This window comes from Triticum urartu, chromosome 2A (genome assembly GCF_056163025.1).
Source record: "Triticum urartu cultivar PI428250 chromosome 2A, HENAU_Tu73, whole genome shotgun sequence".
NCBI classification, from domain to species: Eukaryota; Viridiplantae; Streptophyta; class Magnoliopsida; order Poales; family Poaceae; genus Triticum; species Triticum urartu.
The window spans coordinates 614,304,946-614,374,579 of record NC_141874.1 but is presented as its reverse complement, the minus strand read 5'-3'; the positions used below and the strand labels follow the sequence as shown (position 1 = coordinate 614,374,579).

Here is a 69,634-nt window from a genome sequence, read left to right as displayed (position 1 = left end):
AGTGCCTTTGGAGGATTACCGCAATATTGGTATTATGGCTCATATAGATGCTGGGAAAACAACAACTACAGAGCGCATTCTGTATTACACTGGAAGGAACTACAAAATTGGTGAGGTTCATGAGGGAACAGCCACAATGGATTGGATGGAGCAAGAACAGGAGAGAGGAATAACCATTACATCTGCAGCAACAACTGCCGTCTGGGACAAGCATAGAATTAACATTATTGACACTCCTGGGCACGTCGATTTCACTCTTGAGGTTGAACGTGCTCTCAGGGTGTTGGATGGTGCCATATGTCTCTTTGACAGTGTCGCTGGGGTAGAGCCACAATCTGAAACTGTGTGGCGCCAAGCAGATAAGTACGGAGTTCCAAGAATATGTTTTGTAAACAAAATGGATCGCCTTGGAGCTAACTTCTTTAGAACTAGGGACATGATAGTGGCAAATTTGGGTGCAAAACCTTTGGTGATACAGTTGCCGATTGGTTCAGAGGACAATTTCCAAGGAGTTGTTGATCTAATAAGAATGAAGGCTATTGTATGGACAGGGGAGGAACTCGGTGCACAATTTTCATACCAAGACATACCTGCTGATCTCGAAGAGTTGGCTCAAGACTATAGACTTCAGATGATCGAAACTATTGTTGAATTGGATGATGAAGCTATGGAGGGCTATCTAGAAGGAAAGGAACCGGATGAGGCGACTGTGAAGAGATTAATCAGAAAAGGAACAATAGGTGCCAGCTTTGTCCCCATTTTATGTGGTTCAGCCTTCAAAAACAAGGGTGTCCAGCCATTGCTTGATGCTGTTGTTGATTACTTGCCATCACCACTTGACCTGCCACCAATGAAGGGTACTGACCCAGATGACCCGGAATTGATTCTTGAAAGACGTCCAAGTGATGATGAACCATTTTCTGGGTTAGCTTTCAAGATCATGACTGATCCATATGTGGGGTCACTAACGTTTGTCCGCATATACTCAGGGAAGCTGATCGCTGGTTCATACGTTCTCAATTCAAACAAAGATAAGAAGGAAAGAATTGGAAGGCTTCTAGAGATGCATGCAAACAGTAAGGAGGATATAACAGTTGCGGTGACAGGTGACATAGTAGCTCTTGCTGGTCTGAAAGATACTATTACTGGTGAAACACTCTGTGACCCAGATAATCTTGTAGTGCTTGAGCGTATGGAATTTCCTGATCCTGTCATTAAGGTTGCTATTGAACCAAAGACCAAAGCTGATGCTGATAAAATGGCAAATGGACTGATAAAGCTTGCTCAGGAAGATCCATCCTTCCACTTCTCTAGAGACGAGGAAACCAACCAGACAGTTATTGAAGGAATGGGAGAATTACACCTTGACATCATTGTAGACAGATTAAAGAGAGAGTTCAAGGTTAGTATTCTGACTAGTTGTATTTATGCAGCACATACCCCACAATTTCTTCATGTTTATATTCAACTTGTATTAATTAGGTCATCAATCAATGCATCTATGTGCCGCGCTAGACCTATGATTCACGTTATTTCCTTTCTATGCTTACACTGTCCCATTTCACCAGCTTTGTGAAGCTACACAATAAGATTGTAAAATGTTCACTTGGCTAATTTGTGTGCCATGTAGTTTGGTAGCTATATTATGTCATCATTCCCACTCAAAATCTTACTGAAAACTTCAGAATTTCGTATCAAAAGTTTTTCGGTCACAACCGCCTTAACCTGAAAACAGTTGTGCATTCTCTCTCATGTTAACTTACACTCACACAAATTGTCTGAACAGGTTGAGGCAAATGTTGGAGCTCCTCAAGTCAACTACCGTGAAAGTATTTCCAAAATTGCAGAGATTCAGTATGTCCACAAAAAGCAGTCTGGTGGTTCAGGGCAGTTTGCAGATATTATTGTGCGGTTTGAACCTATGGAGGCTGGAAGTGGGTATGAATTCAAGAGTGAAATAAAGGGAGGGGCAGTGCCAAAAGAATACGTACCAGGCGTGATGAAGGGGATTGAAGAAAGCTTGCCCAACGGTGTCCTTGCTGGTTACCCAGTTGTGGATCTACGAGCAGTGCTGGTTGATGGTTCCTACCACGATGTTGATTCAAGTGTCCTTGCCTTCCAAATTGCAGCCAGGGGTGCCTTCCGTGAAGGATTGAGGAAAGCTGGCCCACGACTCCTGGAACCTATAATGAGGGTTGAAGTGATTACCCCTGAGGAGCATTTGGGTGATGTTATTGGTGACTTGAACTCTAGAAGAGGACAAGTTAACAGCTTCGGAGATAAGCCAGGTGGACTTAAGGTATTAAGCAGTACTCCTTTATGGCCTTCTATTACTACTAATACTACCTTGACTAACAATATAATAACATGAGTAAAATTGAACAAATTGCAGTATGATTATGCATTATATTTGACCTATCTGATGTACTAATTCTGAGTCTAGTGCACCAAATCTTCCTGCTGCACTTAACATCCATTGTCAGCTATAGCCGAGCATCTAACATTCAATAACCCTTTATTCTTTTTCTTTTTTGGTCGAGAGATAGCCATTTTATTCTCGGAGTTATTTCTCCAATTAGACTTGTAGTTTGCCAGGATCTGCTGTCTGAAATATTTCTGGAGAATTGAACTTGCTTTGCTGTTGACTGCAGGTGGTTGATGCTTTCGTGCCGCTGGCCGAGATGTTCCAGTATGTCAGCACTCTGAGGGGAATGTCCAAGGGGCGCGCGTCATACACAATGCAGCTTGCCAAGTTCGATGTTGTCCCACAGCATATCCAGAACCAGCTTTCTGCGGCAAAAGAGGAAGCTGCTGCTTAAATCTTCAGTATTCGTAGATAATATATATGAGGACGGCAGAGCAGGTGAGTATAGGACATCAAGGTGTATGTAGCTTTGTAGTGTCGAACCCAGCGGGTGATATTATTTGCCATTGTTTTTGGACCTGATAATGTCCATAATTTTGCAAGCTGTTATAATTTCATAATGACCTTGTCAAGTTCTCACAAACGGGAAAACAGTTCGTTATAAATTTTGCTTACATGCTTCAGTCCAGTATTTGCTGTTTTCACATCCGCTGCATAGAATTTGCTTGCACTTGCATATTGTCTCTCTGTGTGTCTTCACAACTCATTGTCATTGCTGATATGAAATGCAGTACAACACCAATCGTGTAAACATTAGTCTGGGACACGATGCCCTCTGGTCCGCCGAGGGCGTTGGGCTGATTTATGGCCCTAGTAGATAGCAAAAGTCAGAACAACAGAGAGATCAGTCAACACGTGCTGTTCTTATGAAGAAGTCTCCTAGCTCTGTCCACGTTTTGGTGTAGCTGTTATTGCACATCGCAAGGCATCGGTGGTGTTCGTACGGATCGATAATTCTTGATTCAATGGTTTATCGTTTGATGCCTGTATCTTGCCAGGCCTCTAACTTCATCCCTTTGTGCTTTTTGACTTCTTTTTAGGCCCTGAACCATAGAACAATAGTTTGTTCTACGGTATTTTCATTAATAGAAACTAGTAATAAGTTACAAGTGGAGGAACAAAAGGAAGAAAACTAAATCTAGCTAAACTAGTAAAAAGAAAGACAATCCAGCCTTGGAAGCAAGCATCATGCTTCTTCTGGATTCTGTGATTGAGCAAGTTTAGGTCCTCTTTAAAAGAGTGCTTCCAAGCTTGAAAGGTTGGATCGGCATTTCTGAATATCCTTCCGTTCCTTTGCATCCGTTGTCCATTGCTATAGGGGCTGGTAAATTTTCCAACGCAACAAAGTCCTCATAAAAAGACATTGCTCTTCTTCTACCTGGGATTAAGAAGTTCCAACAGTTGTAGGCAAAATCAGTCCTAGAGCAAATGTCGCAGAGTTTCTTCGGTGCCTTGAGCACAAAGAATGCAACTATAATTGTTCAAGAAGAAACCCTTCCTTTTGAGCAGGCCTTATGATGTAAAGAAAAAGATTTCGTGTCTGAGTCTGGTGGCACAGCTCCACATGAGCTGAAAAACTCTTTGGGCATGGTATGGAGGAGAATGTTCTGGCATTTCCACTACAGATCCATGTATCTTTCCTAGGAGTGTGGTTGTTAGGAGGCAAAAGGTGTTGAAGTTCAAACAACTGACCTCTTGGAAACTCGAAAAGAACAAGCATCATATGCTATGTCAGACGCAAGGGCCGGCGCAAAAGAAAGAGGGAATCTGAGTTCAGTGCAGGTAGTTCACAAAGTCTTGGGAGCTTTGCCCGCGCCCCATGCGAGAGCCCGAGACCCAGGACGAAACCTGCAGTGATCGAAGAGGCGGCACAGCAGACTGAAACTGCAAAACCGGCTGCCGCAACCAGGGCAAAGAGGTCTAAGGTGGTGGAGTTATTTCAGTGCGAGATCGACTTCTGCGACATGGCATTTGAGAGTAGGGCGGAGCTAAACCTGCATCAATCAAGATGCAGATGGCCCTTAATTCTTTTATCGAAAAAGACTTTCGCCCTGCTTTATAAATAAAGCAAACCGCTAGAGAACACACATACATAGACTAGTTCAAACACACACATCCAAGTTTCATAAGAGGAAGTACAAAAGGTTCTGCTAAGGACACAGCTCAACAACCCCAAACAAAAAGAAAAAAAAAGCGCCGGAGCACACAACAGCGCCTAGTCTGGCTCCGGAAGAGGCGGAAGGGGCGGCGGCGACAGTCGGCGATGATTGCCATCCACCCAAATCCTAGTGATAGCCCACAGGATATCACTAGGATTGCAAAACCACAGAAATTTAGATTTGACAGCACAGGAAAACAATTTGATTTGTAAAGGGATTTGGGTGGATGGCAATCCCCTTTTTAAAATAAAGTGCAAAACCTAGGAATTCATGGATCCAGATCCTCTAAAAATACTGTAAATTTCTTCGAACTGAGCCCTATGAAGAAGTGAACAAGAATCATATTCAACTGAAAACAAACTAAAAAAAATCATACAAAATTGCTATGGGTCGAGCCTCAGAATAAGACAGGAAAAGAAAAAAATAAAGCCCGAGATAATCACTGCACTAATTTAATCAACTCAAAATCCGTTTCTCAAAAAAAAAATCAACTCAAAATCCTCAATACACAGTTCCTCGAGTTTAATCCAAGACCTGAACTAATTAGCGACAACGATATCTAGAAACATACAGTAGAAACTATACATAGCCCATCTAGACGAAGACGACGATGTCGATGATCTACTGCGACTCGACAGGCGGCGGCGAGCTGTTGCTGCTGCTGGAGCCGTGGTCCTTGGCGGCGCCTCCGCCGAAGAAGGGGATGGGCTCGGCGAACATGGAGCTGACCGTGTTCTTGATGCACTCCCAGTGCTCGCTCGCCTGCGCCTCCGTGAACTTCCTGTACTGGTCCTTGGCCCGCTCCATGAGCGTCGCGCCCTCCCCCACCGTCCACTTGAAGCACGTCGACGACGACGCCGGCGCTTGCGCTTGCGCCTCCTTCTCCGGCACCGCTGCCGCCCCCTTGTTCTCCATCAGGCCCGAAAAACTGACGCCAAGCGAAGAAGACGATGTCGCCGGTTGTGGTTGCGTTGCTTTGGTGCTGGTGGGCATGGGGCTGCGGGGGCGTGGCTACTTATATCCAGGGGAGGTCGGGCTGTCTAGAGGAGGAAGCCGGGTCCGTGGCGGGCTTGGATTAGTAGGGAGAAGAAAGAAACAAAGAGAGATAGTACGTACGGAATAATAATCTATACTACTATTAAAAGAGTCTATATCTATACTTCTATATCTACTAGTAAACTTGCACGTACAACGCACGTAAAACTTTAATCAAATAAGAATCACACCAGCATAAAATAATGAGAAAGTCTATTTTTAGTCCTTCAATTAATTGAGAAGTGTAGGTTTCATACCTCAACTTAAAAACAGGACAACTTGCAACTTGAACTTTTCAAACCAAAGAAGTTTTGTCCCTCGACTCAGCTGAAGCTGACTCGGCATGGTTTCGACCGGGTCATGTCCATGTAGCAATGTTTTCCTTTTCATTTGAATCCATCTTTAGTGTGGACATTTTGTCGGACATTTGAAATGCAATGTGTACACGAAGCACTTGACGTCGTTGTCCCAGAAGCCACACGCCACCGCCGTCAGTAGCCCTATCAGCTACCACACCAAAACTTTGTGACTCATAATCAAAATACAAACATAATTCTCATCCAGAATGAACTTTGTTCAAAAGATAATTTAAAATAAATATGTATTGTGACCGGGGAATCCAATTTGGATGGAGAACAAAATGGTTGCACAGAAATGGCTTCAAATAGAGCTAGAAATGTACAGCCCATGGAGTGGTTTTGTGTATAGATACAGACTAAGCAGCCAAATGAGAAATGTGCTTGGTCACTTAAAAACCTTCACAACATACCAGATTCGGATACATAATGCATGTGCTCACATCTTCAAATGTTGTAAATAATCATTAATAGTCAAGTGGCAAACAAGATTTACACTCATTTGCAGAATAAAGAACGTTCAGACAATCAGCAGCCTTTCACACCATACAAAAAGGATTTAGCCACGATGATCTCTGCTACTTCAGCCGACAAATCAGAGCAAGAAGCCTCACAACCATTGTAAATTTTGGCAAACTTTCAGTCAAAAAAGAACTAACTCTAAAATATTATACTCATTTGGTCTTATAAACGGGGAACGTCCCCTGATCCTAACGGAGATGCAGCTGCATGATGATTCTCTAACTCTGACATGTTAAAACCATGGGAAAGTAATAAAATCTACATAATCTACATAATATGTTACAATTGATGTTATACTGAGCATACATGGAAGTCGGCATAGGATGAGTAAATAGTTGCTTCCGATTTGGATTCAAAGCACATCTTAGTTAAGCAGAACACGTATACAAAAATTGTAGTACATTACACCCAGTATTAGGTCAAGATATAAGAAGGCAAGACGCTTCATTGAAGAGCAAGAAAAGGCACCATAATAAACATGTGATCAGCAAAGGGACAACTAATACAGAGAGAAATAATTAAATGTCATCCCATCAGATGACTATAAAATGCTTAATTCTGTTCCTGCAAGAGTACAAGTCACATGCTAGTGCACAGAAGTTATAGACCATCAACAGTTCTATTGTTATTATACATTGAACATTTGTAGTGTCATATTCCTGCAGGTAAGTCGATATGGATTTTCATAAGTTTAGCCTCTTCTTTTGGTCATACACCAGGTTGCTGAGTTTGGCCCTCCGAGACAACATCGACAAGGAGCTTATAATTGTTGAGGTTACTGATTCTTAGCAATCTGATGCAATGTAACTTTTTTCGAGAATAACACAACTATGCCTATCAACCAATCAAAATTATATATCGTAGCATATCAATCACAATGCATGATGAAAAATTGTATGTCCTGATACACCGATTCTTTTAAATGCACTTCCAAAATATACGTACTCCCTCCGGTCCAAATTAATCGACGCAACTCTTGTACAACTTTAGTACAAAGTTGAACTAAAGCTGCGTCAATTAATTTGGATCGGAGGGAGTAGTAAAATTCGTGTTGCATATAGCACATTCCGCTATATATGGCTCATTTCTGCATGCCCCCCTATTGTTTTTACTAAAAGAAGGCAAAGGGACAGTCGAATAGAAATACATATCTCGAAACTATCTTCTCATAGATGGCAATATGTTCATGAAGAATAACACAATTAAATTTTTGTTTATAGCGACAGATTAGTTGTTTTATGCGTAACAGTTTTGAACTTTAGCTAAGACTCATTTCTTTTCATATATGGATAAAAAATGCAACAAATTTTGACTTCTCATGTTACTTCATATTGAAATGATAGCGGACACTCAAAATAGCCATTTCAGTAGAACTTCAAGGAAGCCTAGAAATGGAGACAGAACAGAAACCTGAAATACATGGTCACTTGAAAATCCTTGGAAAAGATTTGGCCTTCTTACAAAAGAGAATTTTCCTAACAGAATTCCAAAAGCCATATGTTCCTTTGATACTTGAATTGTTGCCTGTGTTACCTGCACACAGGAGCAGTTTAGATACTGATACAACACAAATATATAGCATGAGATGGAAACAATTCTCTTATTTGCTGCTGACCAACATTGATAAGTATTTCTGTATCTACTTGTCCAGTAACACCTGGCACCTTACCAAAGCACAGTTAAATATCAAATATGCTCGGGGAACACATTTCAATATTATTGGCTAAAACAATAGCATCAGAGTTTGAAAAAAAAACACAAAATGACATTGGTGTAGAAGTTTAGTTTGAGAAGAAATATTGCAAGTGCAGCACAGGTAGAAGCTGATTGTCTAGTTCAAAAATATAGGAGCTTGGAAGTACAGAAGATAGGAAGTACAGAACATAGTGGGAGATTAATGATCGCTCACAGGAGAGAAATTCAGTGTCCTCGTTGAGCCACTTGCCGTTGATAGAAATTTAGTTCAGATTATCCTATTTCACATCCATAGAATATGTGTAGGGAAAATAATAATAATCAGACATGTACTCTACAGAATACTGTAGTACTCAATATGAATCCTAATCCATGCCAAAAGGAAAAAAAATTAGAAAAGGCTCTGCAATATTGAAATAAATTCAGAAAAGGACATATTGCCTTAGAGTAAAGTAAGCAGAGACGACAGAACAAGATGCATGATAATGTCCAACCTAAATAAAAAACCTAAAGTTCTCATTTAACGATCCACAGTAAAAAATAAAATAAGAAACTGAAAATTCTACTCTTCCATATGTAACTGTCAATTACCATAATGAAAAGAATATCCTCTCGCCTTCACCATAAGCCATAAATCAAATTGTTTATTTAGATACAGTAAAAATCATAACTAAAACAGAGCCAACTTTGAGAAATAAGGACCCCATAGCATGTCCGATTTGGTCCAACTGAACATGAATCATGGCTGCAAGCATTAATCGACTGTATCTCGTAACTATGACAAACATTTAGTGGGATTGGTGAAGAATTGCCTATGTATTTACTCAGTGAAGGGAGACGTAGTCTCATATGGGTAGCACAAAAGTCACAATAGTGCTGACGTTCTCCACCATGGCTTCGTTCTGTTCCTCACACGTACATCGCTAGCAGCATGGACAGTGTTCGCCGCAGCACTATTATGGCTGGCATTAGAGAATACTTACAGAACAAACAGTAAAACAAATAAATGAGCCACGAGTGTACATGCATCTTCTCTTGAATGCAGATTAGCGTCCGCCCACGCGCAGAAGCTGGTGTTGCTGCTGCAGATTGGCATCCGCCTGCAGATTAGCGAGACCGGCGACAAGCGCGCCGGCGAGGGCACAATGGCGACGGCGACCCGTGGTGGGGGGGTGGGGGCGACGGCGCCGAGGAGTGTGCCAGGTCCAGCGAGAGGACGAGGAGCCCCGCTGAGAACATGTTGGCGAGGGCGTCGGGAAGGCGGCGAGGAGGCCGGGAGAGAGGGCGCCCGTGAGAAGTGGTGGGCAGTTCGGAGAGGGAAGTGCGAAGGGCGTGACGGCTCCGGCGGCGAAGGGCGAGGCGGCCCATGGCGACCTGCGGCGAAGGGCGTGACGGGCGGCGAACAGCGGCAGCGAACGGCTGCTGGAGGAACAGCGGGGCGTCGAACGGCGCACGGGAGGAACCGCCCGTGTTGTGCCGTTCGTTGGGAGAAGGGGGCAGTAGGTCGTGCCTCGTGCGTTGTTGTCAGAGTTTTTTTTTGAACGACGGGGCAGGGTTAGCGATCGATGGTTTAGTGGCTTGATGCGTGGTTTGTATCGTTAAACACCAAAGGGTTAAACATTGGAGGATTAAGAGCCATTAGATCTTGTTAATGAATGGGTCTGATTGTTTGGTTCTCCGCCTTCTCTTTCTTTTATAGTGGTAGTAGATAGTAGATACTACTATTAAAAGAGCAAATGTAAATTCCCTTAAAACCACACAACAAACTGTACACGGAATAACCACGACCCTCCGATTAGAACAATTTACACATATCCTACTACTCATATTGCGTCAACGGTTTATCACTTAAATCAACATCTTAGATTAAATGTTCTGCTAATCAGACGCCATCGTCTGCCAATCCTCGTAGCGCTCCGCGTCCTCGATCCCGCGGCCTCGCCCGTGATTTCCGGAAAGATTCCACCCGAATCACGCCTTATCAGGAAGAATGGGTCAGTTCAAAAAGAAAAAAAAAACGGATCGTAGCAAGCGCCGCCGCTCCTCCCGATCGCCCCGAGCCGACCCCGCCTCCGGTCGCCGCCCACGCACCTGCAAGCCGCCGCCGACGTCCTCTGCCGGTCAGCCGCACCCAGCATCCTCCTCCTCCCTTCTCTCTTCCTCTCCTCACTAATCTCTCTCTCTCCGTTCCCGCACTGCAGGGCTCCGCCGGACCGTCCCACGCGACTGCCGGCCTCCTCCCGGCCAGACCGACGATGGCGACGACCGGATCTGACCGGTCGCCTCCGTTTCCGCCTCGCCTAGCCGCACCACTCATCCGCCCCACCTCTCCCAGCCAGCCCCGCCGCCCCCTCCCTGCCGAGCCCCCTGGTGGTGGACGGTGACATCTCACCTGGACTGGATTGGAGAGTTGCATCCAATCAGGCCTCCCTCCTCTCCACTAAGTGCATCTGATTCTGAACACAGAGTTCTTCACGGTATGTGTTCTACCATTTTTCTCTTTAGGCGGAAGTGTATGCTGCTATGTTGGTTCAACCTTTGGTAGCGTTCTGATGAAAGTGATGTTTATTTCATTCAGATGCTGATTAGTTTGCTTGTGGATGTGCTATTTTTACGCAGGTAATTTTCAAGTCTCTGACGCAAGCCATTTGTGTGAGCGCTAATTAACTTATATGGTAAAACTCTATGGGATGCTCCGACAATAAAACTATTTTAGAAGACACGGCAATATTTTACTATATGAAGTGAAAATGTACAAGTTGTAGATGGACAACTATGGCAGCTCTTCTATACAGTTATTTACTGTCCAGCGAGGCCCTCAGAGGATATCTAAAGAAGTGAGAATGTACACCTTGTTTTTCTAGGCGAACATGACTTGGATGAGTCAATAGCATAGTAGCCATAGTTATCTAAAAAGGGCAGTGTCCCAGGCAACAAGGTAAATTGTTCTGCTGTCCAATGCATTGAAGCTATAATGCATATATGCTTAGTAAATTGTTTAGATTTGTCTGAGACTAAAATAATGACCAACTTAGTGAATTGTTAAACCTGAAAGTTTGTGTTTTCCATTTAACACAGTGAATTGTTTGCACAATTCAGTTCCGTGTTGATTGAATGGACGTGACGTGATGTTTTCTCCAGGGAACGGACTGAAGTGGATTGACATGGTTTCTGTCCATCATGCAGTTATGTGCTATTCTTCCTTGCTGCAGTGTTGCGCATCTTTGCTGCTGTGGCTGACTCCATGAATATGAAAGCTATATTTACTCCTAAGCTATGAGTGTCCTCTAACTTCCTTGCATGAGAGGTATTTGCTCTCAGTCCCGGCCATCCTTATTACGAGGGATGCAGCAAGGTTCAATGGATCATGACGTTTGGACTAGATTTGAATCTATATCTACCAAATCTGTGCGTACATTTTTATGCTATAAATTTCTTTTTCTTTCAGTATCCTATTGAAGTTCTATCAGCCGACAGGTGCATTGAAGCGAGCCTGACACCCTGAAAGAACTATACAATGATATTTGGCTATTGCTTTCAGTATTAGAGAAGCATAGAAACTGAACTGCAGGGCTTACTGTATTTTCATGTGGCATTCCTCTATGCCATCATGCCATACTGTTTATTTTGAGCAACCTTTCTATGGTATTTTGTTGGACAGTTTTTAGTGTAATCTCAGGCACCTCAATATATGGTAAACAACTGCATGCTTGGGTATATGTTCTATTCTCAATGTTGTATTCCTTTTATTTGCTCTGTTACTGTAGCAATCAAAAAGAATCGGGCACAAGCTCCAGTTAGTCCTGTACAAAAATTGGTGTAGAAGTGTGGTCTATGGATTCCTTATTTTGTCGATTCAGACTTGGGATTGTAGGGAAAAGTGTGGACTATGGATAAATACCAGAACTGGATTGACCATGTCACATCTTCACCAAGAGTCATGGCACTGGCATATTCAAGCTTTGTTGTTTCCTTCGTTTCCAAGCAACAGTACTCTTAAAGGCAATATATGCAGGTTTATCATTCATGTGAGAGATATGAAGGATGAAACAAAAGTAAAAGGTGTTTATGCTAACGGAGCATCATAATTAGGTAGGAGTGTCTGTTGGTTTTATAAACCCAGTATCATCCTACTCCTTGTAGTTTCTGTATTGCCTGCAAATAATACAATTTTCAAATGATATTTTGTTATGGTCATATATAAATATTTAAATATTTAAAAGTTCCAGAGGTTCCTTGAGACGAGATGATGGCTCTGATGTGCTATATGTTTACATAGGAGTTTTTTTTCTCACAGTCGTGCGTTGCACATGCATTCTTACTAGTTGGATAAGAACACACAAACTACTGTGTCCGGATCATCATCATAGAAGAAAACAGGTAATCATGGATTCTTAGCTTTGGACTGGATCACAAGTAAAAACGGACTCTTTTCTTCTCCGATGAGATGATGATTTCCCAAGTGCAAACGGGAACGAGAATCTCCCTGTTCCTTCCTTGTTTTAATCCCCTTCGTTAATACTCCCTGTTCCTTTCTTTTCCTTGTTTTAATCCCCTTGTTAATACTTTGTTTCTAAATATAAGTCTTTTTAGTTTCTAACAATGTGCTAGATGGCCCTTCATTCTTTTTCCCCGTCAGTTCAGTGATGTATGTTATAAGACTTTTTAGAGATATTTCATTGTTATAAGTCTCATACATTGTTATTAGTCTTTTTAGAGATTCCAATATGAACTACATACGAATGTATATAAACATATTTTAGAGTGTAGATTCACTCATTTTGTTTCGTATGTAGTCTATATTAAAATTTCTGAAAAGACTTACAACAATGTGCCAGATGGCCCTTCATTCTTTTTCTCCGTCAGTTCAATTATGTATGTAATCACCTTGATAAAGCCTATCGATGCGATGATGCGGAAATCTCCCTTAGTTGAGTGATGTATCTAATCTATTCTTCTTAGTTGAGTGATGTATCTAAACTAATCTATGCTACTTAGTTGAAGCTCAACTTGGTTCGGTTCGTTTGCTGGAAGTAGTGTTTTGGGCCACAGTAGTTACGAAGGCATCGGGCGCCATCTAGCAATATAGACAACCCCCTCCCGACCCCCTTAGCGCCGCCACACCAGGGAGGCGCTAGGGGGATCAGATCCCAGCGCTGCCAGCCCCCCACCCCACAAAGGAGGATCCTGCCGCCACTGCCGCTGGTGTTGGCCGTGGTGGCAGCGGCGCCCGATGCCAAGGCGCCGAAGCAGGAGGCGGTGGCGGTGGCAACCACTCGAGGCGGTTGGGCACCTCAGGCTAGGGGTTTCCCACTGAGGCCAGGGCGGCTCCCTGGTTGTGTGGCGACAACTGATGACCCCATGGCTGAAGGTGCTGGCGATGGGGGGCATGGAGGCGGTCGCGGATCTGGATCCCACCCAGATCCGTCGTCAATTCTTCAAGTGGATAGTCGACGACACGATGAGGGCTCTGGTGAGGGGATGGAGGATCTCCACCGGAGAATCGGCGGCGGCATATGTCTTCATAGCGAAGCTCCGCGCGGTTCCACCCAGCCACATGATCAGGACGACGTGACTTTTGGTGAAAACCGTGCCTGATTGCGGTCTTGGCAGACGATGGCGGTGTCTCTGACGTCGTTTCCTTCTTGGGGCATCGTTGTTGCAGGTTGCGTCAACTCGATTGGGATGTTCCGGGGGAACCCCGGATTTGGGTCTACCGGATTGGGCGATGACAACGCCTTGGTATCGTTCTCCCTCGTGGGTGCATCGTTTTGGAGCAAGTGTTGGCTGGAGGGGACAAGAGGAGGGGTGGTGTTACATCTACCGCAAGGCCGCCGACAGATCCCGACATCATGGCATTGCAGAGTTTCAGTGACGGACGCGTGTGGATGGATACACGCAGGATGGTGGCATTGTCTGGTGTCGTGGTGGCGTCGACGGCAGGCCTGGCAAGGTTGGTGCATCAGTACCTGCTCTGAGATGGATCGGTGGAAGACAACGGCGGCAGCTTCCGAGAGTCCGCCGAACCGGAGTGTGACCTAGTCCCGGCATTGTGGTTTGGCTGAGGCATCCGGCTTTAGATGTTAGGCTTTGGTGCGGTGTCTATTTGGTATTCGGCTTGGACAATAGGCACCCCTTCATCAAGGGGATAGGAGTAGCGACAGGTGTTGCCAACATGGTGGCTTCAGGCTTACTGATGTATTATTTTGTAAGGTCTTTGCAAATAATTAATAAAATGACTGCATGCATCGCTCAGATGGAGAGGCCAAGGGTATATTCTAAAAAAACTTGTCTGGAGGATCATGATGCAAGTTGTTAGGATTTGGTTTTGTGGCAGGTGAAGCAGCATTGTTGGGACGACCTTGCAACCCGCTATAAGTGATTATATATCGTTGAACATCCTGAGGTGATGCGCTTTCGTTGGATTCTTGTTGCTGCTTTGCGGGACGAAACTCCTGCGAGGCACCGTATTCGATTTTTTTTCAGGTCTAGAAAAACATAGCATTGGAGTGACATACGTCCTCTTTAACACCATGTGATAACACTAGGATTGTTAGAGAACCTCAGAAAAAACAATTCATTTGTAAAGATATTTGGATGGATGAGAATTCTTTTAAATAAAGTGCAAAACTTATGATCTCACAAGGATCCAGATCCTATAAAAAATCCAGTAATTTTCTCTGCATCGAGCCCTATAAGAAGGGAACACTAATCATATTCAAGAAGTAGAAAAATAACATCATACCACGAAATTCCTATGGATCGAGCATCAAAACAACAATCACATTGAGAAAGAGTCACCTGTGGCTGGCCTTATCTAGGGACTGCCCTTCGACACCTTAAGGCACCTGCCTTTATGTCATAGGCACAAAGGCAGGTGCCTTTACGGCACTAAGCCGCATCCCTTATCTGGAGTAGCCATAACAAGTGACAAAGAGTCACTTCCATTCTTGACAAAGGAACGTAGCTCGGGATATTTCTTGGATAAGATCTCCTCACACCAATTATCATGCCAAAACAGTATTAAAATCCTTCTCATAGGAGGCCACTTTCTTAAATAGGGGAGCAACTTGAGAATATCTTTCCACCAGAACGATCATTTTAATTGACCTTGAGGGGTGATATTTTTCCCAATGCAAATATTCTTTATTAAAAAAATATAGGTGCTTGATAAGTAGGGCCTTGTTATAGCCACATCCAGTATTCCAGGCCCACTTTGATTTTTAGGCCTACATACCTTGTCCGAGGCTATCAAAGCAATCCCTTGATCTTCCATCTCAGATTTCCTCCATAGGCAGTGTTTTGAGTACCTCTGAGGTAGTAATTTGATGGACCACAACAGCAGCAGGCAATGCAAGAGAGCACATGAAGTTTTTTTTTCTCCAATATGCACGAGTGTACATATTATATATTAAAGAAGAAAGGCAAAAGAATGCCTCCACCAAGGGTTACACAAGTTCGTTACACTTTACTCCTCTCTACTCGCCCACCTATGTAAACTATGAAAGAAGGGGTCTACATTCCCTTTAAACTTCCCAGCTACCGATCAAGTCATGCCTTCGGTCCACACTCTACCTAGAAGCACCTCCATCGAAGGGGATGCTCCGTCGAACACAATAGAATTTCGATGTTTCCACAGCTCCCAAAATGTAAGAATAAAGATGGTATGCAGATCCTTGCTTCGTAGGTTGTTGGGCCCTTGCTTATCCCAAAGCCATGAGTGAAGGGAGTCTTGTGCCGTCGGCGTCCACTCCGGCTTTCCTAGAGCGTCACATACCACTGCCCATGTTGATCTAGCAAACACGCACGTTAGCAGCACATGATTAATCGTTTCCTCCTCCTGGTCACATAGGGGGCATGCATCCTAATCCTAATGCAATAACCCTCTCCTCGCAAGTCTATCCGAGGTCCAGCACCGGTTCCGTAGAGTAAGCCAAGTGAAGAACTTGCAAGTGGATGGTGCCCTGGATGTCCAAGTCAGCTCCGCCAATGGCTCCACAGTATGGCCCCAAAACTATGCCGCGTATGCCGACCTTACCGAGTATTTTCCATTTGTCTCCCAGGCCCAAGAGATCTTATCCAGCACATCCACCTCAAGCTCCCACGTGCTTACTCTTAGCCATAACGAGAGGAATTCCGTCAGACTTGAGGAGCAGAAGTCTACCATCACAAGGAAGGTGAAGCACCTGATGGGTTCGAAATCTTCAATTCCAGGCTTGGAGGTTCCCATAGGCAGTGGCGATTCTACTCAACAGGCTTCAATAGGCTCTAGCCTACCCTCAAAATTTGCCACACACAAAAACACCACCAATGATCAGCACACTAGTAGTTAGGTGCAGCGCATAAAATGGCATCCAACATCAAAAAATTACTATCCTTGAAGTTGAGCCTGCCTTGGAATTACGTCCTATATTCGCCACTGCCCATAGGAACATCCAAGATATGAATCCTTGCAACATATGTGAAAGGAAAAGATCCTTGCTGACATCCCAAAACAGTGGCCAATCTGATCATTTTTTTCCACATTGCAAATAGTCTGAAGCAGGTAGCAAGTAGCAAGGGGCAAATAATTGTTTATCAGAAATTCCGTTGATAAGCTTAAGCTTGTACTCCCTCCGTACACAAAGTTGACACTTATATTGGGACGTAATGAGTATTCACTTTATCTCAAAATAAGTGTCTTAACTTTAATAAGTGTCTCAGCAAGTGGCTGTATAAGTTATTAGTTGAGACTGAGGCCACGTGGGCACAGATTCTCCGTAGTAAGTATCTGCAGTCCAAGACTTCGTCCCAGGCGACAGTAAGACCGACTGACTCGCCATTTTAAAAGGGGCTTATGAGAGTCAAAGCTGCCTTCTTTAATAGAACAAAGTTTATAGTCGGTAGTGGCAACACCACTCGCTTCTGGGAAAATACTTGGCTTGGTGAAACGCCGTTGGCGCTTAGTATCCGTCCCTGTATCGTATTGTTCAACGACGTGATGCTCTTGTTGCAACGATTATGCAGTCCATTCCCCTTAATATTCAGTTTAGGAGGGCGCTTGTTGGCGACCGGTGGGAAGCATGTCTTTATTTGGTGAGTAGATTGATGGAGGTTCAGCTATCTCATCAGCCCGATCAGTTGTGTTGGATGCTTACTAGGCATGGAGAGTTCACGGTTAAGTCGATGTATATCGATGTCATTAACTCTAGTGCTATTCCTAGTTCCAAAGATGTTTGGAAAGTCAAAGTTTCTTTGAAAATTAAAGTGTTTATGTGGTTTGTACATAAACAAGTCATTTTAACAAAGGATAATTTGGTTAAGCGCAACTGGACAGGATCTACTAGGTGTAGTTTTTGTGATCGGGACGAAACTATCAAGCACCTCTTTTTTGACTGCCCGTTGGCGAGAGTTTTGTGGCACACGGTGCATATTGCTTTTAACATTACTCCTCCGAATTCGGTCAGTACGTTACTTGAAACGTGGCTTGTTGGGATAGAGTCCGAAATAGCTAGACACATTCGCGTAGGAGTATGTGATGAAGCTATGTACCTAGGATAGGGGCATGGACCTGTCCTAAGTACCCTACCCAAAGACATCCCTAGAAGAAGTCACCTTTCAATCGACTTGGAGGTATCCCACTCGACAGATTCAAGACAGTCGACCACGAAGCAATCACTCGACCAAATTCCAACCACTCGACTGCCAGGAGATCTAAAGTCACCCTGCACGCAAACGGTCGGTCATTAAGTAGATTTTATGGTCATCATAGCACTTTATTAGGGGCGTTACCAGTAACCCCCAATCTTAATGTACTTTAAACCTTGCATTACTGAGGGCTGGAGGGGCCTGGCGAACTCTATATAAGCCACCCCCCTCCTCATTATCAAGGGTTGGCACCCCTGTTATTCATACACACATAATTCAGTCGACCACCTCCGGGCACCGAGACGTAGGGCTGTTACTTCCTCCGAGAAGGGCCTGAACTCGTAATCCTCGTGTGCTTACAACTCCTCCATAGTTAAGATCTAGCCTCTCCATACATACCCCCCTACATCACTGTCAGAGTTAGAACCACGACAGTTGGCGCCCACCGTGGGGCTAGGAGTCTTAGCGCCTAGTTTGAGAAGTTGCGATTTTTTCCGATCTCCTTGATCATGGTTTCGGGCGGAGCTTTGGTGGAGGGCCGCGAGATCCGTCTCGGCGCGCTCACGTTCATCGCTGACGACTCTGCTTGGCTTCAGGAGGCTCCACTCGACGTCGACGCGCTCCCCGTCCGCGGGGCGACGCACTTTCACGCATGCGTCCGTGGTGTCCTCCTGCGGCAGCCGTCGACCCAGTATCGGTCGGCTCCTGTGGCATCCCCCTGTTTCTCGCAAGCGCTCCGGTCGGTCGAGGCTTCAGAGGTGGGTGAGGCATGCGGTGGCCCGCCAGTCGGCCACCCCACAAGTCGCGGCAATCGAGCCCGACGAATCCCTCTACGGCCTCTTCGACCTGTCGACTGGCTCCGCAGAGACCGCATCCGAATGCGACAGCAGTGACCCAGCTGCAGAGGTTCTGGTGATTGATGGGCCACACAGTCCTCCCGGTTTCCCCCGCGCTGACGGAGGCGCGGATGGGGGCGACCCATTGCGTCCTCATGAGGAGTATCTCCCCGAGCCTCTCACGTCGTTGCAGCGGGAGGAGCTTCGCCGCCGGAACATGGATGCACTCCACACTCCTATCATTGGAGAAACCCCCGAGGCCCGAGCCTTGGAGGACGCGCGCTTGGCTAACTTGGCCGAGCGCACTCGACTAGAGAATCTCCAGCGAATACTCGACGAGCGAGCGCGTCAACAGGCTCCAGAATCCAGTCGACGTCAACTCTTTCCGCCCCCGCAGGTATATCGTACTCCGATTCAGAATTTGGCAGCTGCGGCCCGTATAGCAGAGTCGATTCAGCCCTCCCAGTCAGAGGCTGGCAGAGGCTTGTTGCAAATCAGAGCGTTGCTCCGGGCAGCAGGAGACCAGAATTCTGCTGTTTCTCAGTCGCGGAACAGGATCCACAGTCGATCCGTTGCAGCGGATACAGTCCAGTCGGCTCACAGCCCAAGATCGCCTCCGAGGCGTGAGGGACGTGGAGACCGGCGTGATCAGTACAGAAGGAATGAGCAGTATGATCACCGATTCGATCGTGATGATCGACGTCGAGTGCCAACCCCTCCCCCGAGGAGTGGATCATATGTGCCTTGACAGCAGGTTGACAGACGCCCTCATAGTGTTGGGCGGAGAATTCCAGTCGACCCCAGGGAACCAGGCTTTGATGCGAGATCCATTCTCGTTCAAGGTTTGGTCGACAGGAATAGAGCTCACCGAGAAGGCCACGACAGAGATGCGCCTACCAATAGCAGAGTACATGTTTTAGGGCCGGAGTGTTTCAGTCGAGCCATCAGAGCCGCTGTAATTCCTCCCAACTTCAGGTTGGCGACTGGAGTTAGTAAGTTCACCGGTGAGTCCAAGCCCGATACTTGGCTCGAAGATTACCGAGTGGCTGTCCAGATTGGCGGTGGGAACGATGAGGTAGCCATGAAGCACCTGCCTCTCATGTTAGAAGGCTCGGCCAGAGCGTGGCTGAATCAGTTAGCACCCAGCAGCATTTACACTTGGGAGGATCTCTCCCGAGTGTTTGTCACCACATTTGAAGGAACATGCAAGCGACCTGCAGGCCTTACAGAATTGCGGTCTTGCGTGCAGAAACCGAATGAAACTCTGAGGGATTACATCCAGAGGTGGATCACATTGCATCACACAGTTGAAAATGTACCAGATCATCAAGCAGTTTGTGCCTTTAAAGAAGGCGTTAAGTACAGAGAATTGAATCTGAAGTTCGGTCGAACCGGAGAGATGTCTCTGAATTGGATGATGGAGATTGCCACCAAATACGCTAATGGTGAAGATGAGGATCGACTCTGGAGTGGCAAGCATAAAGCAGTCGCCCAGGAAACCGGAGGAAATTCCAGTCGGAAACAGAAGCGGAAAGCCGAGCCAGCCGCTCCTGGGGAGGCCCTGGCCGTAACCCAGGGAAAATTTAAGAGAAAACCCAAAGGACCTTGGAACCCCAAGAAAGTTAAAGACCAAGATGGAAATGATGTTTTGGATCTACCGTGACACATCCACACTAAGAAAGATGAAGAGGGTAAACTCATTTACCCAAAGCATACCACTCGACAGTGTCGGCTTCTGATCCAGCAGTTTCAGGGCAAGCAGTCCAAAGATAAGGAAAAGGAGTCGGACAAAGTTGAGGACAAGGAAGATAGTGACGATGGGTACCCCCAGGTCAATTCCACCCTGATGATTTTTGCTGATGTTGAGAGCAAAAGTCGACTGAAGGTTATTAACCGTGAGGTAAATATGGTTGCTCCGGCAACACCCAATTATCTGAAGTGATCCCAGACTGCCATCACATTCGACCAGTCTGATCACCCTACGCACATTGCCACCCCTGGGAGGCAAGCTCTGGTGGTCGACCCAGTTGTCGAAGGCACTCGACTGACCAAAGTCCTGATGGATGGAGGCAGCGGTTTGAACATACTGTATGCAGAAACATTGAAAGGGATGGGCATTCCGATGTCCAGACTCAACACCAGTAACATGAGTTTCCATGGAGTCATTCCTGGGAAGAAAGCCGAGTCACTCGGCCAAATTGCTCTTGATGTGGTTTTCGGTGATTCCAAGAATTACCGCAAGGAAAAGTTGACATTCGAAGTTGTGGATTTCCAAAGTGCTTATCACGCTATTTTGGGCAGGCCAGCTTATGCACGCTTCATGGCTCGACCATGTTATGTGTATCTCAAATTGAAGATGCCTGGTCCCAAAGGTGTGATCACTGTTACAGGCAATCGGAAGAAAGCAGAAGAGTGTTTTCAAAAAGGCTCAAAGATTGCTGACGCTCAAATGGCGGTGGTCGAGCTGCAAGAGTACCAGAAGACTGCAGATCCGAGTGAGTTGCTACGAGCTAAGAAGCCTGCTTCAGAATTAGCTTTTCAGTCGTCCGGTGAAACGAAGGCAGTTCACATTCACCCGACCGATCCAAACGCTGCTCTGACTCACATCTCAACGACGGTCGACTCCAAATAGGAAAAAGCGCTCATCCAATTCCTCCGTGAGAACTGGGACATCTTCGCATGGAAGCATGCTGACATGCCTGGAGTTCCCAGGGGGCTGGCTGAGCACCGTCTACGAGTCGACCCAAAATTTAAACCTGTGAAAGAACATCTTCGACGGTCCGCCGTCCAGAAGAGGAAGGCCATTGGCGAGGAGGTGGCTCGTCTCTTAGCAGCGGAGTTCATCCGAGAAATTTACCACTCCGAGTGGCTCGCCAATGTTGTCATGGTCCCCAAGAAGGACAAGTCACTTCGCATGTGCATTGATTTCAAGCATATCAATCGGGCCTGCCTGAAAGATCATTTTCCTCTCCCCCGCATCGACCAGATAGTCGACTCGACTGCGGGATGTGAGCGTTTGTCTTTCCTAGACGCCTATTCCGGGTACCATCAGATCCGTCTGTACGGGCCCGACGAGATCAAAACAGCTTTCATCACTCCATTCGGGTGCTTCTGTTATGTCACCATGCCGTTCGGCCTCAAGAATGCTGGAGCCACATTCATGAGGATGATTCAGAAGTGTTTGCTCACTCAAATCAGTCGGAATGTGGAGGCATACATGGATGATATTGTGGTCAAGTCACGGAAGGGTTCCGACCTGCTGACTGACCTTGCTGAAACCTTTGCCAACCTCAGGAGGTATGATATCAAGCTCAATCCGTCAAAGTGCACGTTCGGAGTTCCAGGTGGGAAGTTACTCGGTTTTCTCGTTTACGGAGCTCTGTTCTTTCTGGTTTACGGAGCGGAAGCAGTCCTGCCGAGTGATCTACTTCACAATGCACCCCGAGTCGAGCTTTATACCAAAGATGAAGCAGAACAAGCCCGGCAAGACGCAGTCGACCTCCTGGAAGAAGAAAGAGAAATGGCTATGATCCGATCGACCATTTATCAGCAAGACTTGCGTCGATTTCATGCCAGAAATGTGAAGAGTCGAGCCTTCCAAGAAGGAGATTTGGTCCTCCGAGTGGATCAACAGAAACCACACAAGCTCACTCCTACTTGGGAAGGTCCCTTCATCGTCACCAGAGTCCTCCACAATGGAGCGTATCACCTTTACAATGTCGATCGCCAGATCGATGAGCCACGAGCTTGGAATGCAGAACTGCTCCGCCCCTTTCACACTTGAATTCTCACTCGGATGAGATGTAATAAGAAAAACTTCTGTAGTCTATTTATCAAAGACAAGAGTGTTACAAATTTTCATATAATTGTTGTTGCTTTTGTTTGCGTGTGAAATCCCCTAGTGGGTGGCTTAGCTGCGAATCCGTTTCGCCTAAGTTTGTAAAAAAAATCCTACCGAGTGGTGAGCCAGACTCCCACTTGGAGGCTTAGCTGCAGCTCAGTGCTCGCCTAAGTGTTTAAAAATCCTACCGAGTGGCGAGCCAGACTCCCACTCGGAAGCTTAGCTGCAGCCCAGTGCTCGCCTAAGTGTTTAAAAATCCTACCGAGCGGTGAGCCAGACTCCCACTCGGAGGCTTAGCTGCAGCCCAGTGCTCGCCTAAGTGTTTAAAAATCCTACCGAGTGGAGAGCAAACCTCCCACTCGGAGGCTTAGCTGCAGCCCAGTGCTCGCCTAAGTGTTTAAAAATCCTACCGAGTGGAGAGCAAACCTCCCACTCGGAGGCTTAGCTGCAGCCCAGTGCTCGCCTAAGTGTTTAAAAATCCTACCGAGTGGTGAGCCAGACTCCCACTCGGAGGCTTAGCTGCAGCCCAGTGCTCGCCTAAGTGTTTAAAAATCATACCGAGTGGTGAGCCAGACTCCCACTCGGAGGCTTAGCTGCAGCCCAGTGCTCGCCTAAGTGTTTAAAAATCCTACCGAGTGGTGAGCCAGATTCCCACTCGGAGGCTTAGCTGCAGCCCAGTGCTCGCCTAAGTGTTTAAAAATCCTATCGAGTGGAGAGAAAACCTCCCACTTGGAGGCTTAGCTGCAGCCCAGTGCTCGCCTAAGTATTTAAAAATCCTACCGAGTGGTGAGCAGACCTCCCACTCGGGGGGCTTAGCTGCAGTCCAGTACTCGCCTAAGTTTGAAAAAATCCTACCGAGTGGAGAGCAGACCTCCCACTCGGGGGCTTAGCTGCAGTCCAGTACTCGCCTAAGTTTGAAAAAATCCTACCGAGTGGAGAGCAGACCTCCCACTCGGGGGCTTAGCTGCAGTCCATTGCTCGCCTAAGTATTTAAAAATCCTACCGAGTGGTGAGCAGACCTCCCACTCGGGGGGCTTAGCTGCAGTCCAGTACTTGCCTAAGTTTGAAAAAATCCTACCGAGTGGAGAGCAGACCTCCCACTCGGGGGCTTAGCTGCAGTCCAGTACTCGCCTAAGTTTTTAAAATCCTGCCGAGTGGAGAGCAGACCTTCCACTCGGAGGCTTAGCTGCAGCCCAGTGCTCGCCTAAGTACGGAACACATCCCAATCCGCAAGGACGACGAGGTGCAAATCGACTGATACCTTCTTCTTCAGAGTTGCACCACAAATACAAAGTTATTTCGAGTGAAGAACAAGTTCCACTCGACAGATAATTCATGAAGATATTCAACGATAAATCAAGTTCAGATAAGATCCAAAGGTTCTAGACCGCAGATCAAAGTACTCGAGCCTCCAGCTCGACAGAGTTTAACGGTTACAAAATCCACTCGGCATTCCGAGGCAAATTTAAAGTGAAGCATAAAAGTTTTTATTCCTCATGCGGAGGACTGGAAGGGGCGACGAACTCGTCCAAGTCGATCCCGTCTGCAATGCGAGTGGCAGCAGCAATGAAAGTCTCCATGAAGTCTTGAAAGTTGTGCTTCCTGGTATTGCCAACTTGGATGGCGGCCAACTTTTCTTCTCGCGCCTCCTTGCAGTGGACGCGGACCAGAGACAGAGCGACGTCAGCGCCACATCTAGCAGAAGATTTCTTCCATTCCGCCACTCGACCTAGGACTTCATTCAGTCGAGTCATCAGGGACTCGAGGTCATTCTGAAGCGTCGTCCTAGGCCAGAGCGACGTGTCGATCCGTGACATTGCAACCTTCAACCGAGCAAGATAGTCAACAACGCCGGCAACACGAGATTCCAGTCGGAGCACGTTCATAGCAGCCTCGTCCTTCACTGGAGAATTGATGGGGTCCAAGTCTGTCTCCACTCGACTGGTCTCCTCTTCGAAGTTTTGGCAAAATTCTGTAAACACAATTCAAGGATAAGTCAGTGGCTCTACGCAGATTTGGTAACTGCAAGTCAGTCGGGCCGGAATAATTACCCTCGAGCATGACGAACAGCTTCTTGGCGAGTCCACCGAGATAAGCCTCCAGATTGTTCCTCTTCCCTGCCAGTTCACTTGCCTTGTCAGTCAGAGGTATATTGCCATTCTTCAGACGGCTGACCTCTCGATTAGCTGCGTCGAGAGCAGTTTTCAGCCTGGAGTTTTCCTTTTCAAGAGTACCGAATGAAGCCAGTTTTTCTTCAGCAAGCTTCGTTTTGTTCAGGGCCTCCTTCTGCGCTTCGGCAAGGTCTTGATCCTTCTTCTTCAGAGCCTCCTCCATTTTGTCTGCGAAACAGCAAGTGAGATCAACATCGAGGACGGCCAGAAAGAAAGGACAGTCGACAAAAGCTCACCAGCCGTACCTTTTGCTTCGTCCCTCGCCTTCTGCAAGTTCTCCTGAGCAAGCTTCAAGTCAAGGTTTAGCTGGATCTGTTTGTTCTCCAACTCAGTGTAGCGAGCCACAAGTTCGTAGGATTTCTGCAAAAAAACAGTCGACAGACATCCAAGATAAGTTGCTTCCGAGTAACCAAGAGACAATGATGGCGTTTCTAAGACTACAGCCGGATCAAAAACATTCGACAGTAGTCTCGGGGACTACACCCAGTGGGTGCACTCAGCATGCCCCCACTGGTTCGACCAAAAAAAAATCAAGGCCTGACCAGACCGAGTGAAGAAGTTCAGCTAAAGCAACACAATATAAAGACTACAGTCGACTGCCAGCAGTCCACCGTAGTCTCGGGGACTACACCCAGTGGGTGCACTTAGCGTGCCCCCACTCGTTAAAAAGATTAATAGACACACCCAGTGGGCGTACAGATATAAAGATCTTCGGAAAAGAGATTCTTCAGATAGCATATCCTAACAGAACAAGCGGTGAATCGACTGACCTGGACGTTGCTCTGAAGAGCTGAGCTCGCGTCATAAGCTGCTTGGCTGGCTTCCCGAACCACCTTCACTTGCTCCATCATGATCCCCGCCTGGCGTATAGCCTCTTTAGCGGCACCCACTTGGTCCTCAGGGATGTGGTGTGTGGCAAAAAGCGAAGGCGGATTTGCAGTCGACGTCGAAGGCCGGACACTCGTCAGAGGTTCAGCGAAGGTCACAGAAACCCGAGTGGCATCACCACCCTCCCGGACTGCGGCCTCAGGCGCCGGAGTAGTTTGTGGGGTCTTGCCAGCCGGCGCCCTCCTGTTCCTTCGCGCCCTCAGTGGCACTTCGTCGTCATTATCAGGAAGGTCAATGACATGAGGAGGAGCTACAAGAAAAATCCAATCGACCGGAATTATAAGAAATCGTCAGTCGACTAAAAGCAGAGCATCAGTAATCGTACCGGGGTTGGAGGTAACAGCGTCTTCCATCTCTTGATCATCGTCCTTGGCGGAGATCTCCGAGGTGGCAGCACTGCAAATTTCGAAAGTCAGACAGCTTATTCAATGAGTCGACCAAGAGTCCGTCACGTTCGACAAAGGAAAACAAATTCTACTATTACCCAGAAATGGTGGGGACAGTCATCTTCATCTTGAGCAGAGCCTTGGGCGGTTTGGACGGCGTCGCGCGTGGGTGCTTGGGAGCTTTTTCTGTCGGCGCTGGAGATGAGGTCCGAGGGCGCTTCGACGACTGCCCAATAAGGACAGTCGCCTTACCACGTTCCCGCGCAGGGTCGTGTGTAAGCTTGGATCGCCGTTCCGAGTGGGGAGGTTCGACTTCTTCCTCCTCCTCTTCACCGGAGTCGTCGTCGTCATCCCCCTCTCCTTCGCCGTCAGATTCCCACTCTTCTCCCTCGTCTCCACTTTCGCCTCCGCTCGCCTCTTCTTCCTCGGCCTGCTCCTGTGCTCCATTGGGTGTCGAGTACATCTCAGTAGTGGCCTAGAGGACAACAAACGAGACAAAAGTCAATCGACTGATCCAAAAAGAACAAATAAAGAAAGCAAGATCACAGTCGGAAACGCAAGGTCAGACCTTGTCCACTTCGTATGTTTGGTCGAGTGGAGGAATCCTCCTGGCTCCTCGGGGGTTGTCCTTGTTCCCTGTGATACTCGACAGCCACCCTTCCAACATCTTGTCAGTGACCTCCTCTGGGTGAATCCGAGTGGTGTCTTCGAGACCCGAGTACAGCCACATCGGGTGGTCACGAGCCTGAAGCGGTTGGATGCGCCTACGAAGGAAGACTTCCAACAAGTCCATGCCAGTCACACCCTCGCGGACAAGTTGAACCACTCGACCGACCAGCACCTTGACTTGCGCCTTTTCCTCCGGCGTCACTTTCAGAGAGGCAGGTTTTTGTGCTCAATTCAGAGAAAAAGGGGGAAGCCCATTCAACTGTCCTGGGGTCACCTGGTCTTTACAATAAAACCAAGTCGACTGCCACCCACGGACTGACTCGGGAAAAGTGATAGACGGAAAGGAACTTTTTCCCCTCATCTGGATCGCCAGGCCCCCGCACAGCTGGATCACCTACGTCCGTTCGTCACTTGACTTGGCCTTCTTGACCGACTGAGAGCGGCAAGTGAAGATGTGCTTGAAGAGTCCCCAATGGGGGCGGTAACCCAAGAAGTTTTCACACAAGGAAACGAAAGCAGCAAGATACACAATAGAATTGGGAGTAAAGTGATGGAGCTGCGCTTCGAAGAAGTTCAAGAAGCTCCAGAAAAAAGGATGAGGAGGCAGAGAGAATCTACGATCGATATGGGTAGCGAGGAGGACGCACTCACCATCAAGAAGCTGGGGTTCGACTTCTTTCCCCGGGAGGCGCGCAGATTCGTGGGGAATGAATCCCCCCTCGACCAGATCATCGAGATCATCCTGCCGAATCACCGACGGCATCCAGTCGCCCTGGATCCAATCCTTGGGCAGAGCAGTCCTCGAGGAAGATCCGCCCCGAGCGGACTTCTTCCCCTTCCCCTGCACCGCCGCCTTCTTTGCGCGCTCCAGAGCCGACGTCTTCTCCTTCACCATCGTCGCCGGCAAAGCTCGAACAGACCTACGGCACCAAGGTGGGAGCGGAGGTGGCGGAGGATCTTGTGAAGGAAGGGGGAAAAGTGAAGGCGCACTGTTCGGGGGTCCCGAGCCGGCAGCTTATAAGAGGTCGCTTCCGAGTGGCTGACTGATAGGCCCAGGCAATCCCGTCAAATCCCGCAAAATCCGCGGGCCGCAGAACAACTCGTCAAACAGAAGATCCCTTTCACACCGTCACTCGGAACTTCACAAGTAAAGAAATTCACTCGACAAGAGGCCAAGAATGGATCAAGGCGACTGAAAGAAGTTGACGACGTCATCCGTGACAATTGATCCAAAACAAGACGTTCATATAACATTGAAGAACCAGTTGGAAAGTTCCCCAACTCCTTCCCCACTCGAACCTCGATCCATTCGGGGGCTAATGATGAAGCTATGTACCTAGGATAGGGGCATGGACCTGTCCTAAGTACCCTACCCAAGGACATCCCTAGAAGAAGTCACCTTTCAATCGACTTGGAGGTATCCCACTCGACAGATTCAAGACACTCGGTCACGAAGCAATCACTCGACCAAATTCCAACCACTCGACTGCCAGGAGATCTAAAGTCACCCTGCACGCAAACGGTCGGTCATTAAGTAGCTTTTATGGTCATCATAGCACTTTATTAGGGGCGTTACCAGTAACCCCCAATCTTAATGTACTTTAAACCTTGCATTACTGAGGGCTGGAGGGACCTGGCGAACTCTATATAAGCCACCTCCCTCCTCAGTATCAAGGGTTGGCACCCCTGTTATTCATACACATAATTCAGTCGACCGCCTCCGGGCACCGAGACGTAGGGCTGTTACTTCCTTCGAGAAGGGCCTGAACTCGTAATCCTCGTGTGCTTACAACTCCTCCATAGCTAAGATATAGCCTCTCCATACATACCCTCCTACATCACTGTCAGAGTTAGAACCACGACAGTATGTGCTTTGTTGTGGGCAATTTGAAACTGCAAAATGATTTGGCTTTTAACAGAACAAGAAATATTTATTTTTTGCATGTTTTATTCTAGGCTACTGCTCTCATTCATATGTGGTCGTTACTCACTCCGACGAAGGCCAGGGAGCGTTTGGTTACTTGATCTATCCGCTGAGAGATGATAGCGCGGGATATTTTCAACCGGTTTGAATGGCGGTCATGTAATAGGATAGACGATTAGTTTACCTATCTTTGTTATGCCAGCCGGTTGTGGTTTTTGGGCCTATTGTTTTTAGCGTTGTGGCTCTTTGTGATCTTGCCGTTATTTTGTTTCCAGACTATAAAACCTTGTTGAATCTCATTATTTATCTATAAATGTGGCCATATGCATCATTCTGATGCAGAGGCCGAGGAGTCCCCTTTTCAAAGGAAAAAAACTTTAATAATTAGTATATAAAGTTGAGATAGTGTTAGATACACGAATACATAATTTGGGACGAAGGAGGTTGTATTAAGGATGGTTTTGTTTAGTACTCCCTCTATTTCTTTTTAGTCCGCATATAAAATTTGATCAAAGTTAATTTTTATAAAATTTGACTAACTTTAAAGCAAAAAATATTAACATCCACTCCTACAATACTGTTACGAAAATTAATTTCATCATGCATCCAATAGTATTGATTTCATAGTGTGGGTGTTGATATCTTCTCCTACAAAACTAGTCAAATTTTACAAAATTTGTCTTTGGTCAAATCATCAAGACGCGAAGAGCACGTCACTAGTGTTTGGGACTAAGCTGCGAAGAGCGATTGACGACGGAAAGTAGACCAAATTCCAGACGAGGTGAAGTATCACATCACAAGCAAGCCAATTAAGAACCACCACGAAATGTACTTTTACACAAACCCAAATCCGGAGGAAAATTGACCCCGGACAAGAAAATGTCAACCAACTAACTAAACCTCCGACACTCAGCATTTAGGTCTACTTCATCTGGACTATCCCTGCGCTCACGAGCTTCTGGATCTTTTGCTTAACACCAGGGTTCTTGAGATGCTCCTGAGCAGCCCTTGGATTCTCCTGGAAATCAATCAACACCTGCAGACAACAAACACCTCAAAGTTATGGCATCGTTCGCAAACCAAGCTCTGGCTCAAGAAAGAGTAAACAGACATCTCATGATGAACTTACCTGCCGCATGACAGGGTCCGTCAGGATGTTCTGGATTTCAGGGTCCTGCATAGCCTTGCCCTGTCTCTCCTTCAGTTCCTCCGGGGTAAGTTCGCCTCTGTTCGCCTTGTTGATCTGCTGAATACATCTGAGAAGGGACAGCCACGGTTAGGAGCTGCTTGGTGGAATTCGAAGACTGATTGATGATCTCTTTCAGTGTTACTTACCTCTTTACACCATCAAGCAGCTCCTGGTTACTCGGATCATGCTTTAGGCCTTCCTGATAAGTTTCCATTGCTTTGTCGTATTCTTTCATGAAAAACTGGATTGCACCCTTCCTGGTGTATCCCTTGGAGAATGTAGGATCTAGCTCGATGCACTTCTCGGCATCCTTGAGACCTTCAGGCATGGCACCCAGCTTGGTGTAACAGGCAGCCCTGTTGCTGTAAACCTGAAATATAAAATCCACGTAGCCGCTTAGCAGTCATCAACTATACAGACTAATTCATCAGAAAGCACATATATGTGCAGTTTCCATATGTTCACCGCATAATTTGATTAATATTCTTATATGCGGGTTTCTGGTCAGATGTAAACAATATTCTTCCCATCAAATTTACCAATGAAACTGGTGAAACGTCTTCACAGAAATTTTCAGCTCAAGCAGTTGAACATAAAACATCAAGGAATTACCTTCGGATCCTTCGGGTTTCTCCTGAGCGCTTCAGTGTAATGCTTCACTGCTTCTGGGTATTTTTGCTGCTTAAAGAACTCATTACCTGCAGAGCAGTAGCAAGAACAGAAAACCTCATCATCAACACCCGCAGATCATTAGGGGCAGAAAAGCAGTGTTAAGTGTCAAACAGTAGAATTCACTCAGCTTACCTTTCTCTCGCTCCTCGTCAGCAATTTTTGGATCATAGTACTCTTGTTGCTCGAGCTCCTTCTTTGCTCGTTCAGCATCATTTAGTCTTTTCAGGGTATCTGGGTTTCGATGCTCAGTCAGAGCCTTCTGGAAAGTCTCAATGGCAACATCGTAGTCTTTGGAAGACTTGGCAAGTTTAGCAAGAGCAGTTCCTTTCCTTGTGAGTGCCCTCGAAACCATCTTGAAGTCAGCACGAAGTTCCCTTCCCCTCTCAACAGCCATGTCACAATCCTTAATGCAATCATCGTACTGGTATTTGGAGAAACAGAATATTAGCTCTCAAATCACCACAGGCATAAGTAATTCGAGAGAGTTAAGTTAGAACATGTGGCAGTGAAAAATCATAGGTAACGAACACTACTGATTTAACGAAATTTGCAGTTGATTCAAGCCCCATAAGCCTAATAAACTAATATAATAAGTATACAGAGCAAGTCCAAGCCCCAAAAGGGTAAAAGAAGCAGATATAGAGGTAAATTCACTGTTGTTATTAAATACTGAATGTGCAAGGATCGCCTCTACAGTGAAATCATTCTAACAACCAGTATTCTCTATCTAATGTACTTAGAAATTTCTAAGATTCTGCTACAGAATCACACAAACAATTTCAACAAGTGTATTTAGAAATTTCTAAGATTCTGCTACAGAATCACACAAGCAATTTAAACAAGTGTATTTAGAAATTTCTAAGATTCTGCTACAGAATCATACAAGCAATTTAAACAAGTGTATTTGGAAATTTCTAAGATTCTCCTACAGAATTTTAAACAAGTGTATTTAAAAATTTCTAAGATTCTGCTACAGATTCACACAAGCAATTTAAACAGGTTTAAAATTAGGACTCTGTAACAAACATTAGAGGAAATTACCAATGCCAAACGAGGAGGATTCTCACCTGTCCCATCTCAAGGTAAACGGCGGCGCGGTTCGTGAGGTAGGAGATGTCCTCGTCGTCAAGCTCCATGGCTTTTGTGTAGTGCTGGATCGCCGTCTCGAAATCCTTCTTTTTGTAAGCGGCGTTCCCCGCCTCCTTCTCCTTCTGGGCCGCCGCCTTCCTCTCCTTCCGCTCCTTCTCCTCGTCGGTCATCTCCACAGGTTCGGGCTCCGGCTCTCTCGGCTTGGTCTCGGGCTGCTTCTGTGGCGGCGGCGGGGACGACTTGGCCGGCGTCGGCGCCGGCGCCGGCTCGGAGGCGTCATTGTTCTGGTTCTGGACCTTGATGTTGAGCATGAGGCTGAGCACCTGCATCATGCGGGGGTCGGAGAGGTAGTTGTTGAGGTTGCCTGGGTTCCGCTGCAGATCGCGCAGCATCTGCATGAAGTCGGGCTGGTCGAGGTAGGCGCGCGTGGTGGGGTCGGCGGCGATCTTGCTCCAGAGGTCGGGCCCCTGGAAAATCTTGCCAATGGCGTCGGCGCCGGAGGCCGGGCGGCGGGGGAGGGCCGCCGACCGGGCCTGGGCGAGCCCGTCCTTGAGGGCGGCGTTGGAGGGGTCGAGGGCGAGGCCCTTCTCGTAGGCCTCGACGGCGCCCGCGGCGTCGCCCGACCCGAGACGCGCGGCGCCGAGGCGGGAGTAGCCCTTGGCCCAGTCGGGCCTGAGCGCGACTGTCCGCTCGGCGTCGGCGAGCGCCTCCTTGTAGCGGTGGAGCGAGGCGTAGGCCGCCGAGCGGTTGGAGAAGAGGACGTGGTTGTCGGGGGCGAGCGCGATGGCGTCGCCGAAGTGGCCCGCCGCCTCCTCGAAGCGGCCGGCCGAGAACGCCGCGTTGCCCTTCGCCTTGGCCTCGTCGGCGGCCATCGCGATTGGTTGGCTGGATGGCCGGCTGCGTCCGCTTGGGTTGCGATCGATCGGGATGCGGGGGGCTCGGGATCGTCGGATTGGAATCGACTGGCGGAGTTCGATGGGGGGAGGCGTCGCGGAGGAGGGGGATTATATTGGGGGGAGAAGGTTCCCGACGGCGGCCGTCCGATCTCAACGATTCTGGAAGTTGTATTTTTTTACGGGGAAAAAAGGAGCGATTCTGGAAGGTTCCTGAGGTAGGGGGGAACGGGAACTCGCGCGAGACCGCTCGTGAGCTTGGCTCGGGCCCGCTTCAAATTCAGAGTCCGGAAACTTTTCCTTCGCCGAGACGAGGAGTCCGTTCTGGGCTTTGACTCGCCGCAGGTTATGGCCCAATAGCGCGTTCTTTTTTTTCCTTGTCCGGATTCTTTGTTTTATTGTTCTTTTTTTCCTTTGTCAATTCTTTTTTTTTCTTTTCTTTTTCCTAATTTCATGGCTTTTTTTAGAGCCTTGCCATGGTGCGGCTGATATGGGACCCACAACGGTTGTGCTACCTCGCTTACAACGGCACATGCGGACACGCCACACCATGTTGAGCTACCAATCGGCTGCTTGTGTCACAACCCCACTCTGAATTATCACTTGATTGTCAATTGGATATAAGGTTCCATGGCATCATGCTGGAATTCGGGTGAATCACAAACTTAGCTCGGAGGTGGAAGGAGAGAGATGCCCAAATGGGTACAAGTTTTGAATACTCGATGATGCCTCACCCACATGCTAGGCGGGTGACTATCTACTCAACACAATGGTCCATGGGCTCCTGGATCGTCTTCTGGGTCTCCGCCTTCACCTTCGGATGGATTTCTCATATTTCACATATTGTCAGTGCGGCGCTTCATTATAAGCGCATGCGCTAGGTACAGTGTCATGACATTAACTATTTAACTCCCCTCTCCTCGAGGGCCAGCTTACCCCCAAGCTGGTGCCTATGGCAACTTGTTCACCATTGTGTAGAGATTTTCCCAAGTGCGCCAATTAATAGGCATGCCTTAACAATGAAGAAGAACTTGCGGAACTTGCTTCTGGACCCACACACTAGACACTCCCCGCAAACTGCGCTCGACTACACCTTTGGAACACCAATCAACTGTGCTCATAACAAGTAGAAGATCAGTACTTATAGTGTCCTTCGAGCCAATCGCCTTCTAGAATTGGGACACATGCACCATTAGATGGATGCGCGACGACTCTGGTAACTGTAGTACCGATGTTCCACTTTCATTAACATTTTTAATACATGGTCTTCCACCACTAGATGGATGCGCGATGATTGATCATAATTGTGTGATGGAACATTTTTTTAATACATGATCAACATTTTTATACACATTAAATATTTTTCAAATGCTTGATTAATTTTTTTTCAAATACTTGTGTAACAGTTTTTCAATTGCTTGATTAATATTTTCTAAATACATGATCAACTATTTTCAAACACATTGTATATTTTTTGTATACATGAGAAACATTTTCTTTGTACACATTTAACATTTTTCAAATGCTTGGTTAACATTTTTTTAATACATGATCAGCTTTTTTTTCTATGCACACTTTAAATAAAAAAATCAAATGCTTGGTTAACATTTTTTGAATACATGGTCAGTTTTTTTTTCTACACACATTTTAAACATTTTTCAAATGCTTGATTAATATTTTGCAAATACAAGATTATCATTTTTTAATACATGGTCAAAATCTTTTTCTACGCACATTTAACATTTTCAAATGCTTGATTAACATTTTTCAAAGACACGTTTTACATTTTTTTAATATGTAGTCAACATTTTTTCTATACACATTTGAAATTTATCAAATGCTTGATTAACATTTTTCGGATACTTGTTTAACATTTTTTCAAATGTTTAATAAACATTTTTTTAAATAGATGATAGACTTTTTTCGCACATATTGTATGTTTTTGGTACACATTAGAAACATTTTCTTTAGACACATTTAACATTTTTAAATGCTTGGGTAACAACATTTTTCAAAAACGTTTTATGTAAAGTGTTTAAAAAATATTTATTTAGAATATTTGAAAGTATAAACAAAAGTAGAGAAATGAAGGGAAAAACAAAACATAAAACATGAAAAACAGGTCTTGGCCTCCTGCGCGCATGGGCAGGCCCATTTAGGGAGGTGCCTGACGCGAGAGCACGCTAGGTCTCGCTATAAGCGAGACATAGCGCTGCTGGTGAATATCTACTCAACACAATGGTCTTCTGGGCCTTCGTCTTCGTCTTCGCCTTCACATCGACTTCTCACATTCTCTTGTTGGCGCGACGCTTCACCTTGAGCACCTACTCTACGTACAATGTTGTGACAACTTAATGGTGTCCATGATAAAGCTGCAACGTTGGGGGAGGGGGTAGCTCGATCTCATGTGCCATTGCCGCACTGGTGTCGTCTCACTGGATGGCGCACACCAACTGTTTTGTCAAATGTCAGGAGTTTGGGACAATGGGTAGCGGACAATTTGGGGACGCCCTTTGTCACCATGTTTTTTTACAAGCGGACACGACCCTACGTCTCACGGACATTTAACACAAGCATTTGATGGATAACCCTTGGAGATGCCCTGACCGCCATAGTTGGTGAGGAGCACGACATTGTGGTTGATTACATCCAAAGCATCACTGGTCACTAATATAAATGAGAATAATAATATTGATGAGATGGTATGATTAGTTTTGATATTTTTATCTACATTGTTTGTTCTTTTTTCAGTGTTTGTAGGAGAGCAATCAAATCAATTGAATCGAAAGGAGCATATTACAGGTAACATCCCAAAAGGAATGCACTGCATAAGACGAGTGCCAAAAAAATAAAAAAGGGTTGCTCGGTTATTGAGGAAACCGAGGTGAAAAACCTAAATAGCACCTAAAGCACAACAATACATAGAAAATGTTAGAAGGACAACACCCCACAACACACATCGCCGAATAATCGAGCGCTTTCACCGCTACCAGAGTGCACATCGAAAACCGTTGTGTCACTATGAGTTGTCACAAACATATCCGCGTATCTCGACGCCGCCGAAGAGGAATGGTATGTCCGATAGAGCGAACCTATCCTGCTTCGACCCCATGAGGTTGGCAACATAACTTGCCAGGCACACATTGCATGTGGAGGAGCTTCTGCCGCTCCCACGGAGATGTCGTGTGAGCCACCGCCGACCACATTAACGAGTCCCAAGTTTCTCCGATCGATTCCAACTCCAAGACGATGCCCCAAGCGAAAACGCGATGCTTATCAAAGCCAATAGCGATGCCATTGCCTGATCCAAAAGAACGGATCTAGGGTTTTCACCGTAGCATGTTAGGGACGTGGGGGAGGAATGCTACATCAATGCCTTCAACAAGGTCATGGTGCTCATAGAATCGCCATCAATGACTCCGGCCACAAAAGGAGTATGGCTTTTGCTGGCAGCCTAATCTGCCCAAAACCATGACTCGGCCAGGCCATTCGACCTTCGTCTCCATGATGCGCAAGGGGATCTCCTAATCGGCGACGTACACGCCGGCTAGCGCTCCTGGCTAATCGATCTCTGCTCACCTAAGTCAAGAGCTTCAAGCTTTTCCACTAGACTAGGCTGAATTTGTTGCCTGTGATGAGGAAAATAATCCTATTTGACCCCTCTTTTAGTACAAACATTAAAATATAGTCAACTTTGTTCACGATGATTAATATAAAAATTAAAAAAATTAAAAAGTTTACAAATTAAAAAATATTCACGAATTTTGAACAAATAGTTCACCGAATTTAAAAAAAGTTCGTCGGTTTTGAAAAGGTTCAATGAATCTAAAAAAATCATCGGATTTGAAAATATTTCATCGATTTTTTGAGAAAGGTTCTACGAATTTAAAAAAAAGTTCACAAATCTAAAAAAATCATCGATTTGAAAAAAGTTCACATATTTTCAAATAATTCATCAAACCAGGAAGAAGAGAAAAAGACAGAAAGAAATAGGTAAAAGAAAAAGGGGAAAAGAAAAAATAACAGATAGAAACATTTCAATCTTGCAAAATTATGTTGGAATTTTGCTAGTAAGCCTTTGACCCAAAGCCTAACTAAAATTTTGAAATTCTCTTGACCTATTCATGCATACATGTGAGTGGAGTGAGTGAGACTAAAGTTTAGTCCCACCACAGAAGTTGAGTAATAGTTGCACCTCTTTATAAGGTGAGCTCTTCTACCACTTGTATGAGTATGAGAAGATAAGACCTACACGCGTGCTCTTCCTCCTCGCTCGCCTCGTCACGCCTCGCCTCGTCACGACGCGCCGCAGGTTGCGGGATTGAGCCGAACCGAGTACAAAGCTATGCACGTTGTCTATATTTTTGCTACTCGGGAAAATTAATGTGTCACTCCCATGACCTACCCGACCCGCACTATATAGTCAGGCAGACGTCTATCCTAGCCGCCGCTTCGTATGATTTCACACCACCATTCCAGATCATTGCGCCGCCAAGCAAGTCTTCTCCATCCCTCTTTTCGGCGTGCACCGGGAGAAGGGACAGCAGGCCTTCGGAACCTCGCCTCTCGCGATCCTGTATGGGAGAGGGGCGATCAGGTTTTTGAGGAACGCACTCGCGCGACTGTTGGCAGCGACGACTTCTTTCCTGACCTCGGCAACCTCATCCTCGACGACATGGACAGCAACGTTAACACTGGCGGTGTTGTTCCCGCACCATATGTGATTCTATCCTTCTTATTCGAGATTGTGATAAAATTCATGTTTCTAGTATGTGCCCTAGATGTGATTTGTTCATCTATTATGTTAGTTCGCATGATTATTTTAATCTCTGCAATTGCTGTTATGATTTATTTTCTGTTTATTCAGATTAAATCTCGTAGTAGTTTGCTTGTAATTCCAACAGATTCTGCGTGGCAGCTTGGTAGTTACACCAGTGGTACTAGGTCAGGCGTACACTGGTTCGAATCACGGTTAGCGCCCTACTTTCTGCGGATTAAAACACCGAAGAGAGAAAATGCTAGATGGGGCCGACCCAGCGTGGAGAAGCTTCAGGCACCGGCAGCATACAGGAAGGACTCCTTTGCTGCAGGCCTACAGAGACCCAGACCGGGGCTCTGCCACATGCGGATCTTGCGCCCCCGCTAGGCCTGGAGTCTTCATCGGAAGCAACTAGTTAACGTGCGCTTCATCGAAAACCTCATAACGATTATTTGCGGGTGAGTTGAAAGCGTGCCACTTGACACGCTCTCAATCGCCGTCATGTGTCGCGCTCTGAACGCTCCCTTCGAATTTTATTTATTTATTTTCCTGCACGTATTTTTTGCTCTTTAAACGGATCTTTTTCGAGGTTTTTTTTGGACTTTTTGGTTTTCTACCGGTCTTTCTTAGGTTTAGGACAAAAATTCAAAAAATTTCTTTTTTTTTTGCTTCTGCGAAAGGTATGGGTTTGCTTCCGTAAGAGGCATGGTTTTGCTTTCGCGAGAGGCACGACCGTGCCTCTCGAAAAAAAATACACGTTTTTTGTTTTTTTACTTCCGCGAGAGGCATAATTTTGTTTCCACAGAAGGCACTGTTATGTTTTCGTGAGAGGCACGGCCGTGTCTCTTGAGAACAGGAAAAAAAATATTTTTTGTTTTTTCTTTTCGCGAGAGCCACGACCGTGCTTTCGCGAGAAGCACGGTCGTGCCTTTCGGAAGAAAAAAAACGTGTTTCTTTCCGCGAGAGGCACGGTTTTGCTTTTCTGAGAGGCTTGGTTGTGCTTCTGTAATGCCTCTCGGAAACGGGAAAAAACATATTTTCTATTTTTTTCCTTCCGTAAGAGGCACAGTTTTGCTTTCGCAAAAGGCACGGTTGTGCTTTCTCGAAAAGCACGGTCGTGCCTTTTATGGAAAGGGAAAAAAAACCATGCTCCCGATTTAGTTTTTTTCTCCGGTTATTTTATAAAAAAAAGTTCGTCAAAATCTATTAATATGGGATCTAGTTTTAAAGATCTTGATGCGAGAAATCCAACGGTAAAAACGATTCAAGATTTGAACACACGATTTAAAAGATAATACGTTTTGAATAAACGAATGTACAAAAAAGAAAATCTTCCAAATTACAATAAGTGTCGCACATGTCACGCGTCAAACTGACAAGGTGAAAGTGATCTTTGTAAAGAACACCCCTCAAATATCATTTCGGCCTCCAACCACACTCACCACCGCCCACAGCTCTGCTCACGGCTCGTGGAATTCCATATGTGCCGCTCTCTGCGTCATACAGTATACAGTGGGGGGTTTGCACAGGCAAGTAGACCTATCGACCAATTGGGCCGGCCCATGTATAATAGTACGCGTAGCTTTCTCGTGAGCGGTTTCTGGGAACTTTCTATATGAACCCAGCTTTGTCTCAAAAAAAAAATTGAACCCAGCTTGTTTTTGGCCGGTTTAGGGAACCTTCTAGAGAGTTCCTGAACCGGATTTTTGTTTTGTTATATTTATTTTCATTTCTCATTTTTTATTTCCGTTTCCTTCGCCTTTTTTTCTGTTTCTTTTTTCCTTTTTGCTTTATTATTTTTCAAGTCTTTTCCTTTTTCAAAAGTTGCAGAATTTTCAAGAAATCCATGTTTTCCAAAAAGAGTTATTCACATAATTCGAAAAAATGTTCGTGTTTTCAAAAGTTTGTTCAGGAGTTTCAGAAAATGTTCCCATTTTCAAGAAATGTTTGTGTGTTCTAAAATTAAATGTGTTTTGAATTTTGTTCGGGAGTTTCAGAAAATGTTCCCGTTTTCAAGAAATGTTCATGTTTTCTAAAATTACTTGCGTTTTGAAGTTTGTTCCGAGTTTCATAAAATGTTCCCATTTCCAAAATTTGTTCCCATTTTTAAATTTTCTCAGTAGTTTAAAAAAATTGTCCGTGTTTCAAAAATTGTTCGCGTTATGGTTTTTGCTCGGGAGTTTAAATAAATGTTCCTGTTTTCAAAATTGTGGATTTTCTAATTGATTTCAGTTTCATAATTTGGTTCTGGATTTCACAACTTGTCCTGGTCTTCAAATTCTGTTCACCAATTCAAAAAATGCTCATATTTTGGAAAAATGCTCTAAGGTTTAGAAAAAAAATCCTTTTTCTTTTCAATTTTTTATTCACATATATAAAACATTTCGCATTTATTTATTTTTTCAGGATTTTCCAATTGTTCTCAGTTTAAAATTTTTTGCTCAGATTTATTTTTTCCCTGTTTCCATTTTTTTTCACAAATTCAAAAAATGTTCATGTTTTCAAAACATGTTCTGGAATTAAAAAAAATCGAGTTTTAAAAAAAATCTGAATTTTAATGATGCTCTATATTTTGAGATTTTTTTACAAATTCGAATTCCGTCCATGTTTTCGAAAAATGTTCACGAATTTGAAAATTTCTTCATAATTTCAAAATATGGTGAGAAATTTCTAAAATTGTTCGTGCTTGTGAAAATTTATTCGTAACTTAAAAGTGTTTGAAATTCGAAACAATGTTTGCAATTTTTTAAGTAATGTTCGGTTTACGCCCCTAAGTTTAGTTCTTTAGATTTGCCCTGCTTCTTATGTCAACAGCACTGAATAGATGGACTGGTTAGTCAGATTCGTGCACGACCAGTAGGTCTATGGTTGGACGCGCTCAACCTGTTACTGGTGAGAATGATGTTCCTCCGAAATCTTGGCAACTTTTCTTCTTCTTTTCGCTGAAGAAGTCTATCCGCGTCATGCGTCACGGCGTCCGCGCGAGAGCTGATCACGTTTCCCTCTCATCATCTCAATCATCAACAAGTTATCTTTTGCATTCCCTCAAAAAAAAACAAGTTATCCTTTGCAAAAGCTGCATCGCAATTACTCAAAAAAAAAATTGCATCGCAAAACTGTCCGTTTGCCCGGGAGGAAGCAATGGCGTGGGACGCTTTACAGACCCTTCCTCCCACCGTCCGCGAATCCACGACGCTAGCCGCCACCGCGGGCGCCGAGTGCGCCATCGCACGGCACCTTTCAGCAAGTCCAGGCGTGCATTTTGAGGCCAAAAGAAAATGCGACACTGCCCACGGCACGCAAAATCGGCTGCGGGACGGGAGCGAACTGCCTCGTCGTCGTCTCCCACGTTTCGCCTTCGCAGGGCGACGACCCGCGCACCACGGGGCAGGGCTTACCTCGCGCACCACGTGTCCACGGGGGGCACGCCGCCGCGGCTATAAAATGCGGCCCCGATCCCCACCGGCACGATCACGCTGCTCTCTGCTTTCTTTCTCCTCCAGCACACGCCGTCACGCACTGGTTCTCGCTGGCGGCGATGCCTGCGTCTGCGTGGTGGGTTTGTGGATTCCTCCCGCTCCTGGCGGCGGCCGCGGCCGCCGCGGATCCGGCCAAGGGGAGCTGGGAGCCGCTGATTCGGCTGCCGACCGAGAAGGGTGATACCCCTGCCCCTGCCCCTGCCGCGGCGGCGGCGGAGGACGGGGTGACGAAGTGGGCCGTCCTCGTTGCTGGCTCTTCCGGCTACGGGAACTACCGGCACCAGGTGAGACTCCGTCGAAGGCGGCCTCGGATGCGAGTAGCATTGTTAGGGTCTAGGGCGACTGCGAGCTGAAATGTTGAAACTTTTGGTCAACTTTCCCTTTCCAGTGGGAGGTTCCACGCCATTCTTTGCTCTGTTCTTTCTAGTTACTTGCTCTGTTCTTTACAATAGGGATAAGTAGTTAAGTAGTCTGAATCTCTGATCAGATGTTTAGTACTTGCTTCCTGTCTAAGTGCATACATTTGATTGGAACATAAATTTAGTCCGGCTGAGCACCATTGGCGAATAATTGATTTTTGTATATTATTTTGGTCATAATAACTCAATGCCGCTCGTATATCAGTACCTCGTCAAAATACGACCACTGAACAATTCTTTGAGTGCTTTCTCATTGCTCAATGGTTGTGGTGCTGTTGATGCACGTACGACCTACAGGCCGATGTGTGCCACGCCTACCAGATCCTGAGGAAGGGGGGCCTAAAGGAGGAGAACATTGTGGTGTTTATGTACGATGATATCGCCAAAAACGACCTCAACCCAAGGCCTGGAGTCATCATCAACCATCCTAAAGGCGAAGATGTTTACGCTGGTGTTCCCAAGGTATAATTACCTGGCTGTGTTCCCTTTAATTCAGACAAGAACTCTAATAGATTGCGCTTTTTAATTGGAGACGGATTGCTAGCTTTAGCGTTGTTTGATGTACAAAAGGCATACTGTTGTGTACTTGTGTTCCTACAAGACTGACCAACTTAACATGCATTACAGGACTACACTGGTAAACAGGTCACCGCTGAAAACTTCTTTGCAGTTCTATTGGGGAACAAAACCGCGGTTACTGGAGGGAGTAGGAAGGTGATAAACAGCAAATCAAAGGACCACATCTTCATCTATTACGCGGATCATGGGGGTCCTGGTGTTCTAGGTGCATACTCCTGCTTGAACGTTGTTCTCTAGCTGGTTTTTTTTGTACTCCCTCCGTTCCTAAATATAAGTCTTTTTAGAGATTTCAATGCGGATTACATACGGATGTATATAGACGTACTTTACAGTGTAGATTCACTCATTTTGCTACGTATGTAGTCCGTAGTGGAATTTCTAGAAAGACTTATACTTAGGAACGGAGGGAGTATAACTTAGCTAACCGCAGCAACTTTATAGGTATGCCCAACAGGCCATATATTTATGCTGGCGACTTCATCAAAGTGTTACGAGAGAAGCATGCTTCCAAAAGCTATTCAAAAATGGTATGTATCCTTTCTGCCCTTTCTCTCTTGAGATAAAAAAAGGTGTATTTTTAATCTGATACAGTATGCATACTGTCTTATCTCTAATTAGAATTACAATTTTGGCAGATTATATATGTTGAAGCGTGTGAAAGTGGCAGTATATTTGAGGGTTTATTGCCAGAAGATCTTAATATTTATGTTACAACAGCATCAAATGCGGTCGAAAATAGTTGGGGAGCATACTGCCCTGGGATGAAATCATCACCTCCTGCTGAATATGATACCTGTTTAGGAGACATCTACAGTGTTTCTTGGATGGAAGACAGGTATGCACCAACTGTAATATATTATGCTTGGCACCTGATCTGTTTTCTGGCATCTCATAAACCTGCATTATTTTTAAAATTTGTCGAAAGATATGTCTACAGGGCTTTATATATTTGATTTTAATTAGCTGCATGATTTGCATTAACAATACTTGGTTTGGTTATGTTTGGATTATTGCTCAATGCTCTTGTTGAGACTTCTTTTCATTGTTAACCCTCAAAGTTTGTATCTGTCACCTGATATTCAGACCCAAGACAATAAATTCTTTATCACTCTCTACAAGACACACTTTAGTATTTTCTGTTGGATAATAATGTCTTATCACACTAGAAAGCACAACATAAGTGTGTTTTATTGCGATCATTGGCTACCTGTGTAACACATAAACCATTCATAAGTCGCACTGCACCTGCAAATGGTAATAACAAAGATGCGCAAATACATAAAGAAGATGACTTAATTGGCTTGGCCGCTTGGGAAGTATCACTGCTAGAGCATTTTTGTTGTAGCAGTTATTTATAACCATGGTGTTTGCGGTTCCGAACCATTTGATCCTACTTTGCAGTGAAACTCACAATCTAAAGAAGGAAACACTCAAGCAGCAGTACGAGGTGGTAAGTCTCGAGTACACTTTCTTCATACTGGTTAGTGGCATCTAGTCACTGTTTTCTTGGGCAGGTTAAAACGAGAACATCAAAATCAATGGAATTCGATAAGGGTTCTCATGTCATGGAGTATGGTGACAAGACATTCAAGGACGAGAAGCTTTTCCTTTACCAAGGTTTCGATCCTGCAAATTCCAATGTAGCAAACAGGCTGCTTTTGCCCGACCTGGAGGGTGCAATCAATCAAAGAGATGCTGATGTTCTTTTCATGTGGAAAAGGGTAAATTCCAGTTCGTTCTATGTGTTGCTGTTCAAAACGATGCATCTTAAACCTCGGAAGAAAAAAAACATGCGTCTTTTTGTGTTATAACTCATGAATTCCTATGTATACGAATTTACTACAACAAATGCTCCATGGATGCATGCATGTAGAGGTTATTAAATCTTGATTTTTATTCTATTTAGAATATTTCAAATTGTATGTAGAAATTCTAGAAAAAAAAGGAGATATTTTAGAAGAGTTTTTGAAATGAAACTAATTACGCCCTCCGGTCCATATTAATTGTCGCTGATTTAGTAAGACTGTACTAAATCAGCGACAATTAATATGGATCGGAGAGAGTAACTTATTTGTTAATTCATCCTTAGCATACAAATGTAGCTTCATGGTGCTGAGAAGATATGTCAACAGTACTCTGAAACTATAGCATACGACTTGAAGGGCTTGAGCTCATATACTAACTTTCAGCTCAAGCTCATGCCCTCTCATGATAGACCCAAGTTTTGCGCATCAAATTTTTGTAGCCACTAGCCAGTGCTTTGTTTTGCCAACTTTGTCTGCTAATAATGTATCTTCTCACTTTCAGTATGAGAAGTTAAATGGGGGATTGGAAGAGAAGCAGAGGGTTCTCAGGGAGATCAAAGAAACTGTGGTACACAGGAAGCATCTCGACAGCAGTATCGATTTCATCGGGAAGCTTGTCTTTGGATTTGAAAATGGGCCTTCAATGATTGAGGCTGCTAGAAGCTCTGGCCAACCACTAGTCGACGATTGGGATTGCCTGAAGAGGACGGTGAGTGTAGCAGTTTCTTGAATTCCATAAATATGCAACACATGGAGATTCTGCTGTTGCTCGCCTTCACCATTTGCACTCCCTCACTCTTTCTGTTTCCGGTTGAACTTACTCTGTGCTGATGCCAATTGTCAGGTCCGAGTTTTCGAATCCCAGTGTGGATCACTTACTCAGTATGGCATGAAACACATGAGGGCGTTTGCAAACATGTGCAACAATGGCATCTCCGAGGCCGAAATGAGGGAAGCAAGCATCAGCGCTTGTGGCGGTTACGGCTCGGCCAAGTGGAGCCCACTGGCTGTGGGGCACAGTGCTTGATCCGCTGCACTGCAGTACAGAGGAGCAAGTAGCAAATGCTCCAGAGGTTCCTAGACCTCATATGGTGTACATACATGCACTGATTTCCAAGAAACCACCCAACGATGCGCCCCATGTCGTGTTGGGTTAATCAGTAGTTTGTGGTCGTGCCTTTGTAAGTTTCAGTGTTTCACTACAATCAATTGAAAGGCAATTACTAATTAACAAAAGTGTGTGGGTTTTCCTTTAGCTCTAGTGGCTCTAGCTTGGCCACTTGAAGCATCACTTAGCAATTTGGCTGCAACCTTTGCTTGAGCAGCTGTGACTTCATCCACTTCTTGCTCTTTCTCTTGAGAATCCACAATCTTTGGTGGTCTCTTCCTTGGAGCTCTTGGCTTAGGAGGAGGCTTAGAAGCTAAGACCTTCCATTTCCTTGTTGGTGCCTTTTCAATAGCTGGATTCTTACTATGTGGAGCATTTGGAGCTGTGACTTCATCAATATTCTAAGTGACACCTTGTTGATAGAACTTATTTGTGACAAGACAAGGGACAAATACTTATGACAGGAAGTACTTCAAATGTGGCCAACTAGGACACTTGAAGGCAGCCTGGCTACAACTGATAGGAGGAGGCCGTAGTAGAGGTCTGGACTGGTGTGGCAGAGGTTGTGGTCGCTGTTTCAAGGACGTAGTGGTGGTCATGGTAGAGTTATGTGACCAGTAGGAAGGGCACCCACATCTGTTGTTGGTAAGGAATCATCTAGGACTGCGAGGATCAAGATGATCTCCGATGAGTTAGAGAAATGACGTCAATTCAAGAGTTTGGGTCTTGGTGATTAATGACTCTTTGAAGCGGCGTGTGAGAAATTTGATTTTGATTTCTTCTTACTTTGACTTGTTGACCATGAAGACTTGCTTGGAATTTTGTTGTCCGGATTGATTCATTGGTCCCGTGGGGGCTTGCTTGGACCATCATTGACCTCCTTGACTCATGTTGACCAGCATTGACCTTTGTTGACCTCATAGAGGGTGGGACCTCGAGTAGGGTCGAAGTCATTACTACACCATCCGATATTTCTATTCAAAATCTAGTGTACTAGCATAGATTTTATTTGCCTGATTAGTCCGACAAATTTATTGAAGTAGGAGTGAATGATTTACATGATCATGAGAGGCCTTGTATAGTTTAGAAGGGTCCTTGACAAATGATCAGGACGTTGAGGAGAGGAGGTGGGAGAGTAAATATAGGTAATTTTGTGCCCTTTGGTCCCATAGGTCTCTGGTTGGGTTTCGAAATGTGTTGTAGCTTGTAGTCCACTAAGGGGAGATCCCTACACTATTTTGGTTGTTTGAGTTTTAGCTTTTTATGAGCTTTTCTTACTTTGACTTGTTGACCGTGCGAATTTGCTTGGACTTTCGTTGATCAGGATGGATTGTTTGGTCTCACGGAAGCTTGGACTATTGTTAGCCTCCTTGACTCGTGTTGACCGATTCATGTGGCATCATACGTAAGATATGTAGAGGGACCTTAAGTAGGGTCGAAGCCATTACTACAACATCCAACATTTTGCTATCTCTTCTCTACTTCTCTAATCTCTAACACTAAACAAAAATGTAAGGTTTCATTTTTTATTTTCTTTTCACCGTCCCTTCGTCCAACCTCCCACCGTTTACCGGGTTTTCCGATTTCCCGTCCCTTCCTATCTTTAAGCAACCTAATCTTTGGTAAGTAAATAAATAGCAATAAATTCTTGTCTATAGACAAATAAATATCGATCAATACTTATCTTTGGTGACCCAACGAAGCAGATCAATCACTGCTCATACCTATTTTTCCAGTTTAATAAGAAATGACAGAAAATTATGCTTTATATAACCAAAACATTATTTTATTTTGTGTATTTGTTTTGCATGAAGATTTGCCTTGGATGGTCGTCTTATTGTGCTAAAAAATATTTGAACATGCACGGACACGTACGTAGTCTATTAAAAACCGCAGTGTACAAGCATATATTTGTTCACATTTTCTAATTCCTAATTTGCTATTGATAAGGATCTGGGGACTAGGTGAGTCCTTGACGTTTTCAAGCTGCGGCGAAGAAGTGCATACGCTGGCCCTCTCTCAAGTGGTCGCACATTCTACTTATATAGGAGTATATTTCTTCTTCAAAAAGTCGGTTCACATCATGCGCCTGCTTGCTTGCTTGACTAGCTAGGCCGTGTTCTCCTTTCGCCACCTCAACAGGCACTGCCCGGATGCAGCTTTCGCCATCTCCGTACCTCTCCTTTCCCCTTCCGTGCCATGGATGCACCCAAACCACGGAGCTGTGTCCGCCTGCTAATTCATGGTGCTAACCGCCATCGCCGGTGCCGAGTGGGCAGTTCCTTCGCACATCCTACCGCGTCATCGTGAGTTGATCACGTTCCTCTGCCATCCTTCCATCATCTGCAAAAGCTGCATCATGAAGAAACAGTAGCGTGCGAGGGTCTACTCCCCTGCCCTTTCCTCTTATCATCGTCCGCTAATCCATCACGCTAGCCTCCACCGCCGGTGCTTGGCCACGGCGGAGATCACGGCATTTTAGCAAGTTTAGGCGGGCATTATCAAGTCAAAAAATGGGAAACTGTGCACGCCACGCAAACCCCACTACGGATACGGAGGCGCTGCGCCTGCGCGCCCGCGCGAGCCAACTGCCAGGCGATCGACCATCACACTTCACTCCCTGCACTGCACGCCGCCGCGGCTATAAAATGCGGCCCCGGCCCCCGCCGGAGCGATCACACTTCACTCTCTGCCTTCTCTTGCTCTCTACTAGGCTCTAGCACACGCACATGATGAACTCGAGGGTGGCGATGGCTGCATGGTGGGTTTGTGGACTCCTCCCTCTCCTGGCGGTGGGGTACTCGGAGCCCCTGATCCGGCTGCCGACGGAGAACGGGCATGCCCCTGCCCCTGCGCCTGGCCCTGCCGCGTCGGCGGCGGAGGAAGGGGTGACCAAGTGGGCCGTGCTCGTTGCCGGCTCCTCCGGCTACGAGAACTACAGGCACCAGGTGAGAGTCCTCAATGCAGCTCGTATATCATTCATTCACTGTATGAAAATTATGGCAGCGTGTGTCAAAATTCTGTGAGTGCTTGCTCAATGATACTCGTGTTGTTGACGCACGTACGACGTACAGGCCGATGTGTGCCACGCGTACCAGATCCTGAAGAAGGGAGGACTCAAGGATGAGAACATTGTGGTGTTCATGTACGATGACATCGCCAACAGCCCTGACAACCCAAGGCGTGGAACCGTCATCAACCATCCTAAAGGCAAAGATGTTTACCATGGCGTTCCCAAGGTATAATTAGTTCCCTTTAATTCAAACAAGAGTGTCGTTTGATGTAAAGAATGAATGGCGTTGTACTCCTAAATTCCCACCAATGACTGATCTGATCAACTTTTTTACAGGACTACACCGGTGAGCAGGTCACTGCCAAGAACTTGTATGCGGTTCTCCTGGGGAACAAAACCGTGGTTACCGGAGGGAGTAGGAAGGTGATAAACAGCAAACCAGAGGATCACATCTTCATCTTCTACTCGGATCATGGGTCTCCTGGTTCACTTGGTACATGCATGCATAATCCCACATAATTAAACGACATTGTAGTTCAGCTGATATGTTTTGCACTATAAACTTAGCTAACTTTATCAAGCTTGTAGGTATGCCCAACGGGCCAGATGTTTATGCTGACGACTTTATCAAAGTGTTACGGCAAAAGCATGCTTCCAAAGGCTATTCGAAAATGGTATGCATCATTTCTTTTCTTTTTCCCTTAAATAAAGATTATTGTGTTTTAATCTGAAACGGCATGTATGCTTTGAGTCCCATCTATAATGAGAATTACTACAATTTTGGCAGGTCATATATGTTGAAGCGTGTGAAAGTGGCAGCATCTTTGAGGGTTTGATGCCACAAGATCATAATATTTATGTTACAACGGCATCAAATGCGGTAGAAAGTAGCTGGGCAGCATACTGCCCTGAGGATGGAACGCCACCTCCTCCTGAATATTTTACCTGCTTAGGTGACCTATACAGTGTGTCTTGGATGGAAGACAGGTAATAATCATCAGCTAGCTGTAATATATCTAGTACAAGTTTGTACTAGCAGTTACCCACAACCATGACGCTTGCTTGCTATTCTGAACCATTCGATCCTGCTTAATTTGCAGTGATACTCACAATCTAAAGAACGAGACCATCAAGCAGCAGTACGAGGTGGTTAAAGCGAGAACGGCACCCCGAAACGAGTCCATTAAAGGTTCTCATGTCATGGAGTATGGCGACAAGACTTTCAAGGATGACATGCTTTTTCTCTACCAAGGTTTCGATCCTGCAAAGTCAAGCATCAGAAACAGGCCGCTGCCTATGCCCAGCCTCAAGGGTGCAATCAAGCAAAGAGATGCCGATATTCTCTTCATGTGGAAGAAGGTAACAATAATCCCACTTAGTATTTCTTGTCTAGTTCATTTTGTCTGTTACAGTACTAAGTTTCATGTGTTTTGTTTTGACTAGTTTGTCTGCTGATGTATCTTCTGGCTTTCAGTATGAGAAGTTGAATGGGGGATCAGAAGAGAAGCAGAGGGCTCTCAGGGAGGTCAAAGAAACCGTGCTGCACAGGAAGCATCTCGACACCAGTATCGATTTCATCGGGAAGCTTGTCTTTGGATTCGACAAGGGGCCATCGGTGCTCGAGGCTGCTAGAGGCTCTGGCCAGCCACTGGTCGACGATTGGGATTGTCTGAAGACGATGGTGAGTGCAACAATTCCTTACTCTGCAACACCCTCCACTCTTTCTGTTTCCGGTTGGAACTTACTCTGCTATATTTGATGTCAATTGTCAGGTGCGAGTGTTCGAGTCCCAGTGCGGATCGCTCACTCAGTACGGCATGAAGCACATGAGGGCGTTCGCAAACATGTGCAACAATGGCGTCTCCGAGGCCGAGATGAAGGAGGCGAGCATCAGCGCTTGCGACGGCTACGACATGGGGAAGTGGAGCCCGCTGGTTCGAGGCTACAGCGCCTGATCCGCTTGCAGTGCAGCACTACTACATGGCAGCAGCAGCCAGAGCTCCGGAGGTTCCTAGAGCTCGTACGGTGTACATAGACACATCGGTATACATACAAGAAAGAAGAAACCGCCCAGCAATGGCGCCCCTGGGGTGTTGGGTTAATCACTAGTGTATATGGTCGTGCCTTTGTAAATCGAATTTGACTGCAATCAATTGAAAGGCAATGATTATTATTATTATAACAAAAGTGTGTGAATGTCTTTGCATGACAGTGCCATGTTTTTCTTTTCTTTTGAGAAAGTGCCATCTGATTTGGTAATAATGAACAGGTGAGCCATGATTAGTGGACCAAAACAGATGACCCATTGTAGTGAGGTAGTGATCCTCCTACAGCCAGCCCTACCAAGATCACTTACATAAGCTATTGCTGACAAGATGAGATTAAGATCTTTGTGAAGCTCCCTTGATGCTAGTGTGGATCTGTCTTTCGCAAGTCTGTTCGGTATCGGGCCCGCATGCCAGTATGCGAGAACTGAAGTTTCTTTCAGGAGGCAACATAGCTAAATTAATTAACCTGCATTGATACACCAGTTTTCATCGGGTTAGTGTGTTCAGACTCATAGTATAATATAGAAGGGCTCATAGGTAGGAAATGGCACAGGAGCTCCTATACGAATATTAAATGTAAAAAATACAAAAAAATCAAAATCAAATCTGAAATTTGTTGATATCAAATCTGGGTTCTCAATCTACTCCCGTGTGAAATTTCATGAAAAGAATACAAGAAAACGTATTCGTGGCGAAGGAAATATTTTCCGAACAAAAATCTGTCCAAATAGTTTTTTTCTATACATAGATTTTTTTGTCTTTTTTGCCATGAATACATTTCCTGGTACTTTTCACGAAATTCCACACGGGAGTAGATCGGGAATCCAGGTTTGATATCCCAACATCGCAGATTTTTTTTTCAAATTTCTCGGTATTTTTCTGAATTTAATGTTCATATAGGCGCATGGAGCACCCGAGTGTTACAAATCTGCTTCCCTCGTAGGTTCACCTATATTATGAAATGTGTATAAAAACACATTTCATTTTTTTTAAATTCCGAACAATAATTTCGCGTGTACATCCAGACATTCTATTTTTGCACACAAAATTTCGCAAAGAAAGAACATTTCTTGTGGCATATATAAAAAAGATAAAAAAATGTCTACTGAATAGTTATAATGAAGCATAAAAAATTGTCTTTTTTACTCAAGCCACAAAAAAAATCCCTTTTTCACCGAAACTTTGTGCACGGACATATAATGTCTGGATGTACACGTGGGATTTTTTTCTCGATTTTTTAAATTTTCTAAAATGTATATTTAGACAATGAGTGCACCTACACCTATGAGCCAAAGTGAATCTCTCTGCGTTGAGATGCTCTCCGAACTGAAAACAAGAGAAAGTTTTCGAGGAGGCCTTACATGATTTCTTGAGGAAGGAGATGAAGACCACGATGAGGGCCAGCCCTGCCAAGATGCCTATGATTATGGCCAGAGTCCGCCCCACGTCATCTTCCGAATAATCTTATCACCAAAAGAAAAACCAGACGATTGGATTAGAATAAGCACATACAGTAGTCCTACTACTGTACTACTCCCTCCGTCCGGAATTACTTGTCGCGAAAATGAATGTATCTAGAATTAAAATACATCTAGATACATCCATTCTCCCGACAAGTATTTTTGAACGAAGGGAGTACTTCCTCCGTTCCGAATTATTTGTCATAAGTATGGGTGTATCTAGATGTATTTTAGTTCTAGATACATCTATTTCTGCGACGAGTAATTTGAAACCGAGGGAGTACAAAGCTAGCTAGATGCGCACTCTCGGTCTCTCGCCGAGTGGCTCTTTTCATCTTGTTGTTTATCGGGAATATATTCAGAATAGGAGTGGTTGGCTGGCCCGGCAAGGTCTATTGTCAGTCCCACAATGTGCGCGCCTATCGCGGCCGCCGCACGGCCGCAGCCCTAGGCCCCGATATGCTGAAAAAACCCGTGTCGTTTGGTGGCCATCAGAAAGTTCTCTGAACCTTTAGATCAACAAGTAAAGTTCGAATCTATGATAATGTGATGGCTGTCGCCTTTGGTGTTTCATTGGACAAGACCAGAGGACATATCATCATGACTTGTTGCTGTCACGCCAGAGTTCAGATAGCCTTAATGGCACTGTTTGTCTCGCCTGATTGAGTTCAGTGTATGATGCTGCGGTCCCCTGGAAAGGCCGCCGGGATGATTAGCATATCTTAGGGATACGACTAAATGGTGTCCGTGGAGCTTAGCGGCTGATATGGCTGACTAAATGGTGTCTCAAATGATGATGGCGAGCTTTGGTGCTCTCTGCAATCGAGTGACTGGTCTCCTGTCCCTTTCTCTGGTGCTAACCGGGAGACACACACAGGGACCTATTTGATCTACTAGCAGCTACTCCCTCCGTTCCAAATTACTTATCGCAAAAATGGATATATTTAGAACTAAAATACATCTAGATACATCCATACTTGCGACTTGCGACAAGTAATTCGGAACGGAGGAAGTAGTAATTAAGTATTGTATGTGCTCCTAGTATGCGGTGATTATGGTAGACAAATGGACACACTCTGATAAGGCCATCCACTGTGCAAGCCCATGATAAAGTGAAAAATGCTTTCAGAGGACATATTCCCGACTGGTCTCACTTGTCAACTTTGGTAAGTTTACCAATTGCCCATCCGAATCAATTCCAACAGTGCAACTTGCTCAGCCAATTGGCAGCTGATACTGTACTATCTACTCCCTCCGTTCCTAAATATAAGTCTTTGTACAAATTTTACTATGTGGACTACACACGAAGCAAAATGAGTGAATCTACACTCTAAAATGCATCTATATACATCTGAATATGATCCATAGTGGAATCTCTACAAATACTTATATTTAGGAACGAGGGAGTGTTATCTAACGGTGACACCAGGGCATCACGAGGTAGTTTTTCAGAGAGCGAATTCTGGCAATATTTCATTCGTTGGTTCAAAGTTCAGACGAACAGAGGAGGTGCATGGTCACGTAACGTACCTTGTGACGGGCGGAAGTAGTAGCCGCTGGCCCAGTACCGGACGTAGCACTGCGCCAGGTGCACGTCGGCGGCGAGCGCCGTGCCGCAGGCGCCCGTGAGCTGCCCGACGGCCTGCGCCAGGCACGCCGTGCAGTCGGCGGCGGCCAGGTCGCCGAGGCACTGCGAGACCCCCTGCACGCTGCCGGAGCTGCCCACCCTGTACCCGTCGGGCGCGGCCTGCAGCGCGCCCAGCACGGCGTCCCGGTCCCGGAGGAACCCGGCGTCGGCGCTGGTGCTGGCGCTGCACTTGCGGTACACCATGGCCGTGTCCGGCCGGCCCACGAAGTTGGCGCCGTCGTAGCGCACGTAGCACCCCTCCAGCTGCAGCGACGCCGCGTAGGCGCCCGGGCACACCTGGTTGAGCTGCGCCAGCGCGTCCCGCACGCACGCCGCGCACTCGGCGTTGCCCAGGTCGCCGCGGCACTGGTAGAGCCCGTACGCGGCGGCGCCGTCGCCCGTGCCGTTGGCGAAGCTGCTGTACGCGGCGTTGGGCGCCGCGCTGGTGATGGAGGCGAGCAGCGACTTGAGGTTGCCCTCGTAGGGGGTCCCCGGCTGGTACTTGGACGGCGAGCACCCCGCGTAGATGAACGTGCCCGTATCCGCCCCCGTGAACCCGGCTCCGAGAACGATCCCGAGCAGGACGATGGCGCCGGCGGCGACGCGCCCACGGCGGAGTTGGCTGCGAAGGTGCATGGTCGACGATGGCGAGACGAACTTGCACATGCGCGCGCGCGTGTTTGTGGTGGTTTCGATGGCTGCTGTGACCGGTTCCGGGGAGCGGCCAGTGTCCTGGGAGTGAAGAGAAGGTGATGGGGAGGAGGACGCAGAATAAATGCGAGCTTTTTGGTTATGCTTTGCGAGGATTCGTGGTGTGCGAGGCCGTCTCCTCCAGATTTATACACGCGTCGACTCAGAGACGAGACGACGGTGCGTGCCTCCTCCTTGACTCCTGGTCTGATCTCCTGGATACAACTACTCTGTTTCTTCAAATTATTAGACAGGACCGATGACGGGGAACGCTCGGCCTTGGTTCTGCTTTACTACCAGCTGGCGATAAGATAGCAGCATGGCATGGCCATGGTGCGAACATATTTCTTGTACGTACAATTGGACGATGGATAGCGCTGGTGCCGTTTGGACGAGTGCACCGTCGTAATGCCATCGTCAATCAATCAGTGTAAGGCGACTGCAACATGGCGACTGGCGCGACGCTCCCCGGTGCATCTACACCGGCGGCACAGGACGACGGGGTCGGGGAGTTTGCGCGGTTTTCTTTCCTGTTGGCGAGCAACTGTCGTTTCGGAATCTCAGATCATCCCCGGCCGACCCACACGACACGAGCGCCTGCGCCACTTTTCCTTGTCCATGACTGATGGTGCCGGTACAAGTAGTATGGTGGTTACGCGGTTCCGGCGGATGCTTGAGCGGCGAGCCGGAAACTGGCGGTGGTTGGTTGTGCCGTGCCTACGGCAGCAGGGCTCTCGATCCATCCATTGTCGCGGCCGGAGGGAGCCACGCCACCGGGGAAGGCTGGATTCCTCGAGAGAAAGGGCCGGAGCGTCGAGGAGGATGCAGACGCTTTTAGTATTTTCCTTTTCATATTCGTGTTTTGTTTCCTTTTGAAACATTTCACGAACTTGTTGGAAACAAATGAGTGAACGCTTTTAATACGCCATGGCATTTACCTAACATTGCGCAAGGAAACTTTTAGTTTTTAATGAACATTTTTTTAAATGGTATGAAGTGTTTTTTAATGGCAGAAAACGTTTCTTTTGGAGTTGAGCAGGCAAACTTTACATTTCCTAGGCATTTTTCTAAAAATATCAGGAACATCTCGAACGTGTGAACATTTTTAAATGGCATGAGTATTATTTTTTTGAATGGGATGAACTTCTTTTTATAAAATCGCATGAAAACATTTTTAGAAGTCATACACATTAAAAAAATGATATGAACATACACTTATACATGTGTATCTTTTGAAATGGAGGGAGTAGATAACATGTGAAAAAAAAACTGTGCTAATGAGGAGGGCGTGTGAGCACCTGCCTGGACATGCTACATGAACCGACCCTAACACAAGTTCGTTTGAGTTGAGATGAGCGTCTGTGTCACAAGTCACAACAAGCGAGACATAGACCCGCTCGCTATCACTTGGTTGTAGTTATGGTGCATTTGCTTCATAGGCTCTCTCCGTGGTGCAGGGATAGCTATCTTTCTAGTAGTTGTCACTTAATTGGTTTCAGAAAAAGAGGGATGGAGAAGAATACGGAGGTGGTTTAGCAAAGCTGGCAAAATGTGACGGATGAAGCCAACTACCCTCAACTCGCTCACTTTGGGAAATTCTCATCTCCACTGAAATAGGTCAAAGCCCCTCCCCCTTTTTCTAGCTCTAATGCCACCATTGACATGCTTCCCTATTGATTACTCGTGATCTGGCCTCCTTTAGTCCTCCCATCCCAATTTTTCTCCTGAGTCGGCACCCTCCGTTAGGAATAATGCATGGCTAGACTAAGGTACACCCACGGTAACCCATTTCCCGGTGAGCTCCACTTGTTACCGCTGACGCATCCCCATCGTCTGACATCATATGTGCGCGACGTGTCCTCTCCCTTTGGTCAAATCAGATATAGTCCAGCCGTAGCTTACTCCCACTCAAGACATCGTGAGTGGTTGCTCAAAAAGGAGACGAGAGAATACTAAGGTTTTGGTAGCGGATTGGGGAACCAGAAATCAGATGGACTAGGAAAAAAAGAGAAAGGCAAGAGCGTTTTGTAGAGGTTCTTCCATTAAGGAGGGGCAAAAACGTTCCAGAAATATTTCGGAGACAGTCAAAGCCTTTTACTGGATAGAAACGACGGGGAAGAGTAGTTCTATTGACACACTTGACAGAACAGGGGCTAAACTAGGTAGGTCAAAAAATCAAGGACAAACTTGAGTAGTCAACACTAACTAGGGGCACATGTAAATACCCCCACTTTAGAAGAAAAAAAGATGTTCACATGAACATTTTTTTATTAAAATACATGCAAATTGGTTGGAAGTGGCCGGGTATTTAATTTTTTTAGGCCTGCAACGTTTTTTATTACATATTTTACTCTTTCCGGTATTTAAATGGATTACATGTAAATGAGTAAGATGATTGTTTTTTCAAGTATACTTGCGGTTGCCCACAACACGTTGCTCCACTCCCAACGAATGGCATATAGACATGCCCATGAAGAATAGACCATATATTGCATGTGATGAGCGGTACATAGGCTGGCCCGTCTAGAAGTCCTATGTTGTGGTTTTCATAGACGTTTTGGGTATATTCGGTTGGATTTTTGCTATCTAGTATGTTTATTTTTCTTTAGGTCATACCGGGTTTTCGTCTTGCCTTTATATTTGTTTTAATTTTTTTAAATTTTTTTGTGATAATTTGATTGTAAAACATGAATTATTTAAAAATTCTTGCACTTTTTAAAAAGACTGTGAATGTTTTTTAAAGGCTTTGAACATTTTTAAACATTTAGAACATTTTTAAAGTTCATGAATTTAAATCATGAATTTTTTGAACAATATATTTTTTTAAATATGACAAAATAAACTGCTAGACAATTTTCTCCAAACATGCCGCTCCGGATTTTTCAAATGTTTCAGGGCTAAAGCCAAGTTTTATTGATGAAAGACCACAATATGTGGGATACATTGGGTTGACCAAGCTAGCCATGGTGCCCCTGACCTAAACAACGTGAAAACTTGGCTAGACTGTGTGCTTCACCGTTCGCAGCACACCCTTGAAAACCAAATTTGTAATGTGGGCATTTTAGCAACAATCTATCAATGAGCATATCCACACCCTCATCGGCAGTGGTGTGGGTCCTGGATTTTTCAACTGGTTTTTCTTTATATCGAATGATTTCAAAATCTTTCTAGAGCAGGCGCGCTACCTCGGCTGGCCCAGGTGGGCATTTTAGCAACAATCTGTCGCTATGGGTTGTGTGTGGAGCGCAGTTCTGATCTTCACTTCGTTTTTCTTTCTACGATTAACATCCGGTTTTCATCCAATAAAATTGGTCATTGGATTTTTCTTACTGATGATAAAATATTGAAAGACTAAAAATATATTTTAAAAATGTATGAAAATGAAAAACAACTAAATTTACAAAAACCCATGAATTTCTATACCACTATATTAGTGTGTCAATAGCTTCAAATATTAGTCGTTGAATATGCCCATCCAACGGTTAAGAGATGGTGAACCCGAGCATTATCATCCGTTGGATATAGTTTTCAACTCATAGGATTCTGCCACGTGGCCTTCTAATTGAACCCCCAACTCTACCATCTCATGTGTTCTAGAAACATGTATTCACATGCTTATCTGATACTATAATAAAAAGAGACTAGAACAATCTGAATTTTAGAGAGGTAAGAACCAAGTTGAATCTTGTTCAATACGATTTGAGGAAAGGAAATACATATTCAAAATTACTTTCCCGTGCTTTTCATATATATCTAAATACAATTTACTAGTATAAAATATTCTTGGATATAGAAAATGTTGATGAATTTTAAAAATTGTACACAAAATTTTCACAAACGTTCTTAAATTCTAAAAAGGTTCAGCTAATGAACAATGTCCTTTTATTCAAAAAAAATATTTGGATATTTCTAGAAATGTGCTCATGAAACATTAGGAAGTACTCTAGAAAGAAAGAAATAAAAAAAATGAAACAAGAAAATGTAAAAAAATCAAAGAGAAAACCCTGAAGGGAAACAACTAAGGGAAAAGCTTACCTTCGGCCGACCGGTCACGCGTGAGCTTCCGCCAGCTCCGTGTCCGTCTGATCGATTGTTGATCACACGGATGAGGGCAATGCTACTTCTTGAGCTTGCTTTGGTTTTTCCCTTGAAGATGAAAGGGTGATGCAACAAAGTAGAGATACGTATTTCACTCGGTTCAAAACCAACGTATCAATCCAATAGGAGGAACACACAAGTCTTCAATAGTTGCACCTACACAAACAAACAAATGCTTGCACCCAATGCAAAAAGGGGGTTGTCAATTTATTCATGATTACTTGCAAGGATGAGATCTGATAGAGATAGGTATAAAAAAAATAAATAAAAGTACAAAATAAAGTAAAGACAAAAAAAATTACATCAAGGTATTTTTAGGTTTTGGTTCTATAGATCTGAAAATAATATGGTGAGAATAGACCTAGGGGCCATAGTTTGCACTAGAAGCTTCTCTCTTGAACTTATTATGTTCTCTTTTCGCCTAAGCAAATAAGATAGATATAAATGCACGTGCATAGCAAAGGCATTGCAAGGAAGAATCTCAGCGGGGAAAACATAGGTGCAACATAGGTAAATTACATTGTCTTAACACAGGACGATGGACTCCATGAAGGAAATATGCCCTAGAGGCAATAATAAAGTTGTTGTTTATATTTCCTTATATCATGATAAATGTTTATTATTCATGCTAGAATTGTATTAACTGAAAACTTGATACATGTGTGGATACATAGACAAAACACAATGTCCCTAGTAAGCCTCTACTAGACTAGCTCGTTGATCAAAGATAGTTAAGTTTCCTAACCATAGACATGTGTTGTCATTTTATTAACGAGATCACATCATTAGGAGAACGATGTGATGGACAAGACCCATCTGTTAGATTAGCATAATGATCGTTAAGTTTTATTGCTATTGCTTTCTTCATGACTTATACATATTCCTTTGACTATGAGATTATGCAACTCCCGGATACCGGAGGAATACCTTGTGTGCTATCAAACGTCACAACGTAACTGGGTGATTATAAATATGCTCTACAGGTATCTCCGAAGGTGTTTGTTGGATTGGCATAGATCGAGATTAGGATTTGTCACTCCGAGTATTGGAGAGGTATATCTGGGCCCTCTCGGTAATGCACATCATAATAAGCCTTGCAAGCAATGTGACTAATGAGTTAGTTGCGGGATGATGCATTACGGAATGAGTAAAGAGACTTGCCAGTAACGAGATTGAACTAGGTATGGAGATACTGACGACCGAATCTCGGGCAAGTAACATACCGATGACAAAGGGAATAACGTATGTTGTCATTATGGTTTGACCGATAAAGATCTTCATAGAATATGTGGGAACCAATATGAGCATCTAGGTTCCGCTATTGGTTATTGACCGGAGAGGTGTCTCGGTCATGTCTACATAGTTCTTGAACCCGTAGGGTCCGCATGCTTAACATTCGATGACGATTTGTATTATATGAGTTATGTGATTTGGTGACCGAATGTTTTTTGGAGTTCCGGATGAGATCGCGGACATGACGAGGAGTCTCGAAATGGTCAAGAGGTAAAGATTGATATATTGGATGATAGTATTCGGACACCGGAAGTGTTCCGGAATGTATCGGGTACATATCAGAGTACCGGGGGGGGGGGGGTTACCGAAACCCCCTGGGGGAAGATATGGGCCATAGGAGGGAGGCACACCAGCCCACAAAGGGGTGGCGCGCCCCCCACAGGGAAGGAGGCTGAATTGGACTAGGGGAGGGGCGGCGCCCCCCTTTCCTTCTCCTCCTCTCTCTCTCTTTCCCCCTCCGATAAAAGGAAGGGGGGGGGGCGAATCCAACTAGGAGCCCAAATAGGATTCCTCCTACTTGGGCGTGCCTAGGGCCGGCCTCCTCCCCCTCCCTCCTTTATATACGTGGGGCGAGCCTACAACACACATCAATTGTTCCAAGCCGTGTGCGGCGCCCCCCTCCACAGTTTATGCCTCCGGCCATATTCACGTAGTGCTTAGGCGAAGCCCTGCGCGGATCACTTCATCATCACCGTCACCATGCCGTCGTGCTGACGGAACTCTCCCTCGACACTTTGCTGGATCAAGAGTTCGAGGGACGTCATCGAGCTGAACGTGTGCAGAACCCGGAGGTGCCGTACGTTCGGTGCTTGATCGGTCGGAACGAGAAGAAGTTCGACTACATCAACCGCGTTAATAAACGCTTCCGCTTTCGGTCTACGAGGGTATGTGGACACACTCTCCCCCTCTTGTTGCTATGCATCTCCTAGATAGATCTTGCATGAGCGTAGGAATTTTTTTGAAGTTGCATGCTACATTCCCCAACAGTGGTATCAGAGTCAGGTCTATGCATAGATGATATGCATGAGTAGAACACAACACTAGTGCAGAACCGGGATTTAGCACCGCTTCGTAAGGGTCTTTAGTGCCGGTTCTGTAACCAGCACTAAAGGGTGGGGAATAAAGGTCCCCCCTTAGTACCGGTTCTGCACTAACCGCCACTAAAGTGCTACCACATGGCACGAGTCAGGCCCGGGTGAGGGGAGACCATTAGTACCGGTTGGTAACACCAACCGGTACTAAATGTTTGTGCGGGGGGGGGGGGGTTGGTTTTATTTTTAATTTTTCCTTTAATTTTGTGTTTTCAATTCAATTTAGAGATTGTTTTTACATTATAATGAGTTGTTAAATCATTGGGTGAAAGTACCGCAGATTAGTTTCAACTGGATGGATCCTAGCTAATTAAGTGATCAAGTATATGATCACCTATATGCCACATATACTTGATCACTTAATTAGCATGGATCCATCCAGTTGAAACTAATCTGCGGTTTCTTTCATAAATGATAGAATAACTCATCATCATCATCATATTAATATAAAAACTCTAAACATCATATCATCACCAACAACAGTATACTAACTAGCTAGCTAAAAATCATCATAGTCATCATTACCACTATTTAATCATCATTGTCATTACCGCTATCAACACTAGGTTAAATAAGAAACATTCACTTGTACTAGAAGCAAAGATATCATCGAGTTCAACATGGTCATGAGATTATAATTAAGCGTTCATCAGACCACAAAAGCAAATCACTCTTTGAGATTAAGTTCAGCACGAAGAACACAGACATGAGAGGACAAGTACTAAGAGCATGAACTAGCTAGCTAATCATTCCTGCTGCTCTCTCTCAGGTAAAATAGCATAGAACATGTATAGCTCTCCTGATTCATCATATTGGAGCATGCAGATGAACTTGTCTCCTAATCGTGGGCTGCGCTTCTGATTGCTGCCCCCCAGTACTTCTATGCGATCGTTAACAATATTGCTCCAATCTTTCACTATTAAGCATTCCTCGTTTTTAGAAATCCTGAAGGCACTCATATGCATTGTATGATGTCTTGGCTGTAAGCTAACCATTGACATGCGACCTTTAGTACCGATCCACTGAGGCACAACTGTCATCGGGAGTCCCTGTTGAAGAACATCATATAGTAACATTACTTAGCAACATGAAGTTTAGCTTGAAAAAATGTATGCAAAAGATGCACTGAGGACAAATAGTAAAAATCGTACCATCTTTCCTAAATAGAGGTGACCGTAGTTCAATACGATTACTATTGGTTGCACGTTTTGAGTACTAAGATTTTCAAATTCAGGAAAATAATTTGTCTTGACAGCATCAAGATCCTCAAGCCATGAAACATAATGACTTATCTCCTCGCAGTTTAGTTCACCCCGAGACAGTGGACGGTCCTGTCTATCAAGCGCCGAACATGTTTGCTTGAATGGAAATAAGCTGTCAATAGAAATTAGTTGTCAACTATAAACAATATCGAAGACATAAATATGGTTGAGAAAATCACATAATGGTAGAACTGGAGGCGTCTGCACATCGACTCAAATGTCTATTACCTTCAATATCATCTTCGGAGCGAATATCAAAGGTGATAAACATATCATGCTCAAATGCATAAGCCTTCCATAGTGCTTGCCAAGTTTTGCATTCAAAATAGGTGTAGGTGTCTGCATTGTATAATTTGACATTGAAGGTATAATCATGCTCGGTCTTCAAGTAAACTCTCTTTACCTCTATAGTTTTGTTAGGACTGAAACCTATCTTATCCAAAACAAATATTCTTGCATGGCAGGGGATACGCTAGTAGAATAGTGATGAAGCATAAGTCATGCTTAGTTACGAAAAAACACTTGTCGTTGTGACATACTGTATCCACTTCGAATTTCTCATCCAGCTTGATGCTGAAGCGCCTATCATCAACTAGGAAATTTCTGTCGCACAGGCCGCGCTGGTCTTCGCAGTATTCAGACATAATGAAATCGTGTTCGTCGTCAGACGACATTCCTATGTTCATAGGTGAAACATTAAACACTTATTAGTTCTATTAATTCAACTAATTCAAATAGTTCTATTAATTCAACTAGTTTAACTAATTAATTCAACTAATTCAACTAAGCACTTAGTAAAAATATACCTAAATAAAATATCTCAACTAATTCAACTAACTAGTTCAACTAATTAATTCAACTAATCCAACTAAACTAGTTCTATTAATTTTCTTACTAAAAATAAAGTAGCTAGTTCTATATAGTAAAATTTTAATTAGATGATCAAATCTCATATAACTAAATTAAATATATATATCTAATTCATCTAACATTAATATATCTAATTCATCTGTAACTAAAAGTATAAAAACTAACTCGGGAAACATTAATATCTAGCTAGCTAATTCATCTAAACATTTGACATAATTAATATCTAACATATAATTTCTATCTAATTCATCTAACATTTGACATTAATATCTAACATATATTTCTATATATCTAATTCTTCATCTAACATTTATATAAAATAAAAGTATAATAAACTAAAAACAGAAAACAGAAAAAAAATGTTGTTTACTTTGTGTGTGTGTGTTAGCGGGGCGCGCGGCGCGACTACGACATACGGGCCGGGGCGGCGACGGGGGGCGGCGATGACAGGGGGCGACACGGGCGCGGGCGACGCGGGAGGCGACGACGGTGATGGGCTGGGGCGGCGATGACGGGGCCGGCGACGATGGCTCGACGGGCTCTGGGGCGACGCGCGACGCGCGCGGGCGGGCGATGACGGCGACGGGCTGGGCTGCGATGACGGGGGCGGCGATGACGGCGACGGGCTGGGGGCGGCGATGACGGGGGCGGCGACGGGCTGGGGCGGCGATGCGGGCGGCGCATGGACGGGCGCGCGACGAAGACAAACAACAACTAACAGAAAATTTTCGTCAGTGCTGTTTATATAGGAGAGTCTTTAGTACCGGTAGGAGCCACAAACCAGTACTAAAGGTCAAATTTGGCAGCCCGAGCGGCGGGAAGCGCACCCTCTTTAGCCACGAACCGGTACTAAAGAGGGTGCATTCCCGTTCTGCGGTGCACAAAGTTTAGTCCCACCTCGCCGAGCGAAGGGCAGCCGCACTGGTTTATAAACCCAGCAGCGACTGCTCCTTCGAGCTCGTCTCTAAAGCAGGGTTCTGGGCCTAACTTTGTCGCGCTGCCCTGTGAGCCTGCTGGGCCTTATGGGCCTGCATAACCACGCCCAAGGCCGAGCAGGCCCGCTGGGCAGCACGGAAATAATTTTTTATATAGTTTTTCTTTTCTGCTTTATATATTTTCTTCTATTTATTTCTGAGTAGTTTTGAATTGCCGGTGTAACAGATGAGTTTTCGTCCAAAACCCTGATACTTCAAAAGAGATTTTCCAGTTTGTACACGAAGTGCATCCAGTTTTTGCCATGACCCTCTCTACTTTTTTGCACATGCTATGCGGGTGAAATGATGATACCATGCCAAGTTTCAACATTTTCAGAGTTCATTTGTAGAGCTTTTCAATTTCAGGGCCATTTAGTTCAAAATAAATTAGTAAATGCATGAAAAATAACAAATTATGTCAGAAAGGGTTGAAATTTGATGACGTGGCTTTGAATGGTGCGTGTTGAACGCAAAAAATGTCCGGAGTTGTAATAAGTTATTAAAATTTTCAATTGCCGGTGTAACAAATGAGTTTTCGTCCGAAACCCTGATACTTCGAAAGAGATTGTCCAGTTTGTACACGAAGTGCATCCAGTTTTCGCCGTGACCCTCTCTACTTTTTTGCACATGCTATGCGGGTCAAATGATGATACCATGCCAATTTTCAACCTTTTCAGAGTTCATTTGTAGAGCTTTTCAATTTCAGGGCCATTTAGCTCAAAACAAATCAGTAAATGCATTAAAAATAGCAAATTATGTCAGAAAGGGTTGAAATTTGATCACGTGGCTTTGAATGGTGCATGCTAAACGCAAAAAACATCCAAAGTTGTAATAAGTTATTAAAATTTTGAATTGCTGGTGTAACAGATGAGTTTTCGTCCAAAACCCTGATACTTCAAAAGAGATTGTCCAGTTTGTACACGAAGTGCACCCAGTTTTTGTCGTGACCCTCTCTACTTTTTTGCACATGCTATACGGGTGAAATGATGATACCATGCCAAGTTTCAACCTTTTTGTTGGGGAACGTAGTAATTTCAAAAAAATTCCTACTCACACGCAAGATCATGGTGATGCATAGCAACGAGAGGGAAGAGTGTTGTCCACGTACCCTCGTAGACCGAAAGCGAAAGCGTTAGCACACCGCGGTTGATGTAGTCGTACGTCTTCATGATCCGACCGATCAAGTACCGAACGCATGGCACCTCCAAGTTCAGCACACGTTCAGCCCGATGACGTCCCTCTAACTCCGATCTAGCCGAGTGTTGAGGGAGAGTTTCGTAAACACGACGGCGTGGTGACGATGTTGATGTTCTACCGACGCAGGGCTTCGCCTAAGCACCGCTACAGTATTATCGAGGTGGACTATGGTGGAGGGGGGCACCGCACACGGCTAAGAGACGATCAACTTGTGTGTCCAGAGGTGCCCCCCTGCCCCTGTATATAAAGGAGCAAGGGGGGTGCGGCCGGCCAAGGGGAGAGGCGCGTCGGAGGAGTCCTACTCCCACCGCGAGTAGGACTCCCCCCTTTTTCCTTGTTGGATTAGGACTTGGGAGGGGGGAAGAAGGAAAGAGGGGGGCCGGCCCCCTTTGCCCTAAACCAATTCGGTTTGGGCCTTGGGGGGACGCGCCCCACACTTCCCTTGCTTCCCTCCTTTTTCCACTAAGGCCCATGTAGGCCCATTAAGCCCCCGGGGGGTTCCGGTAACCTCCTGATACTCCGGTAAAATCCCGATTTCACTCGGAACACTTTCGATATCCAAAGATAGGCTTCCAATATATCAATCTTCATGTCTCGACCATTTCGAGACTCCTCGTCATGTCCGTGATCACATTCGGGAATCCAAACAACCTTCGGTACATCAAAACATAAAACTCATAATATAACTATCATCGTAGCGTTAAGCGTGCAGACCCTACGGGTTCGAGAACTATGTAGACATGACCGAGACACGTCTCCGGTCAATAACCAATAGCGGAACCTGGATGCTCATATTGGCTCCTACATATTCTATGAAGATCTTTATCGGTCAGACCGCATAACAACATATGTTGTTCCCTTTGTCATCGGTATGTTTCTTGCCCGAGATTCGATCGTCGGTATCTCAATACCTAGTTCAATCTCGTTACCGGCAAGTCTCTTTACTCGTTCCGTAATACATCATCCCGCAACTAACTCATTAGTTACAATGCTTGCAAGGCTTAAGTGATGTGCATTACCGAGAGGGCCCAGAGATACCTCTCCGACAATCGGAGTGAAAAATCCTAATCCCAAAATACGCCAACCCAACAAGTACCTTTGGTGACACATGTAGAGCACCTTTATAATCACCCAGTTACGTTGTGACGTTTGGTAGCACACAAAGTGTTCCTCCGGTAAACGGGAGTTGCATAATCTCATTGTCATTGGAACATGTATAAGTCATGAAGAAAGCAATAGCAACATACTTAAACGATCGTGTGCTAAGCTAACGGAATGGGTCATGTCAATCACATCATTCTCCTAATGATGTGATCCCGTTAATAAAATGACAACCCATGTCAATGGCTAGGAAACTTAACCATCTTTGATCAACGAGCTAGTTAAGTAGAGGCATACTAGTGACACTCTGTTTGTCTATGTATTCACACATGTATTATGTTTCCGGTTAATACAATTCTAGCATGAAGAATAAACATTTATCATGATATAAGGAAATAAATAATAACTTTATTATTGCCTCTAGGGCATATTTCCTTCAGTCTCCCACTTGCACTAGAGTCAATAATCTGGATTACACAGTAATGATTCTAACACCCATGGAGCCTTGGTGTTGATCATGTTTTTCTCGTGGAAGAGGCTTAGTCAACGGGTCTGCAACATTCAGATCCGTGTGTATCTTGCAAATTTCTATGTCTCCCACCTGGACTAGATCCCGGATGGAATTGAAGCGTCTCTTGATGTGCTTGGTTCTCTTGTGAAATCTGGATTCCTTCGCTAAGACAATTGCTCCAGTATTGTCACAAAAGATTTTCATTGGACCCGATGCACTAGGTATGAAACCTAGATCGGATATGAACTCCTTCATCCAGACTCCTTCATTTGCTGCTTCCGAAGCAGCTATGTATTCCGCTTCACATGTAGATCCCGCCACGACGCTTTGTTTAGAACTGCACCAACTGACAGCTCCACCGTTCAATGTAAACACGTATCCAGTTTGCAATTTCGAATCGTCCGGATCAGTGTCAAAGCTTGCATCAACGTAACCGTTTACGATGAGCTCTTTCTCACCTCCATAAACGAGAAACGTATCCTTAGTGCTTTTCAGGTATTTCAGGATGTTCTTGACCGTTGTCCAGTGATCCACTCCTGGATTACTTTGGTACCTCCCTGCTAGACTTATAGCAAGGCACACATCAGGTCTGGTACACATCATTGCATACATGATAGAGCCTATGGCTGAAGCATAGGGAACATCTTTCATTTTCTCTCTATCTTCTGCAGTGGTCGAGCATTGAGTCTTACTCAACTTCACACCTTGTAATACAGGCAAGAACCCTTTCTTTGCTTGATCCATTTTGAACTTCTTCAAAACTTTGTCAAGGTATGTGCTTTGTGAAAGTCCAATTAAGCGTCTTGACTATCTCTATAGATTTTAATGCCCAATATGTAAGCAGCTTCTCCGAGGTCTTTCATTGAAAAACTCTTATTAAAGTATCCCTTTATGCTATCCAGAAATTCTATATCATTTCCAATCAGTAATATGTCATCCACATATAATATCAGAAATGCTGCAGAGCTCCCACTCACTTTCTTGTAAATACAGGCTTCTCCACAAGTCTGTATAAAACCAAATGCTTTCATGACACTATCAAAGCGTTTATTCCAACTCCGAGAGGCTTGCACCAGTCCACAAATGGATCGCTGGAGCTTGCACACTTTGTTAGCTCCCTTTGGATCGAAAAAACCTTCCGGTTGCATCATATACAACTCTTCTTCCAGAAATCCATTCAAGAATGCAGTTTTGACATCCATCTGCCGTATTTCATAATCATAAAACGCGGCAATTGCTAACATGATTTGGACAGACTTAAGCATCGCTATGGGTGAGAAGGTCTCACCGTAGTCAATCCCTTGAACTTGTCGAAAACCTTTCGCAACAAGTCGAGCTTTATAGACAGTAACATTACCGTCAGCGGCAGCCTTCTTCTTGAAGATCCATTTATTCTCAATTGCTTGCCGATCAACGGGCAAGTCAAACAAAGTCCACACTTTGTTCTCATACATGGATCCCATCTCAGATTTCATGGCCTCAAGCCATTTTGCGGAATCTGGGCTCACCATCGCTTCTTCATACTTCGTAGGTTCGTCATGGTCTAGTAACATAACTTCCAGAACAGGATCACCGTACCACTCTGGTGCGGATCTTACTCTGGTTGACCTACCAGGTTCAGTAACAACTTGATCTAAAGTTTCATGATCATCATCATTAACTTCCTCACTAATTGGTGTAGGTGTCGCAGAAACCGTTTTCTGTGATGAACTACTTTCCAATAAGGGAGCAGGTACAGTTACCTCATCAAGTTCTACTTTCCCCCCACTCACTTCTTTCGAGAGAAACTCCTTCTCTAGAAAAACTCTGAATTTAGCAACAAAAGTCTTGCCTTCGGATCTGTGATAGAAGGTGTACCCAACAGTCTTCTTTGGGTATCCTATGAAACACATTTATCCGATTTGGGTTCGAGCTTATCAGGTTGAAGCTTTTTCACATAATCATCGCAGCCCCAAACTTTCAGAAACGACAACTTTGGTTTCTTACCAAACCACAATTCATAAGGCATCGTCTCAACGGATTTCGATGGTGCCCTATTTAACATGAATGCGGCCGTCTCTAAAGCATAACCCCAAAACGATAGTGGTAAATCTGTAAGAGACATCATAGATCGCACCATATCTAGTAAAGTACGATTACAACGTTCGGACACACCATTACGCTGTGGTGTTCCGGGTGGCGTGAGTTGCAAAACTATTCCGCATTGTTTCAAATGTAGACCAAACTCGTAACTCAAATATTCTCCTCCACGATCAGATCATAGAAACTTTATTTTCTTGTTACGATGATTTTCAACTTCACTCTGAAATTCTTTGAACTTTTCAAATGTTTCAGAGTTATGCTTCATTAAGAAGATATACCCATATCTGCTTAAATCATCTGTGAAGGTGAGAAAATAACGATATACGCCATGAGCCTCAACATTCATCGGACCACATACATCTGTATGTATGATTTCCAACAAATCTGTTGCTCTTTCCATAGTTCCGGAGAACGGCGTTTTAGTCATCTTGTCCATGAGGCACGGTTCGCAAGTACCAAGTGATTCATAATTAAGTGGTTCCAAAAGTCCATCAGTATGGGGTTTCTTCATGCGCTTTACACCGATATGACCTAAACGGCAGTGCCACAAATAAGTTGCACTATCATTACCAACTCTGCATCTTTTGGCTTCAACATTATGAATATGTGTGTCACTACTATCGAGATTCAATAAGAATAGACCACTCTTCACAGGTGCATGACCATAAAAGATATTACTCATATAAATAGAACAACCATTATTCTCTGATTTAAATGAATAACCGTCTCGCATCAAACAAGATCCAGATATAATGTTAATGCTCAACGCTGGCACCAAATAACAATTATTTAGGTCTAATACTAATCCCAAAGGTAGATGTAGAGGTAGCATGCCGACCGCGATCACATCGACTTTGGAACCATTTCCCACGCGCATTGTCACCTCGTCCTTTACCAATCTTCGTTTAATCCGTAGCCCCTGTTTCGAGTTGCAAATATTAGCAACAGAACCAGTATCAAATACCCAGGTGCTACTGCGAGCATTAGTAAGGTACACATCAATAACATGTATATCACATATACCTTTGTTCACCTTGCCATCCTTCTTATCCGCCAAATACTTGGGGGCAGTTCCGCTTCCAGTGACCAGTCTGCTTGCAGTAGAAGCACTCAGTTTCAGGCTTAGGTCCAGACTTGGGTTTCTTCTCTTGAGCAGCAACTTGCTTGCTGTTCTTCTTGAAGTTCCCCTTCTTCTTCCCTTTGCCCTTTTTCTTGAAACTAGTGGTATTGTTGACCATCAACACTTGATGCTCCTTGATTTCTACCTCCACAGCCTTTAGCATTGCGAAGAGCTCGGGAATTGTTTTATTCATCCCTTGCATATTATAGTTCATCACGAAGCTCTTGTAGCTTGGTGGCAGTGATTGAAGAACTCTATCAATGACACTATCAACCAGAAGATTAACTCCCAGCTGAGTCAAGTGATTATGGTACCCAGACATTCTGAGTATATGTTCACTGACAGAACTATTCTCCTCCATCTTGCAGTTATAGAAATTATCTGAGACTTCATATCTCTCAATCCGGGAATTTGCTTGAAATATTAACTTCAACTCCTGGAACATCTCATATGCTCCATGACGTTCAAAACATCGTTGAAGTCCCGGTTCTAAGCCGTAAAGCATGGCACACTGAACTATTGAGTAGTCATCAGCTTTGCTCTGCCAGACGTTCTTAGCGTCGTCAGTTGCATCAGCAGCAGGCCTAGCACTCAGCGGTGCTTCCAGGATGTAATTCTTCTGTGTAGCAATGAGGATAATCCTCAAGTTACGGACCCAGTCCGTGTAATTG

General features: G+C 45.0%; 6 protein-coding genes and 1 long non-coding RNA gene across 10 annotated transcripts in view; 4 read left to right on the top strand and 3 right to left on the bottom strand.

The window, feature by feature from the left end:
• SCO1 (Translation elongation factor EFG/EF2 protein) overlaps positions 1-3,048 on the top strand; it is a 4,835-nt gene extending 1,787 nt beyond the window's left edge. The window contains exons 2-4 of the mRNA XM_048702572.2: positions 1-1,402; positions 1,787-2,299; positions 2,652-3,048. The exon at positions 1-1,402 is cut by the window's left edge and continues 7 nt beyond it. Of these exons, the coding sequence (XP_048558529.1) occupies positions 1-1,402; positions 1,787-2,299; positions 2,652-2,819 (2,083 nt within the window). The 3' untranslated portion in view covers positions 2,820-3,048. The remainder of the gene's footprint in view (positions 1,403-1,786; positions 2,300-2,651) is intronic.
• Positions 3,049-3,202: 154 nt separating this feature from the next.
• LOC125539202 (uncharacterized) lies at positions 3,203-5,641 on the bottom strand. Its single transcript, XM_048702573.2, has one exon. It carries the CDS (start codon positions 5,575-5,577, stop codon positions 5,206-5,208), a length of 372 nt encoding a protein of 123 aa, XP_048558530.1. The 5' UTR covers positions 5,578-5,641; the 3' UTR covers positions 3,203-5,205.
• A 4,444-nt stretch (positions 5,642-10,085) lies between these two features.
• On the top strand, positions 10,086-12,115 carry LOC125539200 (uncharacterized). 3 transcript variants are annotated; one of them, XR_007296727.2, is made up of 4 exons: positions 10,086-10,312; positions 10,394-10,669; positions 10,812-11,499; positions 11,641-12,115. It is a non-coding gene; the product is annotated as an uncharacterized LOC125539200 (long non-coding RNA). The 3 variants fall into 3 exon arrangements; XR_007296726.2 differs by having other exon boundaries at positions 10,089-10,312; positions 10,771-12,115; XR_007296725.2 differs by having other exon boundaries at positions 10,092-10,312; positions 10,812-12,115.
• A 17,206-nt stretch (positions 12,116-29,321) lies between these two features.
• Positions 29,322-32,484, bottom strand: HOP2 (stress-inducible protein). Its single transcript, XM_048702571.2, has 6 exons — positions 31,463-32,484; positions 30,528-30,816; positions 30,336-30,421; positions 29,870-30,093; positions 29,664-29,790; positions 29,322-29,570 (listed from the first exon to the last, which is right to left on the bottom strand). Exons 1-6 carry the CDS (start codon positions 32,354-32,356, stop codon positions 29,457-29,459), a joined length of 1,734 nt encoding a protein of 577 aa, XP_048558528.1. The 5' UTR covers positions 32,357-32,484; the 3' UTR covers positions 29,322-29,456.
• Positions 32,485-40,514: 8,030 nt separating this feature from the next.
• LOC125539197 (vacuolar-processing enzyme beta-isozyme 1) lies at positions 40,515-44,673 on the top strand. Its single transcript, XM_048702570.2, has 9 exons — positions 40,515-40,899; positions 41,332-41,496; positions 41,662-41,818; positions 42,055-42,140; positions 42,249-42,448; positions 43,015-43,063; positions 43,128-43,334; positions 43,921-44,127; positions 44,263-44,673. The coding sequence occupies exons 1-9, from the start codon at positions 40,675-40,677 to the stop codon at positions 44,443-44,445; spliced, it is 1,479 nt and encodes a 492-aa protein (XP_048558527.1). The 5' UTR covers positions 40,515-40,674; the 3' UTR covers positions 44,446-44,673.
• A 2,521-nt stretch (positions 44,674-47,194) lies between these two features.
• On the top strand, positions 47,195-49,726 carry LOC125539195 (vacuolar-processing enzyme beta-isozyme 1-like). Its single transcript, XM_048702567.2, has 8 exons — positions 47,195-47,474; positions 47,601-47,765; positions 47,876-48,032; positions 48,128-48,213; positions 48,327-48,526; positions 48,640-48,898; positions 49,014-49,220; positions 49,312-49,726. Exons 1-8 carry the CDS (start codon positions 47,256-47,258, stop codon positions 49,492-49,494), a joined length of 1,476 nt encoding a protein of 491 aa, XP_048558524.1. The 5' UTR covers positions 47,195-47,255; the 3' UTR covers positions 49,495-49,726.
• LOC125539196 (plasmodesmata-located protein 8) lies at positions 49,693-54,301 on the bottom strand. 2 transcript variants are annotated; one of them, XM_048702568.2, is made up of 3 exons: positions 52,578-54,298; positions 50,949-51,050; positions 49,693-50,053 (listed from the first exon to the last, which is right to left on the bottom strand). In XM_048702568.2, exons 1-3 carry the CDS (start codon positions 53,338-53,340, stop codon positions 50,049-50,051), a joined length of 870 nt encoding a protein of 289 aa, XP_048558525.1. In that variant the 5' UTR covers positions 53,341-54,298; the 3' UTR covers positions 49,693-50,048. The 2 variants fall into 2 exon arrangements, with proteins under 2 accessions (XP_048558525.1, XP_048558526.1); XM_048702569.2 differs by lacking the exon at positions 50,949-51,050 and having other exon boundaries at positions 52,578-54,301.
• Between the last annotated feature and the right edge of the window lie 15,333 nt (positions 54,302-69,634).

What these genes read in the sequence shown, in the direction of transcription:
- LOC125539195 (XM_048702567.2), top strand. Translation starts at nt 47,256, where the DNA reads ATGATGAACTCGAGGGTGGCGATGGCTGCATGGTGGGTTTGTGGACTC. An exon ending in GTGTCTTGGATGGAAGACAG is followed by an intron (nt 48,527 to 48,639) that starts GTAATAATCATC and finishes CTTAATTTGCAG; the next exon opens with TGATACTCACAATCTAAAGA. An exon ending in GGGATTGTCTGAAGACGATG is followed by an intron (nt 49,221 to 49,311) that starts GTGAGTGCAACA and finishes GTCAATTGTCAG; the next exon opens with GTGCGAGTGTTCGAGTCCCA.
- LOC125539202 (XM_048702573.2), bottom strand. Translation starts at nt 5,577, where the DNA reads ATGCCCACCAGCACCAAAGCAACGCAACCACAACCGGCGACATCGTCT.
- LOC125539196 (XM_048702568.2), bottom strand. Translation starts at nt 53,340, where the DNA reads ATGTGCAAGTTCGTCTCGCCATCGTCGACCATGCACCTTCGCAGCCAA. An exon ending in CTACTTCCGCCCGTCACAAG is followed by an intron (nt 51,051 to 52,577) that starts GTACGTTACGTG and finishes TTTGGTGATAAG; the next exon opens with ATTATTCGGAAGATGACGTG.
- HOP2 (XM_048702571.2), bottom strand. Translation starts at nt 32,356, where the DNA reads ATGGCCGCCGACGAGGCCAAGGCGAAGGGCAACGCGGCGTTCTCGGCC. An exon ending in TTTACCTTGAGATGGGACAG is followed by an intron (nt 30,817 to 31,462) that starts GTGAGAATCCTC and finishes TCCAAATACCAG; the next exon opens with TACGATGATTGCATTAAGGA. An exon ending in CGGACCCTGTCATGCGGCAG is followed by an intron (nt 29,571 to 29,663) that starts GTAAGTTCATCA and finishes TGTTGTCTGCAG; the next exon opens with GTGTTGATTGATTTCCAGGA.
- LOC125539197 (XM_048702570.2), top strand. Translation starts at nt 40,675, where the DNA reads ATGCCTGCGTCTGCGTGGTGGGTTTGTGGATTCCTCCCGCTCCTGGCG. An exon ending in ACGGGAACTACCGGCACCAG is followed by an intron (nt 40,900 to 41,331) that starts GTGAGACTCCGT and finishes TACGACCTACAG; the next exon opens with GCCGATGTGTGCCACGCCTA. An exon ending in TCAAGCAGCAGTACGAGGTG is followed by an intron (nt 43,064 to 43,127) that starts GTAAGTCTCGAG and finishes TTTCTTGGGCAG; the next exon opens with GTTAAAACGAGAACATCAAA.